General features: G+C 57.0%; 1 protein-coding gene across 1 annotated transcript; it reads left to right on the forward strand.

Moving 5' to 3' along the window:
- The first annotated feature begins 22,987 nt into the window (after window positions 1-22,987).
- Window positions 22,988-60,254, forward strand: HS3ST2 (heparan sulfate-glucosamine 3-sulfotransferase 2). The gene is made up of 2 exons (XM_065412505.1): window positions 22,988-23,499; window positions 59,636-60,254. Exons 1-2 carry the CDS (start codon window positions 22,991-22,993, stop codon window positions 60,252-60,254), a joined length of 1,128 nt encoding a protein of 375 aa, XP_065268577.1. The 5' UTR covers window positions 22,988-22,990.
- The last annotated feature ends 9,784 nt before the right edge of the window (window positions 60,255-70,038 follow it).

Genomic DNA, 70,038 nt, shown 5'->3' on the forward strand with positions numbered 1-70,038 from the left:
CACCAATATGCATCCCGGCCACGTCTGCCAGGCCCGGAGACTTCAGGGCAAGACTGGCCCACGAGGCCCGGGAATGCAGGAGAGACCCTGCAGCAGCTAGCCCAGTGGGGTCCTGGCCCAGGACTCTGGTCCCAGGCACTGCCACCATCATGGACACCATAGTCAGAATAACAGAGACCTGAGGTAACAGCAGCACTGTCTGGAGCCTGGATGTCTGTGTTCTGGGCCCAGCTCTTCCTGACTCAGAGTGCGGCCCGGAGCAAGTCACTGGCGCTCACACGTTCACCCTTTCCCACGCACCCGCAGCCCTGAGTGCACCCCACACCTCAGGGAGCGGCACACGCGGCTGGGAACGCTCACGCCCACCTCTGAGGAGTGGTGGGCTCACTTTTGCACATGCCCCTTGAAGAGAACTGTGTGGGCCTCCACCTCGCTGTGCCCCCGCCCCCCGGGGGCGAAAGGGGCGAGGGAAACTGACCGTCCTTTGGAAGAGCTCCGTGGAAGCCTCGGATGAAGAATGTGCCAGAAGTGTCCATTACTATTGGTAGTTTGGCTTCTCTAGCGTCCGCTCCACGTCCCCAAGGAGGAGGCCGATCAAGACGCTCCAGAGAAAATGACAGGTGAATATTGATTCCTCGTGTACAGCTCTGGCGCAGGGTTCATAATATCTAGTTGCTAAGTAAGTCCTTGTCTGTGGTGTGATCGAGAAGCCCAGGCCAGACCAGGGAAATTGATGTGCTCATAATGGGAAACTTTATCACCAGAGGGCAAATGCCCACCTCATTTTTCTCCTGAAAGAGAAACGCGCTGCTTTGAATTTGGCTCCAGTGTAAACAGGGTTTGCTTAAATATTGTCCCCCTCCCCGTTTTAGTGCATCGATTCGTCACTGGGAGACAGCTGGGGGTGCTGGGGGTGGCGCAGGGGAACTTGCTTTGATTCTCTGAGTTCTGAAATGGTTTTGTTCTCTTTTCAATCCCACTAAAAATAGAAGGCAGCATTTTACAACGGGCTTGGGCTGGAGAGCGCTTCTGATCTAACAGCTCCTCCTCCTCTTGGGTAACTTACCTTCAAGAGCCCACAGATAGAGCCCAGAGCTCCTGGGGGCCTGGTACATACAGCCCCTCTTTAAAAACAGGCTGTCAGATTTTGCAACCACCGTCTATTCTGATAGACTCAGCTCCGCGGTGAGAATAGGGGCACGGTCCTGGATTCACTGACTCCCATGGGCCTGGGCCCACAGTTCTCAACCTGTGTTCGCTGGGCAAGGTAGATCATTTCAACAACAGTTGCTACAAAGCATGCTTTCATCCTGGCTGTGCCACCAAGTTCTGTAGAAACACTCAGGAAATAGCCACACAGCCGATTTTCTGTCCCTGAGAATATGAGCGACAATCTTTTGGCTGATTGTGCTGGAACAAGAGAGCAGATTTCCTCCACTACCCACTCTTCTCCAGGGGCCTGCATCCTGGGCAGGGGACGAGAACGTGAGCAACTCCCACAAAGCAGCTGGAAGTCACTCCCACAGTGTGACACGGAGACCTCCCTGCACCCTTCCAGGCACTGCTTCCTGGGTGACTTCCTGGTCCCTGCTAACTCGCCCTAGGGCACAGCAGATCTGCTTTGAGACCTTTTTCCCAGCGTGCCTGTGTGGGGCTGTCAGAGACCAGCAGCTGCAGTCCTAAAACGGCCATTTTGCAACTGGCAGCCGTGTCTCCTCCTCCTTGAGCGGCTCATGTCCCTGGTGACATTTCCCCTGTCTCGCCGCGTTCCCACGCGCATCTCCTGGGCCAGGTGAATCCAGGTACTTGTGTGGCTCTGGCGGGAGCAGACTGGCCCCAGGGAAGTCCGGGGCAGAACGCCCATTGTGTAAGGGGCCAGGATTCCACCAACGGCTTAGGAAAGCGAGGCAGGAGGTGGGGGACGCAGCATGGGAGCGACTGAAGTGTCATCTGCGATACAATCTCCGTGTGTGTGCGCCGATGGAAGGGTGCTCGGCTGTCTGTCTGTCTGGGGGGTGCACTGACACACTCACGCTTCTGAGAGAAAAAATAGCTTTTGTGATAGACTCATAGAATATCCGGGTTGGAAGGGACCTCAGGAGGTATCTAGTCCAACCCCCTGCTCAAAGCAGGACCAATCCCCAGACAGATTTTTGCCCCAGATCCCTAAATGGCCCCCTCAAGGATTGAACTCACAACCCTGGGTTTAGCAGGCCAATGCTCAAACCACTGAGCTATCCCTCCGCAAACTCTTCTCTTCCCGCCCTCCCTTCCCGCCTCCCGCCACGAATCAAACGACTTGGCTGGTTCTGAAGTGTTTTAAGCCATGCTGTTCCAGGGTTTAATTATTTTTCAGTAGACGGTTGGGTTTTCATTCTCCTCCAGTCACCAGTCTCCTCTCGGGTAGACCCCCCCACCCTACACCGAGCCTGACCATGGGAGAATTCTTTTAACACACAAACCCCCAAAACCCCGCACAAATACGAAAAGGTAGTTAATAAAACAAGACACCTCAAATGGCCGCTCCCCAAATCCAGTCAAAACGCTGAGGCAAAGATGCTCTTCCTGGCCTGTGCCGCTGACCACATCACCTCCCCCTCCCCCTCCCCCTTCCCCCACCACTTTGCATCCCGCCATAGGCTCCCCTCGTCCCCTGCATCCAACACAGACTCCTCCTCCTCCTCGCTTCTGTGCCCCATGGCAGTTTAGCCACCCCGACCTACCATCTCTCATACACTATCAAGACACTGACTCCCACCTCCGCTCCCCAGCGGTGCCAAACCTTATTGATCATCAGTCGGCTTCCCACAGACACTCTCCCGCTGTCTCCCACGGTCCCCTCCCTATCAAAATCCACAAGGCCACCACGTCCCTCCTTAAAACTCACCCCCGCTGCGGTGCCTCCAAAGCACTCGGCATGGGCAGGGGACTGGTACACCATGGCCACTGCTTAGCAGGCCGCTCATCTGACTGGTGCATTGTGTTCACCCTGTCTGATAGCTGCACCAACCTGTCGTCTCTCATGCCATGCCTAGCCTGGCTGCAGTAGGGAAATTCACACTGGTGTAACTACATCGATGTAGCTGCCCCCACGTGAGCCCCTGACAGGGACAGACACACCAGTGCAAATTAGGGATTGCACCGGTGCAACCTAACCTGGGGCCATCCTGAAGGGACACCAGTGGCACAGACCCCGGTGGGCTGGGGTGCAGCATGCCTGCATTGCAGGGTTTGCATCGGCTCAGCTACCACTGCGTGGTTCCACCAGGGCAGATTTCGTTGGTGCAGACAGAGCCATGGGCTGTGCGCGCTCCGGGGCAGGGGCTGTCTCCGTTGTACGCATGCACAGCACATTGAGGTCTCACTTGCTCTAGGCACCACCACAACCCAAACGACTAACAGTCCGCCCAGCTGCTCCCTGGCAGTGCCCCTCTTTGCTGTGGGTGGGGGGTGCCCAGCACTGCCCTTCTCAGGGAGGGTAACAAAGACAAAGGGATGTTTTCCTCTTGGTGCATTTGCCCTCCTGTAACCGCTGCTGCTAGTGGGAGCTGATGGCCTCAGAGACAGGAGGGTCGGTCAGCCTGGGTGTGCCGAAGAGCAGATCTCTGACTATTGAAATCCAGTGGCAGACGATTCAGCATCTCAGCTCAGCCCTTGTATCACAACTGAACGGTCAAGGTCTGAATTCAAACAGGGCTTTTCCTGATCTGTCTTGTGCCCTCTGGCCGGTCACATCCGGTGTCTCTTGCTGTTCCGCCATTGGCCTGTACAGCACCTCTCGGAGGCCTTGGATGCGTTCCCCAGGACGGCATTGCAAGGGGCCGGTGCACTTGTTTGGTTTTGTGTAGAGAACACACTTCACTAGTGACACTTTCTGATGGTTTGGGAGATTCCAGAGCCTCCCTAGGAGTGATCCTCCTGAGAATGGGATCTGCAGACAGCCTGGTCCACAAGTGGGCTCCTCACTCACAGCTCGACTGTGGCCTCTCAACCCCACCTGGCTTCCCCACCTCCACCCAGGCCCAAGTGCCGGCTCCTTGCACACAACTCTGCCAGTGACCTGCAGCTCCCCGTGCAAATCAAGGCCTTGGTTTTCTGCACAGCTCTGTGAGCCCCTGCTATCCCAGCGCTCAGGCGTGCATTCCACAAGCCTGGCTACCTTTTCACCAGTGATCCAGAAACACACCGGCTTGCACGCCACAACTTCAAGTTCTTCCAGCTCCAACACGGAGAGGAACATTTCACTGAGGCCCCTGGCAAAGGGTGTCCTTGCTTGCCTCCCTTTCCCCTGTCCGTGGAAATACACACATCTGATTTCCAACAAGAAGCTAATTTTAGTGCAAAGCCGCTAAAGGGTATTTGCCTTTATGCTTGTCAATCCATCTTGCACGTAAGTCTGACCTACTGGCCCCTGATCACTTCTGCGTGAGTCTCTCTCATTGGAAAAGTCAGCAAGAAGGCGCTTTTCCAGCAACGGAGGCAGAGCCCGTCCCTGCACTGGGGGAGCCCGTGTGAGACAGGGCCCTGCACACCAAGTGCTGCGAGCTGGGATCCCCCTTCCCCTAGGCAAGTCATGACTCTGAGGCCATTTTAACTTTCAGTCACATGGTCTAGGCTCCCCACCTCCCGTCCCCCTGCTGACAAACTGCCCCTCTTACGAGCCTTTGCCCGCATTCGTGGGAACGCTTCTCTGCATGCCGGGCCAGGGCAGGCTCTCTGGCTTCTCTGCCTTGTATGAAGGTTTGTTTAAGAGCCGTCCCTCGGCAGCGGCTAAACCACAGTGCAAAGAACAGCGTCGAAGTGTGCGGCTTTCCAAACCAGCTGGGCCATGGATGCGTATGTACGATTCCCACTGAAGTGCCCTGTGTCCAAGGGCAGAGATGATCAGGGCACATGTACTGGAGGGCAGCGCTTGGCCTCATGCCCTGACTCTATTGCCAGGGAGAGCCTGGTTTTGGCGGCTGACTCGGGGGGGGGGGGGGGCGGGGTTTCTCTCCGCCTGATGCACTCCAGGTGCAGGTGGAGGGACACGAACCACAGTAGCCAGAGCTCAGCGAGGCTGTGGGCTTGCTGGCCCCAGTGCTGTACTGGTGCTTGTCACTTTCTGGGTGCAGACAGGTGAGCAGTGGAACTGCTGAGACACGTCACCATGTACTGAACGTTAGGAGGGGAAGGAGAGCCCAGCTGGGATTTTGCAGACCTGGGGTCAAGTCCCAGCTCTGCCACGGGTTCCTGTGTGACCTTGGGGGAGTCACTTAGCCTCTCTGGGTCTCCGTTCCCATCTACACAGTGCGGTTAAGAGCCCTGCCTGCCTCACCGGGTGTTGTGAAGATCAATGCGGTAAGGACTGTGCTGCACTCAGATACTCTGGTGATGGGGGAGGTCAGATCAGCGGCACAGATAGAACTGCTGCTGCTCACACCCTGCCCCAGTGAGCAGTGGGTGTCAGGCGCGAGGCTGCACCAGGCAGCTGTATTTGCTGGCCAAGGTGGCTGGTTTAGTGTCTCAGGGTGTCTCTAATAAGGGGCAGGGCTGTGTCAGGGAGGAAGGGGGTGGATGGGGGCAGCCGAATACTCCTACTTCCCCTTGGTGCTAACAAAAACAGGAGAAAAAATCATCAAGAGCAACTGATAAATCTGGGACGGTTCCTTCCCTTCACGGATCTGTCACCCAACAAGCGTCTGTGCGCAGCTCACTCCCTTAATGAGCAGCATGAAAGAGATGAAGATTTTATTGGTGTAGCTTTATGTCGCGGGCGTCTTTACAGCTCCCAGCTGAAGAGTGTGGAGATCATTAGATGTTGCATTTAAATTAGTGGTGGGTGAAACTTCAAAAGCTTTGGCGGTTCAGTTGAGCTGGGACAGGCGCCCAAGTGCCTGCATGCTCCTGGGCACAGCCAGAGGCACCCGGCCCGGTGTATTTCTCAAGGGCACAGCAGCTGGGGCAGCCTTTGTGGTGGGTGCCAGCCAACACTAGTGCCATCCCGGTGACCACACAGCTCCATCACCCCAGTGGCCTGCAGCACCTGCAAGCCCCAGGACTAGCCAGCTCCCGAGGGCTGCTCTTGGCTAGCAGCGGGAGGCAGGGCTGCCCCCTCCTGTGCAGCCAGGGTGGCAGCTGAGGGAACAAGACGCTGCCCCCTCCTAGGGGCATAGCAGCAGGCTGCTCCCCAGAGCACTGGGCCAGGACCTTACAGACTGGCTGTGGTTCCTAAGAGGACCCAGCTGAATTTACTGCTGGCCGAATCCAGTCCAGTGCTTTGCGACTATTCTACAGTGACCCCAGCACCACCACGTGGCCCTTGTCAAGCCCTCAGTGCCTGGGGCGACTGCCCGGGGACTGCACGTGGCGCCAGGCCCAGCACGCTGGTCTCACACACACAGGGAGCAGCAGGGCAGGAGTGCAGGCAGCCGTCAGCCAGGCCCTGCTGCATTCACTGGAAGGCAAAGGGACACAGGAGCGTTTGGTATGGGGTGAGGTCTTGGCAGCAGTTACTGCTGGGGTGGAGCACCAGGACTGTGCTGCTGTTGCAGGACTCGACACCTGCTGAAGCAACCCCCTCCCTCTGCTGCCCCAGCGCAGTCCCTTCCCCAGAGCCAGCGAGCCTCACCCAAGCGAGTGCCTCCTCCCCCCCCAAGAAGCTTTTCAGCCTGACTTCTTCCCGGGTTCCTCACTTGGGGGGTGAGTCACATTCCAGCCCCCCTTGGGCCCCTGATGGCTGGCACTCTCGGCGTGGCTGTGCGACACCTCTGAGGCTGGCTGGTTTCTGTGACACCCCTCCCAGAGGACGCCAATGAAACCGTCCAGCTCTCGGATGTCCCCAGTGGTGCAGTGAACCATATAATCCCATGTCAACCGAGCTGCTCCACTGGAAAGGGCACTGTGAGAATCATTCATTGCAGCTGTAAACTTCAGACCATAACACTGACGCCATCCATAATCGGAGCAATTCAACTGCCCACGTTGCTGGTGACAACATGCTTTGCAAAGCATCGCTTTAGTATTCACGGTAGTTACCTGCAGGCAGCCCCAAGATTCAGCGGCTACAGGATGCCTTGTGCTTTGCCTCCCCCATGTGCCCTTGGCTGCTGGAATCTTCCAGCCTCTGACTGGTATTGCTGCTCTCACTCAGCGTGTTCCTAGCATGTGATGGACGGTGCAAAGTGTCCACAGAATCAATACGAAGTTTGCCACGGCTGCAAACAGCCAAAAGGCCAGTTAGCACATGCTCCGCCGGCACTGACAGAAAAGCGAGTCTGGCATTCAGAAGGGGCTGCGTTCACACCAGCAAACCTTGGAGCCCTGGGGTAGCAACGAAGAACGCTGTGTGATTGACAGGAGGCAGGGTGGTTTGTTTTGCAAACAAAATTATCAAAAGACCCTACCCTAGCCTCTGTAGCAGGAGTAACTGCAAAGCTCTCCCTGTTGAACGTGACTAGGGCTAGCCTGGCCCGCAAAGTGCACTGTGGAGGTAGAGGCAGAGAGTTCCTTTCATTTTCTGTCTGAAGTTTATCTAAGGAGAGGAAAGAGCTATAAATGATCCCTTAGGCAGGGTTAACAATAGGTAATGCTGGAAACAAGCTTTTTACAAGAGTCACCAACCTGGGTTAAAATATAAATCCCTCATTTACAGTTAAATATAATTGTGGAAATTCTGAGAGCCAAAGAGTTATAGCGAGTGCCTGCCCCTCTGATCCCAAAGGAAATCTCACAAGATGTAACCTGCGCAGCCACCTCGGGAGAGCTTGGAAGAGTTTCATCCACAATGGTGCAATACTGAGGACGCAGACATGGTTACAGATGTGTCTGCAGGATACACCTGAACCCCATCGCCTGTACTATCAACTACACACACCCCTTGCCTACACCTGCATTCCACAGGCCTGGGATAGATGCAGGCCATGCATGCTAAGGGTGTGTGTGTCTGTGTCTGTGTCTGTGCGTTTGTGTACCTGAGAAACTCGCTGCTCATCCCACCAGCTGAACGGATCAGAAGGCTCATGTCGCTGTGTGCGTTGCTTAACATAAGAACGTAAGAACGGCCGTACTGGGTCAGACCAATGGTCCATCCAGCCCAGTATCCTGTCTACTGACAGTGGCCAGTGCCAGGTGCCCCAGAGGGAATGAACCGAACAGGGAATCATCAAGTGATCCATCCCCTGTCACTTCTGTGCTGTAATGCTCTGATCTCTGAACAGTAACAGGCGTTGCCCTGCCTACACTATTGGCTGGGAGAGACTTTCTGTCTGTGAATTATACCAGAGGTGAAGAACTTGCCTTAGACACAGTTTACCTGGCAGCCTCCTCATCTACCCTGCTGACCCCGCCTGCCTCTGCTGCATGCAGATAAAATGGGGGCAAGGCCAAGGCACAGACTCTCACTGGAGTGCCTGCAGGACCTGCTGACCCGGCGGTGTCAATCTGAGCGACCTACCCAAGGTCCATGGGGCTGACCCAACGAGTGTCCAGAGGTCCTGCAGGCCTTCTAGGGAGACATTCGGCATGTTTTGCTATGGCCTAGCCCAAAGTGGTGACAACCTGGCAATTTGATCGTTTTGCTTCCTGTCCACCCAAAACCAGAAGGAAAAGATCAGCACAAGAAATGCTGGACCTTCAGCAATGGTCAGGTACAGGCTGCTCGGAGGGGCAGATGGGCTAAGGGGCCAGCCTGTGCCCAGGTCCCTGGTTAGCAAGCTGCAGCATCAATCACTGCGCTTGGCTGTGTGCGGTTGTGACGTGCCTGTGGGCACACCACTGTTGTCAGTCAGAGCCTGTGCACACTGGAGGTGTTAGTCTTTATCTCCAATGAAGGCAGCAACGCGTTTACAGCCACTGCTCCTGACATACCAGGCCCTGGCCGCACAGAGGGAGCCCGCATGCTCCGCTCAGTTCGTTATGCTCTTTGCAGCGTCAGTGACAGATAGGTAAGGATTAGATTGAAGTAATCTCTGTAATCTACTCAGCAGGATTAAAGCCTGCCCCCCCCCCCCTGCTCTTAATCCCTCTCATCCCAGGACTCCACTAGAAGTGATTAAGTCTGGGGGGAAGCCATTTAGCTCTTAAGCACCATTCCATCTTGCTTAAAAATGTATTTCCGAATGAAATGAGGCTGTGCAGCACGGCCAGGCCCAGCGACTCCGGCTGGGCGAGCGGTTGAGATTTGAGGCTAAAGTAGCTTGAACTGGAGTCAGGAAGAAATGTATTGCCTCTGACCTTGTTTGGAGCACGTTGTGTTCAGAACTGATTCGTGAGGCTTATAGAAGTTTCAGCCTGAATTCATGACACTGAAGCTTTGGGGATTCATTTTCCAGCTGCATTTGGACAGAAACCTCTGGCTCCAGCAGCAGGGAGATCCTGGCACTTTAGAACTCCCGAGCTGGCCAGCAGGTCTGGAATTTGGTTGTGGTGCTAATTAATTAGTGGCTTGAGGAAAACGTACATTGCTCTGCATTACAGCCTGCCCAGGCCAGGGAACCAGAAACAGCAGCAGCTAATGGGGCGAATATCCCACCCGCCTTCCACGCGCTGCTGGGGGACATGGGCCAGTGAAAAGAAATGGAGATGGCCCAAGACAACAGCTGCCTGGCTCTCGCTGTACTAGCTATAGTGAACAGGAGGGATAGCTCAGTGGTTTGAGCATTGGCCTGCTAAACCCAGGGTTGTGAGTTCAATCCTTGAGGGGGCCACTTAGGGATCTGGGGCAAAAATCTGTCTGGGGTTTGGTCCTGCTTTGAGCAGGGGGTTGGACTAGATACCTTCTGAGGTCCCTTCCAACCCTGATATTCTATGATTCTAAGACGGCTCTGCAAGGCCATTCAGATGGTGCTGGGCCCGGGACAGAGGCTGGGCCTCTGTTGAAGCAGGCTGGGTAATCGCCAAGCCAGGCCTGGTTCTCAATAGTGGGAGACAGTGAGGTGTGGGTCTCTGGGAGCACTTGGCATTTCTGTGCCCCCTCAGGGTAGCAGCCATCTTGTGGGAGGTGACCTCCTGTGTGTCACTGGCCCCATCTACGAGGGGAGCGCCAGCGTCAGGCTACCACAAACCTGCTCCGAGCCGGCTTCGCTGGGGCCACCATCTTTGCAGGAGCACAACAGGGCATTTGCTGTAGTAAATTCATTGGTGTTTGTCACTGGGTCCCCTCTCCTCAGTAAATCTCCTGGTCTGAATGGAACGGAGGCCAGGCTGGAAGCAGCGAGACTGGGGAATGGTGTCCGGATTCAGCAATGACAGCCTGAGCCCCGTCTGAACATACTGGGCCAAATCCTGCTCCAATGACCATCAGGAGCCGCTTTCCACCAGGATCACTGAGAGCTGAGCTTGTTCTGCTGAATGAGAACAAATTGTATCAGCCCTTCAATTAGACTCTTGTTTTCGGCTGCTGGTGGATACATAAGGTGAGGATATTTAGGGGGCTCCATTCCAGTATAAAACTAGAACAAATAAATGGGCTCATGGAAGCGGCTCATTCACCCCAGTGCCGATGCATCTATCTAGCAACTGCCTCGCTCAGTAACTGGGCGTGCAGAGTCCCAATGCAGCAGAACACACTAGTAAAGCCCATTGTTTTCTTTTAACATCCCTAAGAGGACCCAGTCTCTCGCCGTCAGCAAGGACTGCTCTGATCCTTGTCTTAGACGGGCAAGAGCGTCAGACCAGTTCAAACACAGAGTGGGGTTTGCTCTCATGCAAGCGGTTGAGTGACTGCATATTTCCAAGTTCACCTGGCTGGAAACACTGCAGCCCCGACTTTGCCTCATGACTCCTGGAGTTCCCAACCCACCCATGGGATGTGTACGATACAGGGATCAATTCTGGCAGGATTAGAAAAATACGTCACTTGTAGGCTCCAGAATCAAACGCTGGCGAATGACAAACACGTTAGAAATAGGAAAATGGATTAGCCCTGCCATTTCGGCCCTGAGGTCTTTTTTAGGCTGTGGAAATAAATTCTAACCTTGATCTCTTCTCCCAAAACCCGAAGACATCAAGGCTGAAAGATCGCCTTTAATCTTATTTGGTATTTTCAGCATGTATTTTATTGGCCCCCTTTTCTCCTATAGAATAGTGTTATGTGTATCTCACACCGATCTTCTCTCTGCTACGTCTGTACAAATCTCTTCCATAATCCCTTGCATTTCTATAGCCCTTTCCATTTCAACATGCTTCGCAGGCTGCCTGTGCCGGAGGGGAGCCTAGGATGTACTAGACTCGCATTTGGCTGCAGACTCCTTCCCTTACAAACCCCAGCGGGAAGCGTTATCACTAGCATTTCTTCTGTGTACCGTGGGAGCAACCAGAGACCGTAGTCAGGACTGGGGCCACGCGGTGCTGGGCGCTGCACAAAGACACAGTCAGACATGGGCCACAGGATATCACAGTGAGCGAATCAGACAGGAGGGCAACGGCACGAGATCTCGTGGTCACCTGAGTCAGTAACGTGCAAGTCACTCACACTTTGCCTTTTATTAATATGAAAGCGAATGGCATTAGCTCTCCCCAACCGCTGGTCCGCCCAACGGCCGCTAGTTGGCTGATGCCTGGGGTGAGTCTGGAGGAGGGATTTGAAGAAGTGGGTGGTGGCTTCACGGACTCTTTGAGGGCTGGCGTTCCCTGCCCAAGGGGCAGCGTGGAGGCAGAGCATGGAGCTGTCTGTGGGAGAGGTGGGCATGCAAGCAGGAGGCTGGCAGTGGGGGGAGTGCGTTGCGGCACGAGGAGAGACAAAAGCCGAAGGGGAGGCAGAGCTGGGTAGGACAAGAAGTGGAAATCTGGCCTGGGAAGCGAGTGGAGGGGCTCGGAGAGGGGAGTGACATGGTCAGAGAGCTGGGTACGGACAATGATGTGAGAAGCTGCGGTTTGGACAGCCCTGGTCTTGGGGGAGCTCCGACTCACCGTGGGGAGGATGCTGGAGAGCTGGGTGAGTGCGGAGTGCAGACGCCGAGCTGGAGGGGGCAAGGGGACAAAGGAGTGGTTGTAAGAGGGGTGGGGAGAAGGAGGAGGGGAATGGGGCTGGAGCTAGAAGATGGGGATACTAAAGAGGACTGGTACAAAGGCGAAGTAATGGGACTGGATGAGCAAGGGAGGCAAGTAGCTAGTAAGAGAAGGCACTGGGGGAACAGGTGGAGAGCCTGGGACCAGGGGTGCTGGAACAATGTGTACAGTGCGGGGGCTGAGAGCCATTGAACTGAACTTAAACCCTGGATATGATGGAACCACTTCAAGCCAGGGGGTGTGACTCCCCCCCCAGCACTCCTAGCTCCAGCACCCATGGCTGGGGGGATAGGGGGTTGTCTGCCCCACCCCCATGCTAGAGGGGGCTGCAGTAGGCCAGTGCGCCTGTGCAGCCTGGCAGCCAATAAGAGAAGGGCTTATTGGGAGCCAATCAGGGCCCGGATTGGAGACAGCCAATCAGGGCTAGGCTCAGCCCTATAAAAAGGCTGCTCTGAGAGAGGAGAAGCAGTCTGTCCCAGACCTGCAGGGAGGAAGGTCTGTCTCCTGAGCAGGAGACCAGCACCCAGGACAGCGCAGTGCTGGGCAGGCTCAGGGAAGCAGGGTGGAGCTTCAGCCTGATTCCTGCCAGACTGCCGGCCCTGAGTAGAAGGGCCTAGAGGGTGCAATGAGGTCAGAGGGGAAGTGACCTAGGGAAGGCTGAAGGCAAGGGGAGAGAAGGAGGGCCGAGAGGCTGCCGTTAGAGGGTCCCTGGGTCGGGACCCAGAGTAGCGGGTGGGCCTGGGTCCCCCCCTTTCCCCCTTGTGCTGCACCAGGCCGTGGAGCAGTGGCCGAGTCAGGCTGCAGCCTGCCCCCTGACGTAAGAGGGGCTAGACTTGGGGGTTGTGGCAGGCCGCTGAGACCAGTGCAAAGACTCCTGTTAACCCCCCCCCCCCCCCCCCCCGGAAGGGGGTGTGGATGGACTAAGGGGCACTGCCGGAGGGCAGTGGTCTGGAAGAAGACGCTGCAAGCCGGAGAGCGACACGGGTCCACACGCCAACCGAGGGTGAGACAACGGACGGGACACCACCAGGAGGGGGCGCTCCACTGGACAGAGCTAATTCCCGAGACAACCAGTAGGAGGCGCCAGGGGGTGAGTCCCAACCCTGTCAGGGTGGAAAGTGAGCCCTCAGGTTGAGAGGTGGGTGAAGAAGAACAGGGCCTCAGGAGAGAAGCGGCCGGGGGAAGGCGCTCATGCTTTTCCAGAACACATGGAGTGCACTCCTGTCTCCAGTGAGTGAGGGCCTGACAACTGCGCTAGGGTCCGGAAAGGGGAGCTGCTCTCTCTAGCCTCAAAGGGCCTGTTTCCGTTCCCTGACATAGGAGTTACTCCAATGACTTCTGTAGATTTACACCAGCAGAGGTGAGATCAGAATCAGGCCCAACTCCCTGTGGCTCCTGTTAGCACAAAAGCCAGAGCCAGAAATGCGCAGGAGGTCCCCAAAGCTGGTTTACGTGATGTCTGGTGTAAACTGCAAACATGTCATGGGGAAAAGCCCTGCAGGACACAAACGTCCCCCTTGCCAGCGGGGAAAGCTGGGGAGTTTAGCGACAGGCACCAGCTTTATTTCTCCAGGCTCCGCTACTGTCTGGTGCGTAAGCAGCGGCTTTGCTGCCGAGGCCTATCAGCACGTGGAGATAATAAAATGGCTAAAGGTGGAAAAACCAACTTTTCTGCAGCTTCACTTTGGCTGCTTGTCAGGAAATGGGAACGACTGGAATGACCCTGGTTCTGCTGCCACAGCACAGGGGCTGCGAGCGGCCGCACTGTACCCCAAGTGGCTAATGTAACTCTCACACCCTTGTCTGCATGCAGTGAGCTGTGCCTGGGACGGCTGCACATCTCTATAGGCTGGATCAGAGAGCACCTCCCCTGCTCGCAGGGCCCTCCCACGGCCGTGTGTGGCAGGAGGAGAGCTCAGATCCGGTCTCACTACAGGGCACAGAAACCCTCTTTGCCCTGGTGTCATCCCCTAGGAGCCAATCCCGGCCCCGACTCTGTGCCCGCAGTGCCCCTTGAAGCAGAACCAGGCAGTGCCACTATGCCAGGGCATGGGGGAGCCTGCCCACCTGCTCTCCCATTATGTCTCCGTTACCAGACCCCAGCAACTCGGGCCAGGCACCAGGGTCTGGATTTAGAGCAGCAGGATGTTCTGGTGGGGAGTGGGGCCGGACAGACAGACACACACTGGGACCGGGACCACAGACTGCACAGGGAGAGCCTGCCACGTGTCTGTCTCTTTGTAGCAGATCAGGTCTCTTGCTTCCTGTGCATGTTGCTCAGAACATCCCCCAGGTCTGCACCAGTCCCATTCAGCACCTAGGAGGAAAAGCCAGGGCAGAATGCCATCAGCCGAGACGGCTGGAAGTCACTGCCGAGACGGCTGGAAGTCACTGCCAAGCCGCCTCAAGGCTTTCTGCATGGCGCCTTGCTTTGGAATATACAGGGCCAGGTCCCCAGCTGGTGTAAATGGGGGTAGAGCCATTGCAGCCAATGGGCCAGATCCCCACCAGGTGTAAATTAACATCATTCCACTGAAGTCAATGTTCCAGGTCGCCAGCTGGTGTAAATGGGGGTAGTTCTAGTGGAACCAATGGGCCAGGTCCCCAGCTGGAGATCTACCAATTGAAATGAATGAAACTAGACTGACCTACCCCAGCTGGGCACCTGTCCCAGAGCTCTAATTCCTCCTCTCCCCCTCCCCCCCCCCGCCCCGACTCACTCGGACACATTTGCTGACAGTGCAGGTGATCAGCAGCTCTGAAGCGACCACAGCTTCGCAGTGGGTCTGTTCTTACGTCACCCTCGGCAGCTCTCACCAGCCACCCCAGCCCTCCTCCAGCTGATAATGCACAAAACAAAAATGAACCAAATGGCCCAGACCCACATGCTCCTTGGGGATCTAATGATCACATCAGGACACCTGTTCCACAGGGACTCGGACACCTGGCCTATGGCTCCAGGACTCCTCTGAGCTAGTGGAGTCTTTATTCCTCAATAACCTCTTTGCAAAATCCCCATCCAATCCCTGTGTCACGCCTGGCACCCGAACACAGGCTAAAACGTGCTGTTCAGGAAACACTGTTTTCTTTAAATTTGAACTCATCTGACGACGTTACGTAAAACAAAGCAGCAGCATCCGGCCCTGAACGGGCTGGCAAGGAGCTGGCAGCATCCTGTTGTGTTGGACTAGCATATTTTGCCCTATCTCATCCTATTATCATCCCTCTTCCCAAGTAACCAGACAGGTACTTTTATGCAGCTGAATGAGCTCTCTGTGCTGAGAAAGCAGAGACAATAACTATTATTGTTAAACTGGCTCTGCAGATAGTCCTCCCGGACTAGCCGAGCATCATCAGCCTGAGAAACCACCCCGCACGTGTGTGGAAGGGAGCCGGTCAGACGGGGGGGGGGGGGGGTTATCACTTAAGAGTCCTTTAATGGCATACAATTAAACTACACTTGAGTTGATGAGGCTCAAGTGTAGGGAGTGGGCGTAGGGCGTGCCACACATCCACAGTTACACCGTCCATCTCTTCCAGTCTATACATTTACACACTCCATTGCAGGACGTTTGGGGATTGGCTTGGTTACATTGCAGGAACCAATCCCTGTCCAGCACGCTCTGTCCACGGCCGACTTACTCATTACCTCGTCTTTCCATTCCCGACTTACCTTCTCCATTGTAAATGGTTCCCTGGGTGTCCCACTTACCTTAGCTAGTGCAGCCATTCTGTGACCAGCCTGCTGGTCCTTTCGCCTCCCTAATCCTGTCTCCCAAGAAGTGCGGCCTTCCCCATGTCCAGTTACTCATGTCAAGCCAGGCCTACACTGGGCAATCTCAGGACAATCCATAACTTTTCGGTTGCATTGGCTCAAAGTGTTTTCCAGGCACCCTACACATGCAGGCCATGGCAAGAGAGGCCCCAAATGCCCATCTGTACAGTCATTAGGGTGCACTCCTTTTCCAAGGCTTCTCCCTACTGCGATGGGGCAGTGGAAATGGAGCCCCTTTCTCCAAACAGAGGCAGAGCTCTCACGCATCTATCGAGAACCCCACTTCAACCTGGAGCTGCCAGAACTTTGCTCCACTGCCCATCTGTGTCCATCCACATTAGCAATGACTGTGCGCACTCACTTTTCTTAACACAACCGACACAAACTTGGATATTCCTCCATTTGCCACTTGTAAATGAACGGAGAGGAAAGGCTGTCTGTGATGTGATGGGAGCTTGTTAAGGAACAGGATTGGTTTTCACACTTTGGAAGGCACACAACAGATTTCTCTTCAGTAGAAGGTCTCTGAACAGAACAGGTACAGCGTTTACAGAAACACATCCTCAGAGCCACGTCCTCAAGTGTGAAGACAGCATCGAATACGCATTAAACAGAGATGGATCGAGCTGCAAAACTAGGAACCAGTTCTGGGTTTCAGGAATTTGGGGTGGTTTGGAACTGGGACACATTAAAAGATTGGGGCCATTTGCAACCTCTGGGTTAAGATTCAATGTTAAACTCTGGGTCTTTGGTTCAGGCTCATCTCTAGCGGAATTGTCTTTCCCACTCATGGAACATAGGAATGGCCAGGCTGGGTCAGAGCAGAGCTCCCTGTAATTCAACCTCATGGCGCCAACAGCGGCCACGCCAGCTGCCTCAGAAACCCCATTATGGGCGGTATAGAGCAACCGTCCCCAGGGACAGCTTTTTCTACCCCTCATTAGTTAGTGACTGGCTGTGCCCTGAAGCAGAAGGCCTTTTTGTGTGTGTTGTCTTTTGGGGGTTTTTTAATCCATACTAATGTAACTCTGGACGTTCTAATTACCCACAGTCATGTCCAATCCTTTATTGAATCCTGCTAAGGGTCTTGGCCTCAGTGATATCTAACGGCAATGAGTTCCACAGGCTACTTGTGTGCTGTGTATAAAAAACACTTTCTTTTCATCCATTTTAAATTTGCTGCTGTTCAAGGTTATTGAATATTCCCTTGTTCTTGTATTATGGAAAAAAGTGAATATACATTCCCAATACCAATACTTCTCTATATCATTCATGATATTGTATACCATTATTATGTCTCCTCTCTAAAGTAACTAGTCCCAGATTTTTCAATCTCTGCAAGCCACCGTTTGCTGTCATCACCCATCTCTTTCTGGAATATCCATTTTGAGACGAAGTGACCAGAACTGTGCCAAGTATGCCCAATGAGGGCGACCCATTGATTTAGAACAGCACTGTAATTATATTCTCTGTTTTATTCTCCATCCCATTCCTTATGCACCCAAACATTTTATTTAGAGCGGGCTGGGTATTGAACAACAAAACTTTTTTTTTTTTTTTTTTTTTGGAACTGCTGATTTGTTTAAACTGAAACTGTTTGAAAATCAGGGTCAGTTACGACTCAAAAAATGTTTCAAAATGATCAGAACGTTTCACTTTGACATTTTCGTAATGAAAAGATCTGTTTTTCTGATTCAAAATGACTTTTTACTTCAAAATTTAAACTAATTACACTAAAAACAATTCTTAAAGGTCAAAATAGAAATAAACATTTCAAAATTTTTGAAACAAGATGTTTCAATTGACCCAAACTGAAAAAAAAATGGGGTTTGAAAAAAATGTTTAAGGTTTCAAGTTTTCCTCCTGATTTGAGATGGGGGGGAAACAGAAAGTATTCCAGGGATGGGAAATCGTTTCCGGTCCACTTTAGTTTCATTTGCTTTTCTGAGCACCGCTGCACACTGAGCAGAGGCTTCCATTGAGCTGCCCACAGTGAGGTCTGGTCTTTGGTGTGAGCTGTTACGGTGAGTTTGGAACTCAGAAACGTGTACGTGCGGCTGCTCCGCAGCGTTCCAGAGATGCAGGGCCCCACCCCGGGTCACTCAGTCGAGTAGGGAGCTTCCTAGCTTCTGTAGCAAGACATCAGCCAGTCCGGCAGCTTGTAACCTCACTGGTACACCGTTATTCCTGGGTCACCTATTTATGTCAACCCTGCTTAGGCCTAAACCTACCCTGGCTAAGCTCTGTAGGGATGGAAAGTGGATGGAAGGGATGGATTGTTGTGCAGAGTATCCTCGCTACAGGCGTTATTTTTGCCTTATGTCATATGGGATGAAAGATCAGGACACTAAGTCAAGAAATGCCCAGGAACCAGCCCTGTTCAGCCCAGGATCTATGGCCCTAACTGAGAAGAGCACGTGCAGCTGGAGAAGGCTGCAAACTACCCCTACGGCACTGACCTAGAGCTGTCACAGCAGGCCAGCCCTTCGCCACGGCCTCGGCAGTGTTCACAGCCTGCCCAGCATACCTGTTGGGCAGGGCATTGTATAGTGCCCCCACGGCCTTGCCATTCATGACGTCTAAAGTCTTTGTTTTGCCGTCTACAAAACTGGCTTTGCGTCCAGGAAGTCAAAGCTAGTTACAGTGACAAACATATGCCAGGAAGCAGCCTGTCTCCACCTTGGCTTACAAAATCCTTGTCAGCGGGGATCTATTCCACTCAATTAATCTCCTAATTGTGACAATCATCAGGAAAGTGCTGGGAGAGCAGGTTTGTAGCACACAATGTCGAAACACAGCGTGAGACCTTCTCTCACACACCCCTCTACTCACTGCTCGCCTCGTCTTCATTGCAGTGAATGTATTGCTGGTGAAAGGTGCCGGATTGACAGCCCTGGAGACCAAGAGCCTCTCTTTATGCACAGAGTAGACGCAACGTCACATGCACTGCCCTGCTAGCACGCTGCCACCCCGTCCCCATGGATCTAGGGGAATGTGTTCTCCGTTCAAACGGACTCCCCACCAAGAGTTCCAGCAAGAGGGAATTGTAGTGATGGCTTTTGTGACGCAGAGACCTGTCCCCTGGAAGGTAGACTGAGACCTCCCAAACTTGTTACAGGTAAGCCACTGAACAGCTGCCACCCCATGACATGGGAACATGGACTAGATTCATACAGACACAGGAGACTCCACAAACCATCCTGCATTTGCTGTGCCATCTAGTCTGAGTGGGTCCATGCTTTCTAGCCTGCCAGTCAAACGTCTACCACCTGCTCCCTGACACTGGTATTTACATAGCAAAATTGTTCTGACTTCTCAGCACCCTGGTCATCTTCCCTTGGCCTCCCCCCTTCTCTCCAGTCTGTGTGCTTCTGTCCAGCCCCTCTGCTGCTCTGGCCTGCCAGGGAATCTCCAGCGGACCGTTGGGCAGGGGCAGAGATAGCAGGCTGGAAAGCAGGGACAGCCAGATGGAGAGAGGCTCAGGGTCACTTCACACAGCCAGAACCCCTCTCCAGAGCGTGAGCTGTGTGCACAGAGCGCTCGCCAACCCCGCCCCCGAGATGCGCTGCCCATTCCAGAGCGGGCAGCAGCTCTGGAGGCTGGGACCTGTCACGAGGTTCCCCTGGAGCTGGTGCAGGGCGAGGCAGATGTGCCTAATGCTAGTTTCCAGGGGCCCATGGGCATTCTGCCTTGTCTGCCCCTGATGGCACCACGCCCCCAATCTCCCCACACAGGGCAGCGGGAGCGCTGGGCAGAGGTCTTGCCGGGGTGTCTCTGGGAAAGCAGCTCCAGACGCACAGGGGAGAAAGCCAACAGCGCGGCAAGTTGTTAAGCAATCCCGGCCCTGAACCTGCAGCAGGGCTGCTGCTCCCTGGAGGGAGGCCCTGTGCCTGGCACAGGCTGGGGACTCGGAGCCCCGGGCTTGTCTGCTTCTGCAGGAGTCTTTCCGGGCTCCCCCGCTCAGACTCGCCAGGAGCCACCACAGGAGGGCGCCTGAGCAAAGCAGAACGGGAGAACAGGGTGTGTTTTGGTGACAGGCTGCGTGCGATGTGTCTACACTGCAGTGTAAAGCCAGGGTTTGAGCCTAGGCCCCCTTCCATCAACTCACGAATCTCGCTAACCCATGGCTCAGACCCACATTCCCAGGACCCACAGGGGCGGAGGGTCCCAGCCTACGTCAGGCCGGGCCCAGGAATCAAGCCCTATTGCTCTGCGGTGTGGATGCAGCCCCACTGGACTCATGCTCTGGGCGTCTGCCAAAAGGATCCCACAATCCCACGGGACAACTTGCGTCGTCCTCTGGCCAGTCATGTTTCCCCACACTGCACAGCGAACAAAGGGCTAGAGCAGCCCTGTTTTGGGAGGGCGCTAGGAGGTCTGGAACACGGATGGTTACACTCAGCCGGCATAACACTGTGTAGATGCTGAAGCCCCAGGTCTGCTAAGTGGAGTTTTATTAACCCTGGGCTAACATTACCGTGTAGACAGACCTTGAGGCACAGTGTGTCCTTGACTAGCCAGGCCAGGCCAACCCCCCCAGAGACACACCCAAAACCACTCTAATCCTACATGCATCTCCGGCAGAGGGACTGGCCTGCACAGCCACTTAGGGGAGCAGCTGCTGTGTCCCACTTGCTGGAGGAGTTGTGGGCGGGTGTGTCTACACAGCAATTAAACCCAGGCTGTCCCCTGGGCCTGACCGGGGCTGGCTGTGGAGCTAGAACATTGCTGTGTGTGGGCTGCCTGACCCCCACGCGCTGGGACCTAGAGAGCCCAGATGTCTACACAGCAATGTTACAGCCCAAGTCCGCTGAGCCAGGCCAGCAGGGGGGTTAACTGCAGTGTGGACACACCCCAGAGGGTTCAGAGAGGCTGAAGTGGAGGCTCCTGGGGTCCGGGACTGCCCGAAGAAGGGAGCCAAATTTGGAGCATCTTCACCTGACCCCTCCTCCCCAAGCAGCTGCAGGTGGCTTGTGGGGAGCAGGGCCACCTAGCTGGGGCAGCCTAGGAAGAGCGGGAGGGGGAAAGGGCTGGGGGTGCGGAAGGAGGGTGCAGGCTCTGGGGTGGGGGTGAGGGGTGGGAGGGGGCTCTGGGCTGGGGCAGATGGTGGGGTGCAGGAGGGGGTTCAGGGTGCAGGCTCCAGGCTGGGGGTGCGGAAGGAGGGTGCAGGCTCTGGAGTGGGGGTGAGGGGCTTGAGAGGTGGGAGGGGGCTCTGGGCTGGGGCAGATGGTTGGGTGCAGGAGGGGGTTCAGGGTGCAGGCTCCAGGCTGGAGGTGCGGAAGGAGGGTGCAGGCTCTGGAGTGGGGGTGAGGGGCTTGAGAGGTGGGAGGGGGCTCTGGGCTGGGGCAGATGGTTGGGTGCAGGAGGGGGTTCAGGGTGCAGGCTCCAGGCTGGGGGTGCAAGCTCTGGGGTGGAGCCGGATGAGAGGTTCAGTGTACAGGAGGGGACTCCAGGGTAGGGCAGGGTGTTGGAGTGGAGGAGGGAGTTTGGGTTGTGGGCTCCTGGCTCGGGGTGTGGGAGGGGAGTGAGGGGCTCAGGGTGATGGCTCTGGGGTGAAAGGTTCGGGCTCTGGGGTGGGGCCAGGGTTGAGGGGTGCAAGATGGGGCTCTGGGCTGGGGGGCGTGAGGGGTGCAGGCTCTGGGGTGAGGCTGGGATGAAAGGTTCAGGGTGTGGGAGTGAGTTTGGGGTGTAGACTCCAGGCTGGGGGGTGAGGGGCTCAGGATGTGGGCTCCGGGGTAAGACCAGGGGTAAGAGTTTTGGGGTGTGGGCTCTGGGCTGGGGGTGTGGGCTCTCTGGTGAGGCCGAGGTGAAAGGTTCGGGGTCCAGGCTCCAGGCTGGGGTGCAGGCTCTGGGATGGGGCAAGGGTTGAGGGGTGCAAGATGGGGCTCTGGACTGGGGGGTGCAGGCTCTAGGGTGAGGCCGAGGTGAAAGGTTCGGGCTTCGGGGTGAGGCCGGGGTGAAAGTTTTGGAGTGTGGGAGGGGCTGGGGGCTCTGGGCTCGGGGGAGGTGGGGCTGAGAGGTTGGGGTCCGGGCTGAGGGGCTTGGGATGCGGGCTCTGGGATGAGGCTGGGGGAAAGGTTCGGGGTCCGGGCTGGGGGTGAGGGGCTCGGGGGAGGTGAGGGTAAGAGGTTGGGGTCCGGGCTGAGGGGCTTGGGATGCGGGCTCTGGGATGAGGCCGGGGGAAAGGTTCGGGGTCCAGACTGGGGGTGAGGGGCTCGGGGGAGGTGAGGGTAAGAGGTTGGGGTCCAGGCTGAGGGGCTTGGGATGCGGGCTCTGGGGTGAGGCCGTGGGAAAGGTTCGGGGTCCGGGGTCCGGGCTGGGGTGAGGGGCTCGGGATGCGGGCTTGGGGGAGGTGGGGATGAAAGGTTTGGAATGTGGGAGGGGCTGGGGGCTCTGGGCTCGGGGGAGGTGGGGGTGAGAGGTTGGGCTCCGGGCTGGGGGTGAGGGGCTCGGGATGCGGGCTCGGGGGAGGTGGGGGTGAGAGGTTTGGAATGTGGGAGGGGCTGGGGGCTCGGGGGAGGTGGGGGTGAGAGGTTGGGCTCCGGGCTGGGGGTGAGGGGCTCAGGATGCGGGCTCGGGGGAGGTGGGGGTGAGAGGTTGGGCTCCGGGCTGGGGGTGAGGGGCTCGGGATGCGGGCTCGGGGGAGGTGGGGGTGAGAGGTTGGGCTCCGGGCTGGGGGTGAGGGGCTCGGGATGCGGGCTCGGGGGAGGTGGGGGTGAGAGGTTTGGAGTGTGGGAGGGACTGGGGGCTCTGGGGAGGTGGGGTAAGAGGTTGGGGTCCGGGCTGAGGTGCTCGGGATGCGGGCTCTGGGGGACATGTTCGGGGTCCGGGCGGCTCCGGCGGTTCGTGGGGGCTCCGGGAGGCGCTGACGTCAGGCGGCCCCTTAAATAGCAGCCGCACAGGCGCTGCCCCGGCATTTCCCGGGGACAGAGGAAGCTAGAGCCGGCTGCGGAGTCGCGCCGCCGCGGATTGCCGGGCTGCAGGGGCGGCCATGGGAGCGGAGGAGCCGGAGCTTGGGGCGGCGGCCGCAGGCAGGGGCAGCGTGCGGAGCCCCCCGGGCCGCCCCTCCGCCTAGGAGCGGGACATGCCCGGGCAGCCGCCGCCGCTTCCCCGGAGCCGCGGGGAGCCGGGCACGGAGCCTGCCTTCACCTCGGTGCGCAGCGCGCCCGGCCCCAGCCCCATGCGCCGCGGGCAGCGCAGCGCCGCGCCCCCCGGCCCCATGGAGCCATGGCGTGCAGGGCGCTGAGCGGCCGGGCCGGGCCACCCTCCCCCAGGCTGACGCGCCGCTTCCTCTTCATCTTCACGCTGTCCCTGTCCGGCACCTACCTGTGCTACAGCCTCCTGCGCTGCGCCGGGGGGCCCCTGCCCGGCCCCGAGCGCCGCTGCCTCCCCGCCCGCAGCGCCGGCGCCAAGAAACTTCTGCAGAAGTCCCGCTCCTGCGGCCGGGAGCCCGGCGAGCCGGGGGGCGCGGCCAGCCCCTGGGGGCGCACCCGGAGCGGCGAGCCGGCGTGGGGCGGCCCCCGGGGCGCGGGCCAGGAGGCGCCGCCGGCGGGGAACGGCTCCGGCCCCGCCAAGCTGGGCAGCAAGCGGCTCCCGCAAGCCCTCATCGTGGGGGTGAAGAAGGGCGGCACCCGCGCCGTGCTGGAGTTTATCCGGGTGCACCCCGAGGTGCGCGCCGTGGGCACCGAGCCCCACTTCTTCGACCGGCACTACGAGCGCGGGCTGGAGTGGTACAGGTGAGCGCCGCCCCCGGCTCCTGCCCGGCTCCGCGGGGCGCGGGCGGGCTGCGGGGGGCCGGGCGGGGGCTGCGGCAGAGGCGGCGCAGGGACCCTGCGGCCGGGGGCCCCGTTCCCCGAGAAGGTTTGAGTTGGTGGCTGCCCGGAGCAGGGCGCCTGGTCCCGGCGTATCTGTGGCCGCCCCGCCGGACCTGGCGATCCCTGTGACCCCGGGTCCGCTCGCTCCGGCTCCGGCGTCCTGTCCGGTCCCCGAGGAACGGCCCTTGCACCCCTGGTGCCCCTGCCCAGACCCGAGGGAACTGGAAGAGCAGCTCCGCGACCCGCCCAGCACCCGGGAAGGGGCGGAGGGGCGAGCCCGGGGTGCCTCTGGGCCCGCTGCCCCGTGAGCCCGGCTTGGCCGTGTGCAGCCCCTGGAGCTGGGCGAGGGCCGGATCCCTCAGCGCCCCTGCGCTACGGACCCCTGAGGGGCTGGGGGGGCGTTGTTCTGGGGCCCCGCGTGTGCTGGATTGCGACGGGGAACCCGGCCCTGTCTCCCGCCGTCTCCCCATCCCAGCCCCGCTGCCACTAGCGCCTCGGCGGCTCCCCCGGCTGGGGAGCGGGAATCGCGCTGGGCTATAGGGGGCTCCCCGCGGGGGGACGCTGAGGGTGACCCCTGCCAAGGATCGGGACCCGTCGCCCATTGGGAGAGCCCAGTCCTGGCTTCCCCTTCCCCAGGCAAGAGCGGCTAACGCAGGGTGCTGCCCCTCAGAGGAGGCAGGCTCGGGCCGGGCTCTCAGGGGCGCTGAGCGGCTGGGGGTGCGCAGCACCGCAGGGGACCTGGCCCGAGTGACCCTGTCACCCCCAGGGAGCCCGTTGCGGGGGCCAGAGATGCAGCCCAGGGGGGCTGGGGTCGGGCTGGGCCCCTCAGGCCCATGTTAGAACGTGAGGGGCTGGGCGCTGGCCCCTGGGTTCGTATCTGGGGTGTGTCTGCCCACCCCACAATCATCAGCTGCTCCCCCAGCTCCTGCTCCCCACAGCGGCCTCACTTGGACTGGTCTGTGTCCTATTCATTCCCCTTGCTCCCCACTCCCCATCCCTGCCTCTCCCCTGCCTCAGAGACCCCGGGAGGGCTGTCATGTAGCCGGGAGGGTTGGGGATTGGTTTATCCTTGGGGGGGGGGGGGCTCTGCCTAGCACACCGATCACTGCCTGTGGGTTTTCTTTACAAGACTAGCCCCTGTTGAATGGCAGAACAGGATGTGTGGCCATGCAAGCGGGCTGCCCTGGTCCGATTTTGGGGCTAATAGTTGATCAATCTGTTGCTTGACTTCAGTGGGGTTGTTGTGTCCGGAAGAAGTGCTGAACCTGGCCGAGGGGTAAAACTCTTCTTGCTGGCTGTTGGAGGATCAAAAAGTCCCATTGTGCTTATCTATTTCCAGCTGTGAGATACACCAGCAATAACCCAACCTGCCTGATGGCTTTAGTCTGTATGAACATCCCATACCTCGCTGTGTTGGGAGGCTGGGGCCCTAGCCAATCAGAAAACATGAAATTCCCAGCTCATTGTATAAACTATTGCTGGTGAAGGGACCTTCACAACTTGTATGCTCTGTTATCGGACAGGTGGCCACTCCACTGCCTCTGTGATCACAGTCCTACTACCCATAATTTGCTCCATAGCTGTCCTGAAATCAGCTGCTGTTGTTAGTTCTACAAAAGTGCAATATCTGATGTACTCTGTCCGCTTGTCTGCTTTCTGAAATCAAATACGTGTAAAATATCTGAGATCTCTGATAAATCAAACCTTGGAGGGTAGTCAGTGCATCGCCAGGAAGAGACAGAGGGAGACGGGGGAAGAATTTAATTTAAATAAAAGGCTTTCTTGTAAAATGTGGCGGCACTAAGAGATACCAAGCAGTTCAGTTTCTGGGTGCTGGATAAGAACCGCCTGTGAGCAGGTGCGACCCCCCTCTCCTCTGCGTTCAGAGGCCAGCACAGACCCCTGCCGTTCCGTTGGATGGCTGCCATGCTTTCAGGGGCGGGATGGGAGCTCAGTGGCTGCTGAAGGGTCGAGTACCTGCTGCACAGAATCCCTTTCGGAGACGCTGCGGTGGGCTGTGTTCACATAGCCCCTGCTCTCATGTCAGTGGGGTGCTCTGTGGGTAGGGCTAGGCCTGTGATCTCAGTGTCTGCTAATGAATCATGCAGAAGGAAAGAGCTCCCTGCACTAGTTGGTGCCTACAGGAGCCAGGTGGCTGGGAGCAGCCTTTGCAATGGCCCTGTGGGCGGGCAGCCCTGCTCCATTCCCACACGTCTCCATTAGTGGCATGCTGGTGGGGCAAAGAAACCCCCAGGAGCTGTCAGGCACAGCTCAGGTGTCGAATGGGGGCCTGGAGGCATTGGTATTCTTCCACAACCCACCCATTTGTGGTGCCAAAATGAGATGCCTGTCAGGAGATTGTGTTGACATTTAAAATATGGTCACATGGGCTCTGCTGGGCTCCGAGCTGGGGGGAAGGATAAGTGGTGCTGTCTCCCACGCCGCTTACCGTGACAACACAAGAGGTCACCCACAATCCTTTGTGTAGCTAGAGCTTCACAACAGGATCCTCTCCTTCCGTGTGGGTATTGATCAGCAGTGAAACAAGTAATTGCTATGCGGACACTTAAACTGGGCAGCTGAATTAATGCCCCCTGGGCTGAATGAGGCAGTTCACCCTCCGAGCTATTCCAGGCTCTCTGCAGATTCAGGCAGGCATTGCAGCATTCGTTTGTACTTGGGCCAGGTTCTGAAGGGTTTCTCCACCACCCTAAGGGCTGGAGATCCGCTCTGTCTTTTAGAAAGAAAGCGGAGATTCTGGAGCACAGGACGAGCTCTGCCAAATCCTCCCATTTTGAGTCTGGAAGATCGGCCCCGGGGTGATATACTCTGTACAGCTGCTCGGGAGTTTTTTGACATTGTTTTTCATTAGAAAATGCAGATTGGTTGAAAGTGGCACTTTTTGTGGGGAACGTACCAGTTTTGATGACTATTTTGTAGAGAACGATTTGAGGTCCAGGATCACATGAGAGACACTCACACAGTGGCTATTGGCTGTTCTGGGATCTTGATCTCTTTTAGTGAACAGTTCAAAAGGTCTCTGTTCCGTCCTGGTGCAGAACAGGCTAGTTTTGAAATAACATTTTCACAAGGTGGGAAAACCGTTTCCTGCCCGGCTCCAACACTGCAGGAAATGAACGATGCTCCACAGCATAAGGAACGGGATGGTAAGAAAACAGGGCCCATCTCAAGTCAAAAACAAGTGTGATCCAAGGATGTATCAGGCAAGATATTTCCAGTAGCGATAGGCAGGTATTAATGCTGTTGTATCAGGCACCGGTGAGACCTCTTCTGGAATAGTGTGTACTGTTCTGGTCACTCACGTTCAAGACGGATGAATTCAGACTGGAGCAGGTGCTGAGGACGGTTGCTAAGAGGATCAGGGGAAGGAAGAGCCTGTTTTAGGAATGGAGAATAAAAGATCTTGGCTTGTTCACCCTATGCGGGCTGAGAGGGGATCTGCTTGCTCTCGATAAATACACCAGGGAGCGAGAAGAGCTGCTGAAGCGAGAAGACAGTGTTGGCACAAGAACACAGGAATACGTTTAGACTGGAGATGCGAAGAAGGTTTCTAACCTCAGAGGAGTGAAGTTCTGGACCAGCCGCCCAATAAGAGTAGTGGGGGGGCAAACACCCTACCTAGTTTGAAGCTGGAGCTTGGTAAATTTATTAAAGGGATTATATAAGGGGATTGTATGCAATAGCCGGGGACTGGACTCCATGGCACCGCAGGTCCTTTCCAGTCTTATGGCCTGTGTTCCTAAATCCACCTGCAGGCCCATGTTCCTATCCGGCTTGGAGCCACTCTCTGCATGTGTCTGCTTCGTGTCCAAGTGATGCGGGAACCTGTCAGTGACTCCAAACCCCAGGGATGGGGCCCTGTAGGGGGAGGGCTGCGCTCCCATGGGGTCTGGGAATCCAGGGCTCCCTTTGCTGTTAGTAGCTTTAGATCCAGCCCTGAGGCAGATGAGCCCAGAGAGGAGGGAAGGCAGCAGGTGTCTGACCAGACTCTCCTGTCAGCACCTGCTCTCAGGTGGTTTAGCGAGCACTGCCCCGTGCTCACAGGACAGGATGCAGACCTGCTGAGGCTGCTCAAGGCTGGGGAAAGTGGAGCACAGAGCTATAAATAGAGCAGGAACCTACTTTGACTCTGTTAAATAGCAGTCTCTTCCTCCTGCTCCCCTAGGGAATCCACCCCCGCCAGGCAGAGAGTAGGGGGCCCATTCTGGAGCACTCTCCTCTTTCTCTTCTTGCCCAGCCTGGGGAGCTTTTGTGCTTGTATCCAATTCCCCTTCCCTAGCTTGGTGAGGGCAGACTCAGAGCAGCCATATCCCCCTTCCCCCCACCAGGTGCCGTTTGCTCCCTGCTCTCTGGGTTTGGCAGTGCACTTTCTCACATCATCAATTGTCTAAAAATAAACTAACCTCCAGGGTGGGGACTGAAAACAGGCGTGTGACCCAGCCATCCTCATGCAGTACTGGGGGGGCTTTTGTCTGAGGGGTGCCTGGAGTGTCCTAAGTGCCATACAACGAGTCTGCGCCATCCCTGAAGTAGCTGGCCAGGACCCTGCCTTCAGCCTGTGGAAGCTGCTCCGGCCCCTGGGCTTTCGGGACTGCACTGGAGCAAGTGTTGGGAGTTCGGGATGCGGGCTGGTGCCGTACACACACGCCAGGAGGGGGAGCTTTGCTCCCACTTGTGTACTGCGAATGTGTCCACAGACTCTGGGGTCCCCTGCACACCCCAGCTGACCTGCCCTGTGAGTCTCCTGTTTGGCAAGCGAGCCGAGCTCCCCACTCAGAAGCAATCAGTGGCACTCTCCCTTCCTCGCGTCACGGCAGCCGGGCTGTGGGCTCCCTGTCCCCCTCCGTCTCCTGTTAGCTGGCGTTTTTAATGCCCGCCTGGCCATGAGGAGCCAGCTGGCCCCCAAAGGTCCCGGTGCTCCACGTGCACCCAGCATCTCCTCTCCTGTAGCATGGAGAAGTGATTGCACTAGACGTGGTGAGTGCTCAGACTACAGCTGGTCCCTGCCAGGGAGTGCATAGACCTGGTCCTTTGTCCCCTGTGGCATCCCACAGCTGGGCCCAGGCAGAGCGGATGGTCTAGGAGAGCAGGAAAGGCCTCCTCTGAGCATGGCAGCTTCTAAAGCTGGAGGTGTGGGGAATTCACCTGGGCTCCCCACCAGGCTGGGGGCCAGGCATGGGAAGCACATGGGATGAGCACAGCGCTACTAGAGGAAATACAGGGGAGTGAGCAGAGCCCAGAACCCTGCAGCCATCTGCTGCCCCCAGTCGCTGCCCGGGCTAGGGAAAGAGGCTGGTATTCAGGATGCAGGCAGTGGGGGCATGGGCCAGAGCCTTACCCTGCAGCGAAGCTCTGCCCTGCCTGGGGCAGCTCTGCTGGGAGGGGGTAGTGATCTCGCTGAGCGATCCCTACGTGTCCTCCTGGGTGAGGGACGGGGTTTCCCTGAGCTCCCAGGCCAGTGCTGTGGGGGGTGGGGGAGTCCCCCGGTTGCTGAGGCGGCTCGTTAACCCCAATGACATTTCTCGCTGCTCTTCAGGATTCTCCTTCTCCCGGTGAATGATTTCACATCACTTCGGTGGCCCTGGAGCCGCCAAACACCTGCTGAGAGCCTGGACTTCCGTCCAGCTTCACTGAGTCCTGCCAGCGCTTACTGGCCAGGAGCCCAGGCGAGGCTGGGCTTCGGGAAAGCGGAAAACTCCCTTCCAATCCCTGAGGGGCAGCAGCTTTCCCGTCCTCGTGTAGCAGTACTGGGACTCTGCGTCGAGCCCAGCAGCAGCGTGGCTAGAGCAGGGGGTTGGGCGCCAGGAGCCGACCCTGCTGTTGCCAGTGGGCATGACATGGGCACGTCCCTTGGTCTGATTGCCAAAGGAGCCAGGCCCCTGCAGCTCCCAGTGCTGGGTGTGCAGCGCCTCTGGAAACCAGACCCTGCCCTGCTCTGTGCCTCCATCTCCTCATCTGTGAAATGGGGGTTAAGGCCATGGAAGGTCAGGATGAAAGGGGCCAGGCCAGGTAGAGTTCTAGGGTGACTGAAGTCTGAGCGGTGACAGTCCTGCTGGGGCCTCTGGCCCATCCCCTCCCACCCTGGGCTGTTGTCCCAGTCTGTTTGAGCAGCTGGGTTTCGGCCACGTCCCTGGAGGCGATGCTGCAGCCTAATGGAGCTCTGGCTTCGGGCACGGTTGCTGGAGGTGCCAAGCAGAGCCAGGGCACAGTCTGCCCGACGGTGAGAGGGGCTGTTTATGGAGCAGTGTAGAAGTAGAGGCTGCCGCAGCAGAGCAGAGGTCGCAGCTGTGGAGACAGCAGCCCCTTGCGCTACAGCTCTGAAGGAGTGTCCGCTCCCCGCAGACTGGCTGGAGAGCTCCGGAGGCGCCTGTGAGCAGCTCTCACTGGCCCATGCCCAGCACCCCGTAGACCCAGGCTGGGTTTCACACCAGAGAAGTGGGCAGGCCGTGGATGTGGCCTGGAGCCACCGAGTGGGACCATGCCAGGCGTGGGCTGAGTCACCAGGGTTCCTGGCTTGCTGATGCTCCCCTGCGCCATGTTCTCTTCAGCTGGTGGGGTGCAGTGCCAGGGGAGGGGATTGCAAATGGGGGCTCCTGGGGGGAGGGGAAGGCTGGTGCTCTTCCTGCAGGGCCCCAGCCAGATCGGCTTCTTTTGGCAAAAGCCAGTGTCTTCCGCTGCGCAAAGCCAGCAAGGGTGTGTACCCCGAGCCGTGACAAGCACTAATGTGCATCCCCCTCTGACAGGGCACCAGCGCCTTAGTGACGTCATGGGGGCATTTCAGTGCCTGGTCTGGTTTCAGTTCTTCAGCCTTCCTGCGGGGCCCTGCCCACCTCTGCTCCATCATCCTCTGCCCAAAGCACTCCGCGAGCCGCCCACTCGGTTAGCCCGGGCCAGCCTCCATGCTGCTCGTGGGCTGGAGCCCCTTCGTAGACTTGGTCTGCTACGCCTGCACCCCCTCCCGTCAGCCCCCCACCGAACACACCCAGAGCGCCAGCCCTGCCTCCCCGCCCCCATCCCAGCACTTCAGAGGGAAAAGACAATCCCCATACCAAGGGGTCATATGTTCCAGGCCACGGCTCGGGCACTTGCTCTTCTTGCACCCCGGCGGCTTGCCATGGCAGTCACCTAGGAAATGCTCTGTGATCTCGGCAGTGCCGGGAGCCCCTCTGCTACAGCGCTGGGCCAGAGCCACACTTCCCAACGGACAGCCATGACGTGCAGCGGGATTAAAGATAATGCACAACTGGCCTCTCCCGCCTTCAGATCACTCCGGCTTGGGCTGGCCTCCTCTGCTGTGAGCTGACTGCTCCGTGACTAGGAGGAAACAGACTCCCATTAATAATTTAGCACCACCATCTCTGAGGATGGTGATGGGCACTTGCTGAGCTGGGTGGTGCCAGCTCCGTGCCTGCCTGATGAATGCGAATTGACCGTGCAGGAAGAGCGGCTGAACTGCTGCCCAGCGGTCTGGGTTTGTGCTCGGATCAATGCGGAGATCTTGCCAGATAAAACAATTAAATGACACTTCCCGGGTTTTATTCGATTCCTTTTGTCTCTCACGTATGTGCCAAGACGTAAGTGCACAGCTCACAAAGTATAAAACGCTGGATTGATTTTACTCTCTCAAAGTGGAGCAATTAAGTAGACCCGGTCGGTGACCTCAGCAACATGATTAGCTCCCCTTCCTCTGCCAATAGACCCAGGGCAGCGACTAGGAGATTTCATATTGACAGCTGGATTCCAGAGACGTGCAGCGCTAATGTAATTAACCTGCCCAGCCCAGCGTCCTTTATTACCTTGGCTGTTGCACCTGGGAGCCCCTGCAGGCCGTGCTGATCCAGCACACGGGCTGGGGGTGGAGGAGGCCGCTCCTCCCAGACTCTTGGGATACCCCAGCTGCCAGCCCGCCGCCTCGTCCCTGAGAAATAAAGCCCCTCTTCACGCAGCCTCGGGAGTGTGACTTGGAGCACCTCTGCTAGGGTGCCATGGGGGGGGGAGGGGGTCCTTGGGAAGCCTCTGCTACAGTCTAGACTGTGGGGACCACACACGTCATCACTGTCAATAGGGGGCTGGGGCTAGAGCAGGCTTTACCAGCCAGCAGGGTTCCCATCCGGCGCAGCCATCCAGTGTGTCTCATGCCTCTAACAGCAGTTGAGACCCCGACTGGCTCCTCCGGGGCTTGGTCAGTAGCCCGGCCTTGCCTCCCCCTGCATGCGCTGCAGTGACTGGGTCTCAGCTGGGAGTCTCCACCATTCGGCGCTGCGCTGAGCAGGCCTTGGCTGGGGTCCGCCCCTGCCTGGCCCTGGAAGTCATCCCTGCTGGCTGAGCCGGCAGAAGCTGGACTCTTTGGGTCTTGGCCAGAAGTTGCGTCCTTTTAGCCAAGTCGTTGTAACAGAACAGAGGGACCCCTAGACCTGCATCCATCTAGCCCAGCAGTGGCCTGCACCAGCTGCAGGAACCTTGTGTCCACAGGGGAAATTTCATCATGACCCTGGGCACTGAGTGGTTGGTTTGTGCCCTGAAAAATGAAGGTTTAAATCCCTTATCTTTTTTAGTCTGATGTAGTGTAATGGTGGCTGTGGCTGTTCTTCCTTCCATAGAAAACTCGAATCCATTTCTTTGAATCCTGCTAAGATCTTGGCCTCTTGATAGCTCGGGGCGATGAGTTCCGCAGACTAACTGTGCCATGTTTGAAAATGTATTTGCTTCTATCTATTTTTTGGTTGCCTTTCAATTGAATTGACTCCCTTACTCTTTCATTATGAGAAGGGTTAACTGTTTTCCCTGGGGCTATTCTCTATTTAGCACAACACTGTTCATAGCAAAGTAAATTATGTCAGATTCGCATCCACACCTTACGTATTTTATAGATTACTTAACAGGTTTGTCTTCCTAGAGGCATTTCTCTGACACTCACCACAGTACTGCCTAAGCATCTGTTTTGGGTTCAGGCCTTCTCACGTAAATGACCCAGACTGGGCTTTGATAGGGAGGAGCAGATGGGCTCTAATGAAAAGAAGAACCAGAGACTGGACCTTTCATGAGACTCCTGAAGGGTCAGTTGTTTGTTCACCTCCATTCACCTTCGGCCTCCCGCGAGTGCAGTCTGAGATGGAGGTATTAAAATCTTGTGTGGTGGATGAGACTCATGATCTTTCCCTCCCAGAGGGCACCAGAAATCTTGCTTATCCAAACCAGCTAGTTCCACGCTGCTGCCTGCTTCACAAACGACAGCCTTTTCTCTGTGTCTTTTTCAACGACCCTGATCCAGATCTCTCCCTCGCCCTTCTCCATGGCCCCAAATCTCCACGCGGTATTAACATGCACAGCGAGTGCTGCACCAGAGCTGTCTATTTAATGACTCCGTATCCAATGCACCCATGCCCTTCCCAATTCCCATCAGCCTCTTTAATCCACCTCATTAGCCAGAAATACAATACCAGAGCAGTATTTTTGAAAGATCTGTGTTAAGACAGTAGAAACCAAATAGCCAGTGACTGCGGAATATTGATTCATTACCAATCCTGGTCAAAATATCTATTTCCCTGCTGCCAGAGTAGCGTGCCTGTAACCTTCAGTACTTCCCAGAACACACGGGAGAGAGTGCCATTTAATTTGCTGTTATACTTGGAGCAGTGACTCTAATTATGGCATTATGGGGTTCAAAGTCTGCCTCTCTGTGACTCCTGAACATGCCAGATGCTCCAGCTGATGTGCGTGTTAGGAGATGGGTTTCCTAGCAGGCCGGGCTGCAAGCTCAGCCTGGTTTCAGCATTACCAGCACTGCACAATTCGGACGTGATGCCATGTTCTGTGGATGATGTGCAAGTCGGAGTGGAATTCAGGTGACTGCGTTGGCTCTGCCGGGCGAAGTGCTTGGCTTTCCTGCTTGTGCCAGCAGATGTGGCTCTGAATCCACGTAGGGAGACGGCCTGTTGAGTCAGAAGATGCCATTGTTACATGGTCACATTTTGAGCTATAACCAGTTGGCACTACCCAGAGCTGTGTAACATTGGCGTCCTGTTCCTGACCGCAGATTCCGTCTAGAGACTTTATTCAGCCACATATGCCTGAATTCAGAGGGACCCATGTCTGACTTCAGGATTTGTTGCACCAGAATAGACCAGTGGGCCCTCAAGCCCTGTTTCCATGGTGCCTCTGGTCCAGCAGCCTCTCCCTAACAAGGACTCCTGCTTGGACGCTCACTGGCTGATGGCGAATACCCATCCTCCCCCCACCACCACCACCTGCACCCCCTGTCGCCCCAGCCCTGGTCTCTCGCTTTCCACCCCAGGAACGCACCAAGGAGACCAGTACCCATGGCGGGCGCAGATGCGGCTGGAGCTCTGCCTCCGCTGTGCCAATGACAACGTGGACAGACCTCAGCAAACTGTTGTGACGGCCACGTTAGGGAGATAGGAGCTGTAGCTGCCCTTTGGGGAGGGCAGGGCGCTCCCCTCCCATTGCTGTCTGGGCAAGGCACGTTTAACACCAAAAGCTCTGTGTTCTTGGTGACAGGTATGTCTGGGGACTTTCCTCCATGCGTCTCCACCACCACGTGCATTTGTATGTGCTGGAACATTACGTTGAGTGGATAACTTATCTCTTAAATGAGCTTTTAATTAGGGAATAATTACAGCAGCTGTAGCTTATTATGTGGTTTTTAATGAATATTATTATTGTCCATGTTTGTTTCACCTACAAAAAATTGCTCAGAAATGGAGGAGGGTGGGTTGGTCCTTCGAGATGTGGTGGGGACAGGCGGGGGGAGCTCCAGGCTGCCCCCCAACACACTGCCTCATCATCCTTCGTTCCTTGTAACGGAGCAGACAACCCTGAGGGTTTGGTGCCCAGATCTGTCGGCTCCTGATGGGGCTGAGAACAAAGGGAATCTCCCAGATGTTGGCTCAATGACAACGAGGCAAATGGCTGCTGCTCTCCTACCCCCAGCACCCAAACCACTGGGAAGCGGAGACCCTCCTTGTTGCCGGCCACGTCCCCGCATCCCAGCAGTTCTGTCGCTGAGCCCTACTGCATGCCATGATGTGACGAAGTGGGACTGTTCTTAATATTTTCCTCCGTTTCCCCTATGCAGTTCTTAAGTATCTAGGTGGTGGGATAAGGGTGTATGGTTGCTGCAGAGCAAAGGGCCAGGGTACATAAATGCCCGACACTCTGTCTCCTAGCAACTGATGGCCTGGGCCCCTCCTCTGCAAAGGTGCCAACTGAAGGTGTTGGAGACAAAGGGATCAGGTGACCTCCTGGCCCGGGAAAGAGACAAAGCCCAGAGAAGGAGGGGTTGGAGTTTGGAGCGAGCTGGGGACTGGAAGGGAGGGCAGACAGGGGTCTGCCTCGCTGGGCCCCAGAATGGACCCGGCGGAGGGGTCCCGTTCGCTGGACCTACAAGCTCTGTTTTAGACCGTGTTCCTGTCGTCTAATAAACCTCTGTTTTACTGGCTGGCCGAGAGTCACGTCTGACTGCGAAGTGGGGGGTGCAGAACCCTCTGGCTTCCCCAGGACCCCGCCTGGGCGGACTCGCTGTGGGAAGCGCACGGAGGGGCATATGCTGAATGCTCGGTCAGACCCAGGAGGTGAAGCCGTGTGAGCTTCTTGCCCTGAAGACAGTCTGCTCCGAGGGAGAGGAGGCTCCCCAAAGTCCTGACTGGCTTTGTGGGGAGCAGTTCCAGAGCATCGCCTGGGGACTCCGTGACACATGGGGTTCTGGCTGGGCAAAGCGCCCGTGGGCCTTGCACAGCACTCAAGGGATTCCCATCGTGCCCTGAGGCTCTCATTGGGCCCGGTCTCTTATTCCTGGGGAGCATGTGCTGTAGAGACCAGTCTGCGCTGGCAGGATGGAGCAGGAGCTGGGGAGGAAGGAGATTTCATGAGTCTTTTCTTCTCTTCTCGATTTCCATGGTTTTGTATGACGGGCCATGGGTGGCTGGGACTGTTGTGGTCTGGTGTCTGAGGGAAAGAGCCGGTCAGATCTGTAGTGAAATGTTTGTTCCGCTCATTTCACCCTGGTCCCAAACTACCCACAGGCTGGTCATGAGTTTTACTCTTTCGTTTGCTCTTCCGTAAATATTTTGCATGAGCCACTTTGAGCCAATGGATTGTTTGCAGCCTAGTGACAGGGAGTATCTGCTACTGTTTGCCCCGTGTGATTGGTCACGTCAATCCTGTGGCGTTGTTCCTGCTCCCTGGTGGATGACCTCTGTGAACTGGAAAAGGGACGTCTGTTTATAAAGTGTCCGTGACCCTCTGATGAGCGTTTGTGTGACTAGTAAAAAGCTTTTCCGCCCCTGCTGGGCGCCTGCGTTGGTGCTGCTCCTATTGACAAGTCTGGTTGGGAGCGAAGCTCCCCACTCCAGCGCTGGAGAGAGCGGCGGTGGCGCATGCCCGGGAAGCACTTTGGTGGTTTTGTTTATAGCATATTCACGCAGGGGAACGTCCCGGCCGGACTCCTCCAGCCCAGGTTAGCTGCCACTCAGCGGCAAAGGTGGGAACGGCTCTTTGGGTGAGGGGCAGGTCACAGGCCGTAGACCAGGGTTTAGGAGAGGGGGATTGTACAGAGCCTGCGGAGCAGAAAGGGGACAAATTGCTGGAGATTTTACTGGGCCTCTCAGCAGATCAAAAGGGGGCAGAGTGACGTGTCGACGGCACACTCCAATTCCTGAGACTGGGGGCCCCTTTTCTCACACCTGCAGGTGGGGCCGTGCCTTCCAGAAGCTAAAATCGGCGTGTGTGTGTCTGTCTGTCGTACTCCAGGGGTTAAGTCTCACTCCAGCGCTCGCCCTGCCTTAGCTGCAGGGTCTGAGTTGCTGGGAGCAGACACAGCAGCAGCATGCTAAGCCCAGGGCAGCCTGGCCATAGGGGTCCCGTAGCCATGCACAGAGCCCCGGATACCCTTGGGAGCTGCCCATCCTTCGGCTGCAGCTCTGACGTCTGGAGGGCTCCGTGACATTCATTCCAACACCGACCTTGTGAACTTGAATTGATTCCTGGTTTTAGTGCTTCAAATCTGACAGTAGCCTAATTAGGAGCACGTGGCCTCCCAGCCGAGCAGAGCCCTCTGGGGATGGGAACGCCCCTCGTTATTGTCATTGGGCTGTTTGGTTAACGAAGGGAATCTGCCAGGGCCGGCCCTCCGCGTAGTGCAGGGAGTGAATGCCCCATGACCAGCCACACCCAGCAGCTCTCTTTGAAACCGTTACTCAGATCCGAGTCTGCCTGCCCATCTGGGCTGGCTTTGAATTGTCTCCCTCTGCCCCAGGCGCCAGCTCTGGGCTGTGGCCCTTTTACACAGCGCCGTGTGTATCGTCCAGAACTGCTCTTTCTTCCGTGAGCGTCGACTGTCTGCTGGGAATTGTTTTCCTCCTTGCTGGGAAGCCGTGAAGCTGGGGGACGCCACACAGGGATAGGACGTTTCCTTATGCCAGGGCTTGGGCCCACCACTGGGAAACGCTGTTAAGAGAAAATAGACCCAGTGCAGTGGGGCGGTCACGGTGCCAGCCAGCCCTAGAGACGCCCCCTACTCACCCAGCACAGATACGGTGCAGGGGTCCCGATTGCTGCCCAGCTGGGGACGCTGCCTGGAGCCAGGAGGCCAGCGCTGAGCCTCTCACTGAGGGCGACCGGCTGTGCTGGGGAGCCTGTGGCACAGCTTTCCGTGTCTTGCCACCTGGGGGGCAGGAGGGACGGCGCGGCTCCTGAGGCAGCCATGAGCTGGCCCCTTGCTTGGCTGGCAAGGCAGCAGGGAACACACCGGTGGCCGCTCAGCTGACCTACGAAACGAGGGCAGAAAGCCAGGCACTGCTCCATCCCCCGAGCCTGCTCTGCAGCAGCCGTCTCCGGCCACCTCAGCAGGCAGGTGCCAGGAGCACGCTGGCAACTTGAGGCTTGGTGTTGGTGCTTCCCAATTCCAGAGGTTTCTGCTATTCTCTGCCATGCTGTAGCCCTCTGGCCTCCTCCCCTCAACTCCCCCGGTTTGCTCCCCATCCCTGCCACCCTAACAATGAACTGACCCAGTGCTTTCCTCCCCCCAGGAGGTTGCATCCCGTCCTGCCCGTTGCAGCAGCCAGCTCTGGTGTAGCTACTCCCCTGTTGTCCGTGTGTCTGGTGAGCGTTTCCAGCAGAGCTTAACTCACCCTGGCGCACCTGCCTGGGAGCCCTGGGACGGCTTAGCCTGGGGGGCCTGGCAAGGGCTGCTTGCTGCCCTCCATCCGCACCGGCGGTGGCGCTGGTCAGGAGCACACGGCCGCAGCCTTGCAGCTGCTTCTTGGCAACAGCCCAGCACCGATTTACCCTCCCTAGAGCTTCCCTGGCCTCTGCGCAAACCCAGAGCAACGAGGGACAGGGGAGCTGCCTGGCGGAGCTGACTCCGAAGCAGCCATGTGGGCACACTGGCTGGGCCGCTCAAGGGGGGGGATTCCGGCTCTCTGACAGCGCCACTGGGCTCGGGCATCACCAGGTCTCCTTTCCCTACGGGGGTAAAGTACCTGCCTGGGTGTCCCTGCTCCAACCGTGCCCCCTGCATTCTAACTGATGCAGAGGCAGATGTGTGCGTGGTGCCCTGCACCGTGCATGGCAAGGCTGGGTCCCAAGGAGCTCCTAGTCTCCATAAGGCTCAATGCAGTGAAGGCAGCTAGGTCAGGGGAGGGGCGGGGGAAGTACAACAGGGAGAGCTCCGTAGATGGGGCCCCTCCGTTCATCACTCCCCCTCAGTACCCTGCCTCCAATCCCACGTGCTACTTGGAGTTGCTCTCTGGATTTAAACGTGTGACTTAATAGAGAGAAATCTGGGGCCAGTGCCCGGGCTGAGGCTGGAGCTGGGGTCAGGGCGGGTAGCGGAGGCTCAGTGAGGAGAGGCCAGGGCCCAGCAGACCGGGCTAGGGAAGGCGAGGCGGGGGCAGTGGCTGACCAGAAGTAGTGCATTGGGGGGCCGTGTGGCCGCACAACATGCTGGGTCTAGGAGGCTGTGGCATGAGAAAAGCCTGAATCCCTACAAGGGGAATCTTACTCCGGGGGGAATTCTGTGCCTAAAAAGTCTATGCCAAAAACTTACAAATTCTGCTTACAATATTTTAAAATTTTGCATAGTTTATTTGTCAAAATAACAGAATATGAGCACACCAGTTTCAATTATTTTAGTAATTTATTTCAACAGACAACAAAAAAGATTCAGGAAATGTTTTTTTGACAAATAGATTCCTTCCTAGGTATATTAATACAGAACTCTGAGTAATAATTCATTTAAACTGCACTACAGAAACCTATTTCCTGCGCTCCTCAGAAGCAGTGCAAAGGCTTGGGGATGCCAGGGGTAACGGAGGAGCTGATGGAGCGGGTAATTGCTGGGAAGGAGCCGGGGAGTGAACCTGGAGGGTTGTTGGGTGTGGGTGGGACAGGTATGGAACAGTTGTTTGTTTGTTTGTTTGTTTTTTGTGGGGGGGGGGGAGGTATTGTTGGGGAGCCTCCCCATGCAGACCCTGGTTGACCCGTAGCCTCACCCATTCAGTCAGGCACATCTGCCTGTCCCCGTGTGGCCCTGCACCCCCAATCCCATTCAGCCCCTGCCCAAGTCTGTCCTCCCCATTAGCCCTTCTGAGCCCATCTGTGACCCCCGCCCCCCCGGCAGCCCCGTATGCCCCCCCGTCTATTCCCCCCACCCTGTGAAGATCTCAGTCTCTTCCTCCCTATTGGCTGCTCCTGGCTATGGCTGGCTGAGCCGGCTGCCCTTTGTCCTGGCACCACAGCAGCCCCTGGTGGACAAAAGGCGTAACTGCATCGCCTCTCTGGCAGAATGTCTTTTCTGTGGAAGACATGAATTCTGCGTGTGCGCAGTGGCGCAGAATTCCCCCATGGGGAGAATATCAAGTCAGGCTGTATTAGCAGTGAGCAGGATGTGGGAGCTGCTGGAGCTGAGATGCAGGCCCCTCGTTTGCTTGGGGGCTCGGTGGGATTGATGGAACAGGGCAGCTGTTAGCAAGTCCCAGCTGTATCTTTGCAGAGGCTCCCAGCAGGAGGGGCCGCCGACTCGGTGCTGGCACACCACGGGGAAGGCAGCTCGTCCCGCTGTGGCACTGAGCAGCAGCAGTGCTCTGAAGGCAGCAAGGCCAGGAGCTCCCCAGGGAGCAGCGTACGGATCAGTACGACAGCTGGACAGCAAGTTCATTCGTGACTTTGGGAGACCAAAACCTCCCCCTGCTGGCGAAAACGGAGCAATTCTGGGGGAGTTGGATTGGCAGGCAAGGAAACGTTCCCGTGGGAGCCCCAGAAGACAAACGCTGCCCTTTCCAAGGGGCTTCTCAGCCACATGACTGCCCATGCGTCACTTGGAGCCCATCAGCTACAAAACCGTAGGTCCTTGTGTAACCTGGTGCTCCCCAAAGCACGGCCTGCCCCTGCCAGGCTCCTCGCCCCTGCCTGGCTCGCTGGAGCTGTCTCTGAGAAGGCTGGAGATGAAGGCTTGAGAGAGCCTCCCACAGGGAAGGGTGCCCTCAGCAACCCGGAATGAAACGGAATAAGAGGATGATGCTGAGCGAAGGGAATGTGTCCCAGCCCTGGCTGCCCCCTTCTGCTGCCCTGCTTGGCCTTCAGATGAAGCCTGACTTGTCCACGTTTTCCAGGGCGTCTTTGGTGTGGGACGTCCCTAGCATGTGGCAGGTAGAGGGTTCCTCTACTCTTGGAACTCGGCTCTTTCTCCTTGACTCGATTCTGATGTGAATCAGGTCTTTCAACATGTGCCCCTCCCTGCGCACCCCTGTGGCCAACTCAGGGCCTAACCCTTCCCTCCTGTGAGCGCTGCTGCGTTTGCAGCCCCACATCCACCCATCACCCCATGGCTGCTGCGGTGGCCGCTAGACATAGGCAGATTATCAGTTTGTTTGCAGGCCTGTGTTAGCAATGCCTGTCCTTGGAACGCTGTCAGTACGGCTTGTGCAGTGTGATGGAACGTAAGCACAGCTGCCTGCAGACACCCCGTTTCCAGGCTGGTTCTGCCTGCCAGGTTCCCCTCGCTGCTCCTGTGTTGTTTTGTCAGGTTCGGTTTAATTTCGCGATGACCAGCTGTTTAGAAAGAGCGGAATTAGGCGTGTGCACTGTATGAAGGACGTGGGCCCCGCGGAAGAGAAGTTATTGGCTCAAAGGACACTTAGACATCTCCAGAGCATTGAAATGATTAAAAATGAATCGGCAACAAAGTTAATTACTGTGTTCACACTGCTGGCATGCATCGAAATGTCCCTAATTATCTGTCTGTGAGCACGCTCGTAAATTCTTTGAACATAAACATTTATTAAAGGGAGTTAATCCTTTGGTAACAACTCCAACCTCTCTTAGCACGGAGGCCTGAGATTCTTAATCTAGAATCAGAGCCACAGCAAAGCCCTGGATCAGAACCTCCCTGCACATCCTAACCCAGATCTGGGCCTCAGCTCCACAGATGGGCCTTATGTCCACCATAGGCCAAACCAAAATCACAGTCCCCAAAGCCTCCAACCTACAGGTGGATGAAACCTGGATCACTTTATTCCACTGTAAACCCACCCCACCCCCATTGAGAGGGCACTAAGACAGCACAGGTCCGCACGCCCAGGAGTCTGGTAAGGTTGCATGTGTGAACACATCACAATTAGTCTCTAACTGCATGAACGCTTGCTATTTATTTATCAATTCCTGTATCAAAGGGTTCTGCTGGGGAAAGCCCCCCCCCCCCCAACCCACCCACCCACAGCTGAGACTTCCAGATGCCTGGCCCAGTGCTGCTCAAACTTTCATTTAAAAACCAAACAATTCTCCTTTGGGCAGAGTCTGAGTATGGGAAATGTCAGCTTGAAAGCAAGAGTGCCAGTAGGTTCTGAATGACTGAAAACATGGGCATGGCCTGACTGCTGTGACCCGGCCTTAGCTACTGTCAGCGAGTGTCACAGGGAACCGCGCCGGCTGGGAAGCAGTGCTGATGCACCCAGCATGGCCCTAACCCTAACCCCTGTCCTGAAAGGTTAGTAGAAAGCCCAGGTCCCTGCATGGAACTGTGGCCTTGAAAACTGAAGCAGAGACGGCAGAGTGCACTGGAGAGCTAAGGGGGATGAGCGGGAGGGCGGCTGTTTGCAGTTACCGCTGGCTTGCTCACTGGGATCTTTCTCTCTTCAGGCCGTCCATCACTATTGCTTTCTGCCAGGGCAAGCTGCTGCGTGGAGCGTGGGAACGGGCATGCTCTCGCCTATGGAGTAGTCTGGGCAAGGGGCACTGTTGTCACACTTGCAGTAGGGAATGATCTACAGTTCACTCCAGCGGTGTCTGTCTTTTCTCCCGCTGTGCGCGTGGGTACAACCCTGAGCAGCATTAATAGCAGTCCAGGTGCAGTGAGGTGCAGGTGTATTTCAGAAGGTGTTTGTTTGTTGTCATCTCAGATGTTTAAAACTCTCCAGAGTTCATATTTTGTCTTTTGTAGATTATCTCTTTTCCATGCAGGTTTTGCAAGCTCCATCTCAGTCCTGCTGCCTCCCAGCCTTGGCTTTCAGAGGCCCAGCACCCCATGGTACAGGTCTCAAGGGGATGTCAGCACGTTCCTCATCTTGTATTGGGAAGAAATTTGTCTCTTCAGTACTAGCCCTGGCTGGCTCCATGTTCCCCAGCTCCACTTGCCTGGAAGATCTCTTAGACACCAGCAACGGAGCTGTGCCAGCAGCTGGAGGGGGCAGGTCACCACCATAGGAGCTCACCTTTGGTGTTTTGCTAAACTAAACAGTTCATTTTTATGCCTGCATGTGGCTAAACTCCAGGATTACACACACTTCAGTCTATTGCCACTGAGAAGAGTCAACTTCAGCCCTGTGAATCCTCTGTACACAATGAGCTACACGAGCAAATATTTACTCAAGAGCCTCCCCCCAACTTCGTTCTGCGTAGTTAGCCTGACGGAAGGAAGCCGTGATGTAATGTGTCGTTACAGGCACCTGCTTATCAGCACTATCTCCATCAGCCGGTGATGAATTTTTTGTACCAGTTGATCCCTGGGAGGGATGTTTGACATCCAAGCACTGCAGCCAGCGAGGGAGCGTATGTTTCTTTAATGTGGGCGTGTTGTACGGGCCACAGGTGCCTGAAGGCAAATTATAAAGAAATTAATCATTCAGGGTCTCAGAAAGGTGCTGCTGGGGAATTAACTGTCTTCCTGGGGACTGAGCGCTGCAGCCCATAGAATTGAAACCAAGCCGGTTTAACGAACATGGGGCTGACTTTCAATACCTGTAGCGACTGCCTCTTCTCTTCCCCTTGCAAATCCCAGTGTCACGTCTGCAGCGGGGGAGGTGGCGATGGCCACTGGGCTGTGTGACTGCAGCTGGCAAAGGGGTGTGTTCTCTCCGCTGCAGGGCAAGAGTTTGGGCTGCAGCGCGGGGCAGTGATTGCTGTGCACATAGTGGGTGCCCCTTGCCCACTTGGAGGAGTTGCCAGTTCACGGGAGGATCTGCCTGAGACCGGCCCGAGACGCGGGTGGTGACATTCTGGCACATCACCCCCAGCCTGGGTGACCTAGCCGGGTGGAGCAGCGACTGTTAGACAGGGGACGCTGCCCCGTGAGTCTTTCGGCACAAAGCTGCGGCAGGAGCCTGATGGGCAAGTGCCTTCCTAGTCACTGACAGAAACAACAGCCTTCATCTTGTGGGACACTCCCCCAAGGGCCCGTGTTCCCAGCCGCCTGACCCTGCACCTTGGCCCGGCTCTCCCCAGTAGCACAAAGCCGGGAGCACCGACGAGACGCTGAAAGAAAGCAGTGCTGGTTCCACCTCCCCGTGCCCACCCTCCTCGTCGGCCCGCAGCCAGCGAGCTGGACAGCAGCGCTCTGCTGCCAGGAAGGGTGAAGGACCTTGTGTGTTCGGATCCTTTGCAGTTGCAGCCTGGCTGTGGGGCTGCTGAAAGACGACCACACAGCCCAGTGCTGCTACCTGTGGGCAAATGGCAATGTTCATTGGCGTGTAGGCAGCCTGGCAAAGTGACCAGGACCCTGGCACCCCAGTCCTGACCGCGCCCAAGTGGCAGCACTCGCTGGGCTGCAATGCCACGTGCCAAGCAAAAGCCACATGATAGGCAGGCTGCAAAAGCCTTGCTCAGAGCAGCTTGGCCAGGTTAGCAGCGTGGCTCAGGATGCAGGTTTGGGAGGGAAAGGTGGGCAGCTCCTCCTCCCAAGCCCACCTCCGCTTTCCCCGAGCGTGCCCAGCCCCTCAGGGACTGACGCTACAGGCTGTGTGAGCACCAGACTAATAAGGTGGAGACGGGCCATGCCTTGGTCCAAGGGCTCCCCCCAAGTGCTGGACAACAGCCAGCAGGAGCTCACGCTCTAGTGGCCTTAGACACCCTAGGAATCGGTGTTGTCTGGTGCATGAAAGACCAGGCCCCATGGCAGATGGGTGCAGGGCATTGTTAATACTGCTTGAGTCTCTGACTTTCCATCAGCAAAGCCTGTTGTGCTGCTGTCATGGATAACAGTGTCAGGCCATGCTACGCTACAGCGGCACAGCCACACTGCCCTGGCTATGCCACAGCCGCGCCGAGTGTCAACGTTCCCACGGTGACGGCGGGGAGTTCTCCATTGCTCCCCGGCGCCGGTACCAAGGCAGGCGGAACCATTCGGCCGTTGACCTCGCTGTGTCTGGACCGGGGGTTAAGTCAGCCTGGCTGTGGTGCTCGGGGGGATTTTTCACAGCCCGAATGCCACCGCTGTGTCGACCGCACTTTTACATGTAGACGAGGCCGAAGGGTATAAATGAGATGTCCCTGAGCCACGGTGCCAGGTCTGGCCCAAGCACTCGGCCTGGATTCGTGATTTCTGGTAGGGTGTGTCCATGTTTTATGTGCTCTCCTGATAATGCAGACGTGGGGTATGATCATACAAACAGCAGCCTCCGTCTCAGGGCTTCCATGGCTCAGCAGTGCCCCTGAGCCCAGCGGAAGTTGGCAGGGCGCTGCGGGAGGCAGTCTGCCCGCTGTACGGGTGGCTCCAGACATGCGCTGATGGAATGCCAGCCTGGCCGTAACCCGCAGGGGGAGGCCGATGAGCCAGGCTTGCTGCAGATCGGTAGATGTGGGATCTGCATGGAATGCAGCGTCCCCTCTGCTCGCGAAGCCCAGGAAAGGGGGGTGGTGTGTGTGTGTGTGTGTGTGTGTGTGTGTGTGTGTGTGTGTGTGTGTGTGTGTGTGTGTGTGTGTGTGTGTGTGTGTGTGTGTGTGTGTCTACATGGCTAGAAGTCGGGTAGAAGCCTTTGAAACCCTGGCCCCTTCTCTGGCTGGAAGCAGCCCTCTTTAGCTCAACCTGAGGGCACGGGAAAGCCAGGAACCAAGAAAGGCTGGGCCCTTTACCCAGCTCTCCTGTAGCCTAGATCTATCTCCCCGCTTCTCCACCAGTCCCCGCCAGGCTTCCCGGAGCAGAGCAGCGATGCACGGCTGGGCTGGGCCGTAGTAACCGGCGGACACGATGTGTGTGCAGAGCTGGGAATACTGCAATAGTGACACACACACACACACACCCGGCTCCCCTCTCGGTGGATCCAGAGCCTCTTGCTGAGGAACCCATTTTTCAGGGGACTCTGTGAAGCGAGCACGTGTGCTGGGCCGGGTCCTCTCCATGTGACTCCAGTCCCTGCCTGTGGAGAGACCGGGGATAGAGCAGCTGCTTTGACGGAGCCCCAGAGATTGCAGAGAATTGCCATACAGTGGATGCGCCGGGAATTATCCCGTCCTGCTGAGTCACCTGTTCGGCTATTCATTCCTTCAGCCTCTTTTCCCGCCTGCTCCCATGCGGGAGGCAGAGCTGCGTGAACACTGCTTAGCCTGCGTGATAGAAGATACCAGCTTTAGTGTCTCTGCTTTCCGTAGAAGGTGGTAAATAGAATCGACTTGTGTACCTGTATTGTCATCTGTGCAGTGCAGTGAAGCAGGCCTGTTCCCGGCTTGCAGGTTAACCTGAGACACCTCAGGCCTGTTAGCAGGTGTTGATCCTGTGTGGACTCTTTAAGGCAGGTGGCTCTTACCCCACCTGGCTGTAAGGGGGAGGTGGGAGTCTCTCTCTAGAGGTAGAGGACCTAGGGGGCGGGCTGAGCATTCCTGGCAAGGAACCCTAGGAGCAGCCAAGCCTGGGGAGGAGTGTGAGCTGACTTGACTTGGTTGTTCATAAAGCCATGCCCCAGGAGGGGGTTGAGCCCTTCACTCTGTGCAGCGTGTGACTTCGTTCTAGAGCAGGTTGGGAAGGTGCCTGCCCACGAGCCCTGGGTCTGGGCTTGTCCGTGGAATATGTTGGGTTGCGCGATACAGTCTGGGGCAGGGGCTCCTGACAGCTGATTTGGGGCCACCAAGGGTGAAATCTTGGCCCCAGTGAGTTCAGTGGAGACTCCCGTCCACCCCAGGTATTTTTACCCGGGGCAGCTTCTCTCTGATTACTCTTAATTGGGCTGGAGGACACGTTTCTTCTGCTCATTCCAGTAACATGGCCAAACACAGTCCTGACATCTCAAAGCTTGAAGTGAGCTTTACTGTTCACGTCTGGCACCAAAAGGCTTTAGAAGCTTCGTAACTACCGTAAAAAATAATCTCTCGTTCCAGAGGAATTCGTGCTGCGCCTGCTGCCAGATTAATGTGTCTAACCAGCGCTTTAGCCGGTGTTAGAAAATCCCCCCTCCCCGGGTTAGTAACAAACCCAAGAGGGAAACGCCTTGGGCTCTTCCCCACATGCCCCCTGCAGTCCGGGGGTTGGTGATTGGACGGCTGCTGTAGCACCTGGAGTGCTGGGGCTGGAGGCACATCTGTGGCCGTGCTAGGAAGAAGGCACGAGAGACTGAAGCAAGGGGGGCAGTGCTGGGCAGCGCCAGCAAGTGGGCCATGTTTGACTAGGTGTGGCTTTCAGGAAGCTGACATGTTCAGGCTGGAGGGGAGCCCATCAGGCAGCTGGTCCCTGCCTCTGCTCTTTGAGAACCTCCAATCTCTCTGGAAGGGGCCTGTCCGGCTGTGACTGGGAGATCTCGGGTGATACCCCGGTGTGTTGTGGTTGTCAGTGCTGTGCCTTATTCCCAGCTCCAGTCCGCAAGTGCATGCACCCTGTGAGGCCAGGAGCCCGCTGCTTCCCCTGCCAGGACCCAACGTGTGCAGACGTGGGATGTCTCTGCGCAGGCAGGCATGAGGAAACGCGTGCACGCAGCATGTGTTCTAACCGTGTGTGACATGTCCCATTGGACAGTTTTCTCTGATATCAGAGGGGTGGCTGTGTTAGTCTGGATCTGTAAAAAGCAACAGAGAGTCCTGTGGCACCTTTAAGACTAACAGATGTATTGGAGCATAAGCTTTCGTGGGTGAATGCCCACTTCGTCAGACGCATGTTTTCTCTGGGTGGATTCACAGTAGCCTAGACAGAGAGTTTGATTGGCCTGGACAGCGCTGGTACTTCAGACACTTAAAATACCTCTGGGGCCTGCATTTTAGCCTCTTGGGAAGAATGATGAGAAACAAATGAAGCAGAGCAGCTGGAGATGCTGAGAAGCAGGTGCCAAGAGTGGCAAATAAACTGCGTTCCCAACACTAATGCTGGGTAAATACACCAGGAATATTCACGCCATTAAAAGAAGGCAGTGACTTGTGCTGTGTTCATGGCCCTGCATGTTCACTTTCCATGAGCACTCTAGCAAGGAGCAGTCAAGGACACGGCAGGTGTAGAGAGAATGCTCCCAGAGAGCCCGGTTGGATTTCATAAATCAGGTGTGTGATGCAGAAGCTGAATGGGGCAGTTCTGCGAACAGTCACGGCAGAGAGGCAGCATCTTGTGACCCGTGTGTCCATTCACAGCCCAGAACGTGGTTAGCGAATACTTACAACTACCCTTGTGAGCCAGGTGATGATTAACTAGCACAGCTGGGTGCTTTATAACGTGAGAAAATCAGAGACTGAGGGAAACGACTTGTGACAAGAAGAAAAGCTCAGGTGAAGGGACCAAGCCATTCACTCGGGAGGGGCCAGGACTAGCGGCGCCTAAATGGCTCAAATCTCTTGGCGGGGCACTTGGGCCCCAGGCAAACTATTTCATCCTACAACGCACCCGCTGTGGCTCCTCTCCGGGGTGTCCTCGACCTGTCCCGGAAGCAGTGCTGGGGTTCTACGATGGCCTCTCGCCTCTCAAATCGGCTCCAAGGTGCCGCACTGGCTGCTTGACGCATTCGTTTATTTTTCAGTCCTTCCTCTTCCAGGCCTTCCCTCTGGCATTTGTGCACCTGCTGTCCCAGAGCTTTTGGGGTGTCTGAGGCTCCTGGAGAGGAGTCTGATTGGACCTGGACATTTCCATGGTGACAGTTAGATACAGCTCCACAATTGAGGCTTTTTGTACTTGGCCCTAACTTTCCGCGGGTCCAGCTGAACTCAGGATCTCCGCCCCTCCCAGGCCTGTTCGGAACTCCTTAGGAACTTGCATTGGCCATCGCACTGCACAGGGTTAGGGCAGCCAGAGCAGGATCGGACCCCTTGCTCTTGGCCAGGGCGTTGACCCGAGTGAGAACCAAGAGAAACCTCTTTCCCTGGGGCTGCCCTTGACTGAAGGGTCTGGCAGGAGCAGCATCATTTGAACGTTCTCCCTGCACGCCAGCCTCAGGGCGGAGCAATAGCACATGAAGAGGAAAGCAGCTCCACTGGCCACCTCTCGTGGTGGAACTTTTTACTCCGACCTGTCCTGCTTCACAAACCGCAGGGTCGGCCCCTCCTCCTCTCCTTCCCTGGCACAGCCCACTGCCTGGCTAACGCGTGTCCCTGATCACTCCCTTCAGTGTCAGTAAGACATAACCATGTTTGCCCTTAGCTCAGCCCCACTCCTGTGAGTGGCTCATTTAGCATGAGCCCGGGTAGCGCAGGGTAACGCACTGGGGATTGTTGACACGGTCAGACGCTCCCACCACCCACAATCCCCATAAGCTGGATCTCTGCTGGGAGCCCTCGGTGTGTTCCACAAGGAGCAGGACACGGCAAGGTTTCAAATCTAAACCACCTGTGAAAAATAAAGCTGAAGACTATGACGTGCTACTTGCATGCAAATAAGTCTGCCAATGCAGAAGTCCAGAGCTATCATTTTTAAAGTAAACTGTCATTACGTTTGCAATGCGTGTTCCAGCGCCTGCAGGCCTGGGATCCCACCGTTACCGTAACGATGAAGGCTGGCTGACGCTTCTCCCCCTTGCCTGGTTTCAGAGGTGATTTATGCCTCGAGTCAGTCTGTTTTGTTGTCTCAGCAATCTCCGTTGCTCCGGAGCAGCGAGCACTGGAAGTTCATTTAAAAAAAAAATCCTCTTGTCTCATGTCAGTAATTTACTAGGCAGTTATTTTGTATTTTTCATAATTGATTAGAACGTGTAATTTCATTTTTAAATACATAGACCTAATAGCTCACGTAATGAAACTCTAACAAGCCTGAAGATGGGCCATTAATGAAACAGCAGTTTTATGATTCTCTGCCAATAGATCGTAATGGGGAATCACTTCTCAAGCTGCCCTGCACTGATTTATGACAAAAACTTGTTTGTGATCTAGAGAGAGCAGCAGTGGGGCCTGGCACTAAATTAGCATTTCCTGGCAGTCATTGAACAATAGGAATCATAACCTGGATTTATGGGGTCTAAAGCAGGGCAGTGGGACAGGCCAATTAAGCCAGGCCCATGCTCTGGTACCTATGTAGAACAGGCCTATTAATTTATGCAAACTAATTACTTGGCTCTCTTACTAATGAGAAATTTGGTAGAGCGAATGGGCACTGCACAGACCAATAGCCATACTGCAACCCCCGGAAGGCACCTGCCATCCCTGCTTGGAGGGGAGGTGCTGGCGGGGGCCTAGGGTGACATGTTGGCGCAAGGCAAAGGCAACGCTGCGGGCTGATGGAAATGCTGACAGTGGCTGTGGGGCTAATGGCTGAAGTAAATGGCAGGAACAAAGTGGGGTTAAGACTCCGACGCTCCGGGAGTTCAGGCTCCAGCCTCGTGCTCCTGTCTGGTCACTGCAAACGGAAGCGCTGGCAGATCCGTGTCCCTGGCAAGGGGGTTGTGCATGGCTGGGGAAGCTCAGAGGAGCTCGCAGCCCTTGCAGCGGGTGCTTGTGCTGCTATAAGTGGGTATGCGCAGGGGCGCGCGGTACAGCGGCTGAGTGGGAATGCCCCCGTGCCCTGTGCCTCGAGCGCTGTTCAGCTTCCTGCTAGGCCGATCCGCCTCCCTCGAGGTGACCGCATGGCCCGGCCCCGCTGGGCGAGTGGCCAAGCGGAGCCCACGGCTTGGCATGGGCTGGGTCCCTCTGCCGGCCCGGGCCCCAGAGGATGGGAGTTTGTTACAGCTGCTAGCTTGGCACCCTGGAGCTCTGGCTCGTGCTGTCAGCTCTGGAGGCCCCAAGTTCAATCCCTAGCATCCTCGCCCTCCAAGCAGGGCTCGGGAAGGTTATGCCAGCACTTTAACTGTCCCTGATGCAAAGGGGCCGTGTGGGCACTGCAGCATCCCATGCGTCTCTTTCCTTGTCAGGGTTGGTGAAAGATGCTTGAATGCAACGGCGGAGCAGCCAGGGCCCCACGAGCGGTGGCACAGCAGGGTCCCCAAACTGCTTCTGCAGTCCCCGGGCCTTACCCCTTTGGGGCAGGAATGAGGAGGAGTGTCTGCATTACTGGGGCCAGTAATCACTGACTGTGGCGGGCAGGCGGCTTTTTTAGCGTGCTGGCCACATGGCTGCAGGCTGCTTGACGGAGATGCAGTCACCGGGACGTGCTTAGTGAAACCAAATCGATGTTGGCAGCATGTGCCAGGTGCCCGAGAACCCTGCATCAAGGGCTGAGAGGGGATCCTATTGCAGGGACTGCTCAGTTGGCGGGCTGCCCCCCAACCACTTATTTGTAAACTGTTAATGGCTGCTCCGCGTCTGGCCCCTCTGAGCTGTACTAATGCCAGCAATGCACGGGGGTCGAAGGAGGGAAAGGCCCAGAGAGCGGTGAATGGAGCTGGCCCAAAGAGGGGCTTTTCTCACAGAAATTTGCACCTTTTCATTCTTGGCAGTTCACCCACCTGCAAAAATGTCGTGTTTTCACCAACTGGTGTTTCTCCCTCAACAGCCCCTGCACGCGCCTGTCTGCGTGGGGTGGGGTCCCGTGGGAGCACCCAGCTTCTATGCTCTGCTTTGCCCACTTGGGCAGGTCACGGGTCCATTTCCACCGAAACTGACTCTGGGTTTGAGCAATTTATATTTTCTGCAGAATTTTGCAAACAAGATTAAATGTCACTTCCTGGCCCGTAGGTGAGAACGTTCCCATGGTGCACGAGTGGCAGGTTGGTTTATGGCAGTAATTTCAAGTGACCCTAGTGCTCCTGTCCTGTGGCAGGACTGCTCACAGGAGGACACCCCAGGGCAGACTCTGGGGCAGAAGCTAGGGTGACCATACGTCCCGTTTTCAAGCCTTGTCCCAGCCATCCTGACTTTTTTGCCAAAAGTGAGCATTTGTCCGTTTTCTCTTGCTGACTTGGTCAGCTGACAAGAGCAAATGGGACAAGCGCCCACTTTTGTCAAAAAAGTAGGGTGTGAAGGTGGAGGTGGCAGGGGCTGAGCAGTGACATAGGGCTCGGCTCGGGCTCAAGCGACCAGCGACCCCAGCCTCACGCAGGGGACAGGCAGGGCTTGGGTTAGTGGGTCAGACCTGCCCTGTCCGGGGAGGAGGGCTCTGGGCGCCCTCCCCCCCAGTGTCCCTTATTCCCTTTGGGAATTTTGGTCCCTCTAGCAGAAGCCTTTTCTAAACCTGAGTTTCCCTGGACTCTTTGCTGAAATGCCCCTTGTGAAAACCCAGTGCTCGTGGGCCTGTCTGCTGAGAGCTACGTTCTGCAATGTTCTAAGTGTTCTTAACTCCCATCCGTTCAGTGGGCGCTGAGGGTGCGTGTCTGTCCCAGGAGCCCTCAGCACCTCCCAGGATCAAGCCCTTAGCCCCAACCCTGGGGTGTAGCTCCTAGAAATGCTTTGCTTTCTATCTGCTGGCCACCCGGGGCATGGCTGTAAGATCAGCGTGTGGCCCTCTCCCACCGAATCACCGCAGGCAGCACTGCTGCCGTTGCTGTCCCTGTCTGCCTGGATCCTGGCCCGACTGCACAGCACCAGGTCTCGTCTATTAAAATGACTCGTGCTCTGGGTCCTTCCCCACCCTGCTCCGTGGGCTCCCTCTCACGCCAGGACTGCCTGAGAACCTCCCCGGTTCTTCCCCAGCCCTTGTAGAATTCCCATGGAGCACATAATTAGGTTTAATTCATCTGTGAGTCTCTCCGAGCTGACCCAGCGGTGCTTCAGATGGTGGTTCTTAGGCCTGCACTGTGCTGCCGAGGAGGATCAGAGGGGCAGAGTAAAGCAGAGTGCCTGGTGCCATGGGGGGAAAGCAGGGGAGGGAGAGGGGGTGCATGTCAGCTGCAGAACTTCACCTTGGTCAGCAGTCCGGGCAGGCTGCGTTTGCAAGGGACTCAGCACCTTGCACGGTGTTGCGTTAGATGAACGCTTGCTGAGCTATGAACTGTAGGGGAGAGCACGCCGCAGCCGAACAAGCTGTTAGGGCCGGCGTTGATGCTGCTGCCTCCCAGCATCCACTGAAATCCGTCAGGCTGTCACTTTCACTGGGGGCTGCTGGAGTGTAAATTAATCCAGAGGGCAGCATCCTGGCTGCCGAATTCTGCCTCGCTGCAGCCCCCAGGATAGGTTTGCTGCGGTGGGAGCCAACGTGCGAGGCTCCCTCTGGAAGGTGGACCCTCCTTTTCCTGGCTGACGTAACCGATAACCTGCCGTTGGGTGGAGACGCTGGGCTAATAGAATTGTAGCGGCTGGTCGTTCTGTCACACCTGAACGTGAAGAGGAGCAGCAGGAGACCCAGCTCCTGGGCCGGGGAACCTCAACGGGCCGTGCGCACGCTCCTCGGGGGTGCAGCAGGCGCCAGACTGGGTACGTCTACACTGGGCTCAGAGACCCGCTGGCCTGGGACAGCTGACTTGGGCTCGGCTGCAGGGCTACAAATTGCTGTGTAGACATTCGGGCTTGGGCTGGAGCATGGGCCGTGGGACCTCCCCCCTCCCGGTGGGGGGCAGCCATGGGTCTTTATTGCAGAGTAGACCTGCCCACTAAAGCTGAGGGTGCCGGGGGAGAAGCGGCCCTGGGGAGCTCTGACTTCCTGCTTTGAAGCCGAGGCAGGGGCGTGGGCATTGTCTGAGGGCACCAAGCAGCTGAAATTAAATCTCTCCTTTACCCAGCAAGCCGGTGCATGGCTCCGCAGAGAAAGCGGGGCTGGGGCCCACGCAGGAGTCCTTGTATCAGCTTGGGGGGTTGACAGGAGCAAGGAATGCCCGGCTCTGCCCAGGCCTCCTCCCCAGCTCCCTGCCCGCAGGGTGCCAGACAGACACGGGGCTGAGGCCAGGGCGCTGCAGGCAGGGGCAGCCTAGCAGCAGGCTGAATGGCTCTGACGCTGTGGGTCAGGAGAGGTACAGAAAGGGCACCACAGCCAGCAGCACTGCGGGACTAGCACAAAGCGGCTCCCTGGGCCCTGCCCCTCTGGAAAGGACATGAGTGACGGGGCGGTGGCTGCTGCGGGGGCAGCTGGTGAGAACGGGCTGCCCTGAAGAAACTCCTGCAGCAGGTTATTGCCCAGCAGTTCAACTCCCGGTTCCACCTCCACACCGGCAGCCACCCCGTTAATAGTCTGTGGCAATCAGCAGCCGTCTCGGTCACACCTGGGAAAGTCAGCAGGTGTCGTGATCCACCTGGCCCAAGCAGCAGCTGCAGTCTGCGTGCAATTCCCCCGCCTGGCCCATGCAGCTCGGGTGCCAGCCTCCAACCCGCCCCCAGCAGAGGGGGCAGCAGTGACACAGACACAGTTTGCCCACATGGCAGGTCCTATGTTCTAGGGCCTCGTTCTTGTGACCATTGGTTACTGGGTGGGGAGCCCCTGGGGGCTGCCGGAGGTTGGGTGCCGCAGCTGAATGTCTCCAGCGGCCTGCCGCAGACCGTGAGAAAGGGCCGTGCAGCGTGTGCACACACTGCTCTCTCACACGGGGTCAGTCCCTGAGCACAGCTCCAGGGCTGGGCCGCTGCCGGCACAGGGAAGCTCTCCGCTACAAGCCCCACAGCAGGATTATCGACATGCTGCCGAGGAGGTGTGAGCCCAGGGCATCTCAGAGAGCGATCAGACCTCGTGGGCCCATCCTTGGGGCTCCCCTCCCCACCCCAAGAATCTCGTTCCCCCAAATCCCCTCATTCTCTGCGAGCAGCAGGGCCCCATGGCGCACGCAGCAGTCAGGCATTGTCCCCACATTTCCTCTCGCTCCCAGGCCTCGTGGGTGGGAAATAGGGTTGGCTGGGAGTGGGCATCGGCAGCCTCCCTCGCCCTGCTGCCATCGCCAGGTTTGGCAGCTGTGGGAGTGCTTGGTCTGGCTGGAGCAGGGCTGGGCAAGCCGGTCTCAGCCAGCAATGGACGCAGGATTGCGCCCTCACCGGCTTGTTGCCTTCAGTGCCGAGCGATCGGTGTGGTGGCTGGAGGAGGCTGATAGGAGCCGCTTTCAGCCCCTGGGCTGTTCCTGTGACTACAGCTGGGCGCAGCCGCGGCATCATGGGGCACCCGTCTCACAGGGCGGCGCCTGCCCCCTGCCTGGGAGGCGCCCAGCCTCACACGGCGCATGTGGTGGCATGGAACTCCCTGGTGCAAATGCCTGTGCCCGTGCAGAGCCCTGGCCCGCCCACTCCCCAAGGCCAGCCCCGCTCATGTCGCAAAGCAAATACGAGCGGCTGCAAACCTGTCGGCGTGGCGGCTTTCAGCCAGGCGCCCACCGGCTCTGCCCAGCTCGAGCCAGGAGCGACCCACCCGGCAATAAATCCAGCCCTGATTGACTTAACCATTTATTCATAATAAGCAAGATTGATGGATAAATCTGTCCTGCCCATTGGCTTATTTGATTGGGCTGCTCAGCCGTCAAAGCCCATGATTTCAATAGCCCCACGCTGGGAAGGCAGGCGCAGTTTGCAGAGGGCCTGGCCCCCTCCACTCTGAGCCTGGCCCCCTTCCAAGTGCAATGCCCTTGCTGACTAGCCTGGCTGCTGAGTGCTGGTGCGTGGCCACCCAACCTGTCCAGTGGTTCCTGAGCCAGCCCCACGCTGGCTCCTGAACTGCTCAGCACTTTGCTTTCAACATGCCGGGCCGCATGCGCTGCAGAAACCAGCAGCGTCCCAGCAGACAGGCGCTTGGCCCCCTCTGGCCTAGTTGGCTCAGAGCGCTCACGGGCTGGCTTCTTTCACACTATCGTTAGCTTGTGTCGGGGAGTGGTGCCGGAGCACCGCAGGAGGCAGGCAGCGGGACCCCAGGAGCCAGCGCGCGGGCTGACAGCACTAGGGATACGGTGCTTGCGCATAGCGAGTGTTCCCAGGAAACCGTTGCCAGGGTGCTGAGCACAGGTGTGGGGCAGCTGCTGGGTGCACAGCTAGAGCCTGAGCTGGGGGCCAGACACGGGGATGGAGTCGCCACGCACGGGCCCTGGTGTAAATCAGGCACAGCAGTCAGGGGCGTCAGCGGCGCACGTGCAGGATGGGGAGCTCCCTGCCGGTCCGGTGCAGCGTGTGCCCAGGGGCAGGGCAGGGAGTACAGGGGTCAGGTGCTGTGGAATGGATAATGCTCCATCGCGAGCCTGGGTCAGCCCCTTTATCGCCAGCAGGACACCGGGCTGCTCCAAGGGCCTGGGCCCCCTGCATCTTGGGCCAGGGCACGGCCTTCGCCGTGGAGGGGTCCCGGGAGCAGCCGTGGAAAGGAGGAAACCCACCGCGGGCCCCGAGGGCCAGGCCAAGGCCTGGCTTGAGTTTGTCGGGGGTAGGTGGTATCTGGGAGCAGGTGCTGGGTTCCGAGGAGCGGCCCATTGAGGCCAGGCCCTGCCCCTTCACGTTGCGTCTCACTCTCCCTGAGCGAGGCCCCCGCCACCGGCACAGCCGTCCCATGTTGGCCAGGGCTGAGGGGACTGGAGTAGCGGCTCTCCTTTCGCCCCGCGGTAGCTGGGCACATGGGCTGGATCTGGGCTGCACTGATTTGTTCACTAGCTCTGTGTTGGGGGACCCATTAGAGAGCACGGGGTTCCCCGGCTCCTCCGCTGGCTAGTAGCTGTGCAGCCCCCGGCTAAGGGCTGGCTTGTGGCTCCTGCCATGGGCTCAGACCCTTCGAGGCCGGTTGGTTTGTCTTTGGCACTGTGCCCCACATAAGGGCAGGCTCCGGCGCCAGCGCTCTGGCTTTGTTCGCTCGTTAATGCAATCAGGGCACAATGAAACAATGCAATGGCAATAATTCCAGAAGGCGCCAGCTGCAATTTGTTTTGCAAATGGCAAAAGTGCTGTAGTGACAAAGGGGAAACGCTTGGCCTGCAGCTCCCGGGGAGCCAGGCTTGTGACTGGAGAGGGGGCTGTGAGCATGGCGGCTCACAGGTGCCTGACACTGCGCAGCGCTGGCAGCTCTGCGCTCAATTCAAGGTGCTTTCTTTTCAAACTGCAAAGGAATTTACTGCTTTAAGATGAAGGAAGAACGGCCCCGGCTCAACACAGGCTTCCTTCTGCAACGCTGCCCATGCCCCTCGGGCCTGACCTGCAGCCCCCTACGACTGCTGCTCTGCCTGCCCCATGGCGCTGCCGGGGCCCCTCCCTGCTGGCCAAGTGAGGAAGGGGGGGGCGTGTTTGTCAGGTTCTGGTCTTGCTGTGAAGGCCTAATCCTGCTCGTGTCCATGCGCGGGGTGCAGAGGAACTCCTTGTATCGGCGATCTGGGCAGCACACCCCAGTGCCGCCTGGTGCCGCCTAGCGTGGTAACGGAGGCAGCGTTGTGAGCGCTCATGGTTTTATCACTAGTCCAATGCCACTGGGTAAAGCCCTGGGCCTGGAGGCACGTGCCTGGACGGTGCCCGGCTTTCGTGTGCCGCTGGGCTAGGACAGAACCTGATACACTGCAGGGCTATTGGTAAAGCTTTTCCAGCCCCAGGGCCCGGTCCTTAATGAGCCAGACCTCAGTGCACAGCCAGGGGGCTATGGAGACAAGCATCCTGGGCGCTGGCAAAGTTACTGGCTCCGCGCTGGCAGCCTGGTGCCCAGGAGGTTACACATCCCTGCCTCCATTGTTCTCCATGCTATCGTTCCTGCTGTCTGGGAGGCCCCCCGGAGCACGGCCGTAGCTGGAAACCACGCTGGCGCGTCTGTGCTTAGAGGTACAGCCCGGGCTGAGGGGTGAGGGGTGGGCTCAGCTGGCCCCATCCCGCTGGCCCAGCGATGCTCAGTGTGGGGAAATCGCCCTGTCTCCGTATGTCCATGGCCCTCCTCATGCTAGTCTCCAACCCTCCCAGCCCCCGTGCAGCCCAGCAGTGCAGGCCTCCCTGTACAGAGGGGAACTGAGGCACAGGGAGATTCACAGACTTGCCCCAACTCACACGGACTCTGTGGCAGAGCAGGAATTGAGTTCAGGGCTCCAGGGTCCATGAAGTGCGTCAATCACTCGAGCAGTGGGGACTGGCCCCCTGGGCTCAGTGACCCCCCCCCCCTCCCGCCAGCAGCCAGGGGGTGTTTTTCACTGGGCCCGAGTCACACAGCCCTGCTGGCCTGGGGCCCCCCGTTCCAGTCACACAGGCCGACCCAAGCACCAGCAGACAGGGACAACCTCTGCCCACTTGACCCAGTGTCCTGGGGGCAACAGGCCGTGTGCGCAGTTGTGGCCACAAGTTGTGAACAGTGCTACGGCACATCCAGATACCCAGCACACGCCCCTCTCCTTAGAGCTGTCGTTGAGATTGAGCCCCAGGACTTTCCCCACCACTAACAGCTCACGTCTGGGGCCTGCCCAGGCTCCCAGGGTCTGTTTAACCATCTCGGCTGCGTGCCCGCCTCGGGCAGCTGGCTGGCTGCTTGGAGGCAGGGCTGGTGGCACTAGGACAGATCCCATCATGACTATTTCAAGGGCAGATGGGGCCCTGCGGCAGCAAGCCACTGCCAAGGTCTCACTGGGAGCTCTGCATCTCTCACAGCCCCAGGTCTCTGTGACGATCTCCGCCACGCTATGGGCTATAAGTGACTGAAAGGACCTTCGAGGAGTCGTGTGACGGAACCGAGCCCTAATAAAGCAAGGAACCCCCTGGGCCTCTTGATTGTTCAGCCGGGCGATTGATATCGCACAACTTTAGCAGACAGCAGGACCTTGCCCTGGTGGTAATCCTCAGCGAGGGGGCGAGCTCCCAGTCACGCCCCTGCGGACTCTGCTGGTGGCTGCGAGGGGCCGGTTCTGTCAGCGGAGATACTGTCCCTGAGAGGGACTGGCTTGTGGCGCCCAGACCGGCGGCAGAACGGCGTGACTGTCTCCCCCAGGGTTTGTTTTCTGCACCCCAGCCTGGCCTCTGTTTGCGGCTGGAGCTATGAGAGGGCAGCGCGAGCGACGCCAGAGCAGGGCTCGGAGACGCCCTGGCACATTGCTGCTGGCACCTCGGCCAGCTTGTCTGGATCCAGAGCAGAGCAGGAGACGCTCGCCTGCACAGCCTGGCTCTGGCTTGGCGCTCAGTCTCCGCCAGCTGCTCAAAGGGAGAAGCACTGGGTGCATGAAAATCCCACCGCTTCGCTGCACCGCAGGCCCCAGGGGGAGTCGGTGTCTGAATCCTACGTGTCCTAGCTGAGGGGTTGGGGAAGGGAGCAGGTGTGGCCAGCGCCTCTGTATTCAAACCCGGAGCTTCCCTTGTCAGGGGTGCGTAAGCTTCCCTGTTGCAGTCTGCCAGCATCCTGTGTACAGGCAGACACCGCTCCCCGTCTGCCAGAGCGGGGTAATTGCCTGTAATGTGACAGGCCAGCTTCTCCTCAACCCATCTGTGTATCGCCCAACCTTAGCACTAACGCAGTGCTACTGACCTGCCCCCGGGCGGGCGAAGCGGCAGATTACCACGTCAGAGGTTAGTTCTCGGGCAACACTACAACCTTGTGCTGCGGCTGAGTCAGTGCATGGGTGGAAGCCGTCCCAGGGACACCTACGCACCGGTGCAGCAGGAAATGATGTGGGTGAGTCAGTCGGTCGCACTCTCCTCTTCGCGTTACTGCTGACGCCGACACCCCACTTTGGTGCTAGGGGCACTGTGGTGCTGGAGGTGCACTGTTGAGCTGGAGGGCTGAGGGCCTGGTCATTCAAAGGCACTTTCAGACTTTTCACAGGAGTAGGGGTGATAACCCGAGCCCTGGCCAAGTCCATTGGGCCTCTCTCAATCCCTCTGGAAGTTTCAATCAGGCACAGTCTTGTTTTCAGTTCCTGCACTTGCCTGGTTAGTGTCCCTGTGGCCCACCTCCACGGTGGGGACTTTGAGCTGGGCTCTCTCTGTTTCTGAGACAGATGTTCTAAATGTCCATCTGTCTGTCTGAACTCAAGTCCTTTTCCACCTTACAAAGCCCAAGTGCACACAACAGGGAGGCTGGGAATGGCTGAAACATTATGAATGTGGGATTAACATTCTTGGATGGTTGGAAAAAAACCTGGGTGGGTTTTTCATTGAGCCCAAGAGCTAGGAAAGCCTTAGAAGATCAATAATCCATTTCCCTGGGGCCACAGAAAAGCAACCCCGACAGTGCCTCCCCTGGGGCTTTGTCCTGCCAGTGAGAGGACGTAAGCAATGACAATTGCGCTCCTTCGGTCAGGTGAGGAAGGTTGCTTGGTTGCTTCTCTGAACCTGCCAGACTGTGGCAGTTGTCCCATCAGTAGCTACAGTGCAGGGCAAGTTTCCCATGTCCCTCGTCTGGCGTTGCATGCTTCAGCTGACTGTCGGGGGCTCCTGTCTTCTCCTGGCCTCTTGGTGGTGTGGTCCCGTCCGGATGGGAATGAGTCTCTTGCCTGGTGCGTGTTAGTCTGGCTATTATCGGTGCCCTGCCTGGCAGTCACCAGCTGCCTGGGCTCTGAGAACCGGGCGCCTGGGCTGTGTTTGCAAACGCCTCGTGTGGGTCCCAGCTCCTGTCCTCACCTGTGCGTTTCTTTGCTTACAGAAGCTTGATGCCCAGGACGCTCAGCAGCCAAATCACAATGGAAAAGACACCCAGTTACTTTGTCACCAAGGAGGCCCCACGGCGGATCTTCAACATGTCCAGAGACACCAAGCTGATCGTGGTGGTGCGGAACCCGGTCACCAGGGCCATCTCGGACTACACGCAGACGCTCTCCAAGAAGCCCGACATCCCCACCTTCGAAGGGCTGTCCTTCCAGAACCGCAGCCTGGGGCTGGTGGACACCTCGTGGAACGCCATCCGCATCGGGATGTACGTGGTGCACCTGCAGAACTGGCTCCAGTACTTCCCCCTCTCCCAGATCCACTTTGTCAGTGGGGAAAAGCTGATTACAGACCCGGCCGGGGAGATGGGCAAAGTGCAGGACTTCCTGGGCATCAAGCGTGTGATCACGGACAAGCACTTCTACTTCAACAAGACAAAAGGGTTTCCTTGCCTGAAAAAAACAGAGAGCAGCACTTTACCACGCTGCCTGGGCAAGTCCAAAGGGAGAACTCATGTGCAGATAGACCCTGAGGTGATAGAGCAGCTCCGGGACTTTTATAGACCATATAATATTAAATTCTATGAAACCGTTGGGCAGGACTTCAGGTGGGAATAAATGTCCAGGCCCAGAGCAGTGGTGAGGCGAGCATGCCGCAGTCTTCCATGAGGATTCAAACTGGAGGCCAACGTGCAAGCCACCCCCTCCGTCGGCCATCTTGTCCTTCCTCGCGGGTGCTGGCGAGAGCGGCTTTCCAGACCCTGTGGGAGACCAGGCTTTTCCAGGCCAAAGGCCAAGGAGGATGTGGAGTTATGTCCGCAGCCCAACATGTGCCAGGCAGAGACAGCTGGACACAGCCAAGCCCTCATCAGATTCTGTCAGCAGCTGTGGGGGCTTGTTTTGCATTTGGTTTTTATACTGTGATGGGGCACACCCTGAGCAGCCAGAAAAGGGCCTGATGGGCCGTGTGGAGGCCACGGGCCATCTGATTTTTAATAATGGCTGGTCGATACACACTGCTGCCCTTGCGCAAACTGGCTCAAGCGTCTACCTGGCATGTACCTTGTGCATGTTCCGAAAATAACCACCAGTTGGAGCATTCCCTGGCTAAAGCTTCCCGGGCTCTGGGTGGGTCAGTCTCTCTCGTCTCCTAGTCCAGTTTACCAGGACTAGGATGAATGCCCCACGCCCGCAGGGGCTGGGGCCTGCATGGGGCTCTATGACCCATGGGAAGCCATGCGTCTGAGGCTGGGGTGGGCCTCTCCATTTTGCCTTTTGTCACCTGAGCGAAGTATGTACCCATGAAGATGGTGATGTGTATGCTTGAAAAAAAATGTTTCCAACCACATTGTGATGATACTTTGTCCTGTGAATAAAGCACAGATTTCTGCTGGTACGGGTACTCTAGTGCCACTAGTTTTCTTGTTCAGCATGTGACTTCCTGTGAAATAAAGATGAATAGAACTGGTCCTTATTAAGGTACTTTTCTTAGGCATGGTCTTTCCACAGCTGGGTTCGCCCTGCACCCAGCACGGGGTCTGTGCTCAAACACGCCCTCATACACGATGCAAAACCGCCAAAGCATCAGGCGCTGGCCAGATTCTGCAGTGACGGGTGCCAGAGAAGAAACGAGGGAGAGAAAACCAGTCCATATGGACCAGTGCTCTCAGAGCACGTAGGAGGGGACAGATACCAACTGTTCGACCCAGGATGGATTGAGATGTGACACCCATGGGATGGGCGCCAGGGGGAGCAGTCCCCAGGTATCCCGGGGTGGCGGGGATTACAGGCTATAAAGGTGACAGGTTGCCATGGCCGGGGGAAATTGCTGGAGCTGCCATTTTCCACACTGATGAGGCACCGATTGATCCCGACTGATAACAGGTATGAAACTCTCCTTTCGTCAGGCCCGGGCCCTCTCTGTGCCTGGCCCGCCCTTAGCATGCCGGATGGGCTCTGCCTTAGGCGCACCCAGCACATTTATGAGCCTGGTCCCTCGCTCCTCGTTTGTGGGGAAATCTGCATGTTCAAGGCTTTGCTGTGGCTCTGGCAGAGGAGATTCTTGCTGGCCTGGGGTGACCGTATTTCCCAAAAGGGAACATGGGACGTCACCAGGGGCTAGCCCGAGGCCCCCTTACTCTGGCCTGAGCTGTCAGCAGAGTGAGCCAAGCGCCAGGCAGAGCTGAGGCCCATAGGCAGCAGGGCGCACGGCAGCACCGGGGAGCCGCTCCCCGCCCAGCGCCTCACCCAGGCCTTCCTTGTTCTGTGGGGGGCAAGTTGCTCCTTGAGTGGGTCACGCCATGAATAGCCCCAGCAGCTCCGGTTTGCCAGAAGCACTAAGGTGTTTCCATGTGCTGGGAGGGAAAGGCCTGTCTGAGGGGAGGCTCCCAACCCCCAAGGGCCCCAGCTGAGGCGTGGCCGGAGGTGACTGGTGCTGTGACAGCTGTGTGGAGGGGCGCCCAGCGCTGGCCGAGCCGGGGGCGTTGGGTGGGGACTCAGGCTCTGCAGCAGAGCCAAGGGGGAAGAGGGAGCCCAGCGCTGGGACAGCAGGGAGCCGTGGGACAGGATTGAGGGGCACCAGCAGAGCTGGCGGGGGGGGGATGGGGTAGTGCCCAGGCCTGGCATAGCACAGGGGGGCTAAGGGGTGGGATCGAGGGGCATTGGCAGAGCAGTGGGGGTGAATTTTGCACCTCACATGCCCTCATCACACTTAGCCCCGCCCAGCTCCACTCAGCCCACCCGTTCCCGGTTTCATACGGCACACCGGAGCCAAGCCGAAGGTGACGCGCCTCCAGAGCCTGGCGCTTGAATAGCTCAGACATGGGCAATCGGGGGGGCACCGGCAGAGGGAAATGATTTGTTTCACCTGGCCTAGGCTGCACAGAGCCAGCGCTGGGTCACGGCAGGTCTCTCCCTGCCCCATCCTCAGCAAAGCCCAATGCCGGACTAGAGGTGACAAGGCCTTTGCCCCAGCCCTGCTCCTACCAGCAGGGCGTCCAGGGGCGGCCCTACAGCCAATAAACGAGCCCAAGGCACAGGTCCGATTGGTAGCACCGCCTCCTTAGGCCAGGTACTAGCTAGTGACTGGGGCATCACACGTAATAGTAGGTTACGGCCGCACTTAGGGGGCTGTTTATAAGAGTGCCGTGACTCTTGCCGTGAACACTATGTAGTTCATTTTCTCATATTAATTCTTTAATTCAAATCCCCTCCCTGCCTTCTCCTCCCCGTGGCCCACGCGGCCCATCTGGGCTGGTTCTGGGCTGGGCCGGGCCGGGCCCCTTGCGCTCGTTGCAAAGAGAAGCGGAGTCAAATCTCCCACACGCATAACTATCCCCGGGGGGGGCAGAGGAAAGTTACATCCCCGCTCTGGGCAGTTGTTGAATTAGTGCATTCAAACAAACCATGCACTGATCCAGCTGAGCACGTGCAGCGGGTGATGGAGCGTCCTGGTGCCTCGGAATTGCCTTCCTCAGGAGATGCCACAGCACAGACACGGACGTCTGTGTTTTCCTAATTAATTTGTCAGCTAGAGCCCGGACCAGATGGTTTGTTTTCCCCGATCGTTTAACACGGCCCGAGGGACTTCACAGAAATTCCCTCTGCCGTGAGCACCATCCCGCCGGCTCCCCCGGCTCCAGCCCTGCGGTGAACCCAAGGCAGAGGCTCACGATGCCCTCGGCTCTGGCGAGACAAGCCCCAACAGCGCCCCAATGGCGGGGGCTCTACCACACGCACGGGCCATTTTGATCAATTTCACTGTCATAGGATTTTTAAAATCTTAAATGTCACATGATCAGATCTCGATGTTGTAACCATGGGGGTCTTGACCCAAAAGAGGGTGCAGGGGGGGGGGGGCTGCAAGGCTATTGTAAGGGGGGGGGCTGATATTGCCACACTTACGTCTGCGCTGCTGCTGGTGGCGGCGCTGCCTTCAGAGCTGGGCGCCCGGCCAGCACCCGCCGCTCTCCAGCTGCCCAGCTCTGGCAGCACAGAAGTAAAGGTGGCAATACCGTGATCCCCCACAGTAGCCAGATGTCAGGGGGGAGACCCGATGTCACAGTCCATGAGGTGTTTTTCATGGCTGTGAATTTGGTAGAGCTGTGCCTGGGGCCTAGAGCAGGGCTGGGATAAAAAGCGCCCACAAGAGTGAACAAACCTGCCACATCCCTGGCTTAGCACCTCATTCCCAGTCCAGCTAACGCCCCAGACACCCTCTGTTACCTGGGAGGAGTCTAAGTACCTGCTGGAGCCCCTGAGAGAGCCAGCACCGGGGCGGCTGGGCTGGGGCTGAGGGAAGCGGCTCATGATCATGGGGTTGTTTCTTTCAGTTCTCTGGGGTGTAACATGCCTTGTCTCCGTGCTGAGCAGTCCCAGTCCCCTCCGGGCCCCCCAGGAAATGAACTGCTGAATTGTTAAGTGTCTAGGAGAAACACCTACCTTAACTCCTCTGACGCTCTGCCCAGCCACAACAGGGCAAAGGGCCAGTCACACCTGGGGCCCCTCCCATCACGCAGAGGCTCATTGATTAGGCCTCTTTGATGACGAGCACATTACACCACTACCTGGCTAGGCACTACCTGGGGGTCACTGCAGCAGGGTTTCCAGCAGCCCAGCCTGCAAATGGAGAGAACCTCTCCTCTCCAGCCAGTCACATGCCTGTATGAGTCGGTCACGCCCAGGGAATCCCCCAACCTCCTTTATGGGGTGCTCGTAAATAGAGGAGAGGGCTGAGCACAGGCGGGGGGGGGGCAGGAGCGCCTCAGTTTTAACCCCACCTCTGCCACTGCGCTTGGGGTGGCCTTGACCAAGCCTGTGCCTCGCTTTCCCCAGCTGCAAAACTGGGATTCAGAACAAATTCCAGCCTCATGGGGGTGGTGTATTCTAGTCCATTCTACTCAGGTCATTAGACCACACCCGTCACCGGGGTATCTAGGCTCCTGGTTAATGTCTGTAGGGTGTTTTGGCAATAGAAACCCCCATCTCTAAGCGCTGGGCAGTATTACCGCTGGCTTAAGTCTTCTCCGACCTGCTGTCAGTGATTGTGTGTGTGTTCAGGAAAGCTAGGAAAGGGAGAGGGGGTTGTGCAATTACACACTCCTGCAGCAATCCATCTCACTAGCCTGTGCCCAGCTGCTGGAACGAGTGGCCCCTTTCACTGACTATCAAGGCAGACGCCTGCCAGCACGGTGGTGCAGTGTTATTTGCCTCGTCAAGTGCTGGCCTGAGTGAATCATCTATTGATTTCTGTAGTAAATCTCAACTATTTCTGTCAAAGGTGACAATTTACCACTCGCATCTAAATCACAGTGGAGTGGTCGCTGCTTCCAGCCTCCTCCATGTGATTGTAAAAAAGTTTAAAGTACCATTTTGGAAACCACTGAGCCGCTCTCCCCTGGGGGGCCCAGGCGGTCAGGAAACGCCCAACTGAACTGGTCTCCTGGTGCCAAAGGAAGCGCAGCATTAGCATGTAAAAACCTCTGCTCCCCAGCCCCTCCCAAAATGCCTAACCAGGGAGGAGCAAGATGCTCCCACCAGCTGTTAAACTGCCATTGTAAGGCCAGAGCCGAGCAGGGCACAAGGGACTGGGGAGAAACCTGCCTTCCCATGCCCAGCTCAGGCTGCTATTCCTGCTTGCAAGTGGGACTAGTCCGGTTGCCTGCAGCACCCTCCCCAGCACTGCCAGTCAGCTGGGCTTCAGAGGGCAGCTGCTGGACGAGGGGAGCAGGCTAGAAAAGAGTACTGGTGCCCCCGTGGGTCTGTCTGCAGCTAGGTCGGTAAATAGCGAGAACAGATAATACGTAATAATGAGCTTACACTTCCCTCGGCCACTTCATCCCCAAAGGCTTCAGAAGCACCTCGTACTCTTAAACTGGACAAACAACACACAAGGCTCAGTTACACACCCCAGCAGTGCTTCCACCCCTGGCATGAAACGCAGCAGCTGCAGAACAGCTCCCAGCACCAGAGTCCTGTTGCCCCTCCTCTGCCAAGGGGGAGCAGGTCCCTGGGGCCTTGCAGATTTTCTCCAGCACGAGGAAGCCTCCTGTGAGGCAGAGCCTGAGCGCAGGCTACGTGTCACTTGCTTTATGTACACACACGCCAGTCCGGAGGGACGCTCGGCCCACTGCACACAGGGCAGCCCCTTCCTCCAGGAGTCTCAGCCCAGCTCCCAGAGAGCAGCTCTGCCTCCAGAACCGTCCCGCTGCTCACACAGCTCCCTTCCTCCAAAGCCCCCCTTGTGTAACGAAAGCTAGCAGCCCCGTGCCCCCCAAGGAGCAAACCTTGCTCTCGTGCGGGCAGACTGTAACAGCACCCCGCGGTGATGCCGGCAGTAACATTCCAGCCCTGTAGGGCAGGACATGCCAAGGAGCTCTCGCCGTGAAGCTGTGGGGACAGTTTGAGGGCACCTTTAGCTGGTTACAGAGGTTTCCCTCCCTGCCCCCCCTTTACAGAGCAGGGCTGCAGCGTCGCAGGTAACAGCACGCACTCGCCAGGCTGCGTCAGGCATGGTGCAGGTGTCAGGGTCGCGTTCTATTGGTCGGGCCAGACGCAGCCAATACACCACACAGGGGGGCGCTGATCCAGGCTGTAATGCAACCGATGGCTACACTGTAAGGCGGCTGGGAGTAGCACCCGAGGGGAGGCCAAGAGCACTTCACGCTGCTCCTGTGCCCACGGCTGGATGACGTGCCCGTGGCAGTGCCAGGGCTGGCAGGAAGGCAGGAGCCGCATGCTTGTTGGCATGTTACAGCCAGGCTGCTTTGCCCGCTCCCAGCTATTCCCGCCCTCCGTGGGAACTCACTGAAAACGCACACAGGGAACGGGACCCAACTGCCTGCAGGCCGACGCTACCCCTGCGACAGCCCCTCCCCACACGCGCCTGACTCCACTCACAGGGATGTGGGAAGGGAGCTGGGGAGGAGCCCTCCCATCTTGCGTCGCGTAGGGAGGGTCCTGCAGGAGCCAGGCCAGTCCTGTCTGCGGCTATGCAATCGTCTGGCCCTGCTTTGCTTTTAGCAAACAGCCAGCACAGGAAACAAGAGAACCTGACCCACGCTGTACAGATGTGTGTGCCCGTGCACACTCACACAGGTGTGCTCCCTCACACACACACACCCAGAGGCTCTTGCACACAAGTAAACACGCTTGCACATGGGCCACAAATTGACTCCTCCACTTACTTGCGTATGTGCTCTAGATGCAGTTGTTGGGGGGCTGTGACGGGGTTCCCAGGGTGGAACCTGGACTGTGGGACTGCTGGGCCCTTATTTCCCACCAACTGGGTTGTCTCTCCCTCTGTGATGCTGACCAAGCTACAAGCCTGTGACAGGCACTGCACATCCACAGCCATCCCCCCTACTGAGCTACATGAATGATCTCCCAGCCACTCATCAACCAACAATAGAGAGATTCCAGCTATTTCCCCCCAGCGCCCCAGCCTTGCAGCCCAGAACTGCACCCTCCTGCACGAGTCAGAAGTCTGGCCAGTGTAAGCTCATTACCTAGATCTCCCCCCCTCAACGTGGAATGGACACACACCAGCCTTTGTAAACGGAGCTGAGATTTTTCAATCACTCCAACCAAGACATACTGTTTTAGGTAAAATGCAAAACAGATTTATTATTAACTACAGAGAGATTTTAAGTGATTATAAGGAGCAAGCATGGAGGTCAGAGTAATTGATAAAAATAAATTTGCAGTTTAAGTTCTACAAATAAGCAGGATTTGAATCAAGCAGTGTCTCACCCTGACAGATGATACAAGCAGGTTACAGATCCTCAACACACAGACAGAGATGCTTTCCGAGCCTGGGACCACCCTTCCCCAGTTCAAAGTCTTTGTCCTCCTCCAGACCGTCCTCCAGCTGTGGAGTTGGGGGGGTGAGAGAGGCCAAGTGATGATGTCACTTCCCTTCTTTTATACTTTCTTCCAGCTTGCTGGAAAGATCTTTGCTGTGACATGGGGATCAGGCAGTTCCCATTGGTCAAGGGATAGTGGATTTTTCCTTGATGGGTGTTGCTGAACCATTAATGCTGTCTGGGTGCTCCACTGTTGTACCTGAAAGGCTGGTTGTGGGTGTTCCCAACATATTTCAGTACCATAGAAAACAATACTTCATAACCTCACACACAATGATAGCACATACAATCCACCAGGATATTAACGTTCAGCAGATCAAGACTTTTAAAATGATACCTCACAAGGCAGACTTTCTACACAACATAGCATCATTATAGGACAGTGGTGAATATGGGGGTTCCAGGGTGCTGCTTTGAGGTACAAAGTGTCATGGGCGCATCAACGACTTCTCTGCCAGAAGTGCCACTGTGGAATTGCTACCGATGGGAAAACAATCTGCCAAGTCCCAGAAAACAACCCCCTGATACAGGGGCAGGAGCCCCTGAAGAACCCCAAGGCAGGTCTGAGTAGAGGCGCAGAGCCAGGAAAGGACAGTGAACCTGGCAAGCCAGGCCCTGTCCTAATTCCCTGCCCTGGAGCAATGCTCCCATCTGCATTGCCCTGTCCTGTGCATTCAGGGAGTCAGCAACCACAGTAAAGGGGGGAGGATATTTCAAAGTAACTAGCATTACATGAGGCAGATACAGCAAACTGAGGGAATGGGTTTGAGAGACCTCATGGGAAATGGTTATTGTCCATAGGAAAAAATGGAAGTCATTAATGGACATCTAATGAGAGCCCTATCTGCATTTATTCCCACACAAATCTATTGGTTAGGAGCAGCTGCCGAAGGCCCTGTGGCCAGGAGGGGAGTGTCGAGGTGATGCAAAGCCAGGGCTGGGGGCAGTTGGAAGATTGAGAATTCCTACAGGAAAACGGGATTCGAAGAAAAGGAGAAACATTGACAATGAGGCCCACGAATCCCACACTCCTGGCAGAAAAGCCATTTCCAACCCACTGCCGAGGAGGCCCAAGACTGAGCCTCCCAACAATAGCGTATGCGTAGGAAATAGGGCGGGGGCTGAGGGAAGCGCTGCAATATCCGTTACTTTACATTTGGCCTTACAAAGGAGGGAGCAGACGTGTGCTTCAACCAAAGATTTCTAAAGGGTAAGCAGATGAGGGCCCAGGAAGGGCTGTAAAGCTGAAAATGTTTATCACATTAGGGGCTCTTAAAACACAGCTTCAAAGCATTAGTGTAGACGACAGACAGTCGAGAGAGCTGGGCCGGAAATGGAAAAGGCTCGAGCTGAGGCATTTGCACAGAGTGAGCCGGGGTTGCGAACAGTCCATTGCAAAGCTAGTGAGATGATGCTGAGGCTCGGCCAGAGCGGCTTCCCGCTGGGACGAGCCCCTCACAGCCTGAGGAGGAGAGACCAGCTCAGCACTGCTCCAGCCGGCTAGGCCACGGAGAGCCCCTGCCTGGCTCATGTGATGCAGCCTTTGCACACATGCCCAGAGGGGTCGTTCAGAAAAGGCACGATGTGAGCACAGCAAGCCCTACCCCCCAGTGAGGTTCATAGCAGGATTCAGCTGTCTCTTGGCAGACACAGACATTCCCAGCCGTTCTTGCCCAGAACAAGAGACCGCCCAGCCCAGCCCCGCCCCGCCCAGTTCTGCCTGACACATCTATGAGCATTCCAAGTCGAGGCACAAGGCCCCCAGGTTGCCTTGCGGCACAGAGAGCAGGACCAGCAGTTCATTCAACAAGCAGCAAGGAACAGAATTTACTGTCCCCGGGAAAGCGTCTTGTAGGATAGACTCTGTGCACAGGTCAGGTGCTCCCTGCTATGAACCTCGGCAGGGGAGGCATCTTTCCTTTTTTCTAATTTGGGGGGAGGGGAGTAAGGAAAAACACCTAGGAATTTCCATCAAAAAACTTTATTTAAAAAAAAAAAATGAAGACTGCAAAGATTCAAAAGAGAAGGAAATGCCCAAGTTAATTGTGCCTCGCTCCCTTAGATGTCTTAGGATGCCGGCTGTAGTACATGCCACATACTGCTTCTCAAATAATACATCCAGTGATATTTATCAGATCATACCATGCAGGGTCGTCCACCTCCTGGTGAGACATGTCTTGTAAGGCACACAGGGAAAGGCACCGGGTGCGACATGAGCCCCACCAAACCGCCTGAAATCAGTGGAAAGACTCCCCTTGACCTCCGTGGCTTTCGATCATGGCCACACTGGCATCATGCACACGAGTGACTTTCGCAGCTGGTTTGGCAGACACACTGTGGTGCACGGTGCTACACGAAGCATGTGCAAGGAGAGGGAGTGAGACACTACTGCGTTACCTGAGAAACAAGAGAGGATCCTGGGACTGAAGCACTATTGTAATGCATACAAACTAGCCACGCAGCTTTAAATCAAGCATTTCCCGACCTGAGTACTCAGCCAGGCAGCCTGAACATCTTGTCCATGTCAGTTTTGTTGTAGA

Source organism: Emys orbicularis, chromosome 10, assembly GCF_028017835.1.
Source record: "Emys orbicularis isolate rEmyOrb1 chromosome 10, rEmyOrb1.hap1, whole genome shotgun sequence".
NCBI classification, from domain to species: Eukaryota; Metazoa; Chordata; order Testudines; family Emydidae; genus Emys; species Emys orbicularis.

What these genes read in the sequence shown, in the direction of transcription:
- HS3ST2 (XM_065412505.1), top strand. Translation starts at nt 22,991, where the DNA reads ATGGCGTGCAGGGCGCTGAGCGGCCGGGCCGGGCCACCCTCCCCCAGG. An exon ending in CGCGGGCTGGAGTGGTACAG is followed by an intron (nt 23,500 to 59,635) that starts GTGAGCGCCGCC and finishes CTTTGCTTACAG; the next exon opens with AAGCTTGATGCCCAGGACGC.